The sequence below is a fragment of the Ursus americanus genome, chromosome 18 (genome assembly GCF_024610735.1).
Source record: "Ursus americanus isolate L20-20 chromosome 18, mUrsAme1.1.p, whole genome shotgun sequence".
Taxonomy (NCBI): domain Eukaryota; kingdom Metazoa; phylum Chordata; class Mammalia; order Carnivora; family Ursidae; genus Ursus; species Ursus americanus.
The window spans coordinates 18342753-18414841 of NC_142144.1; positions in this window are offsets into that span (position 1 = coordinate 18342753).

Genomic DNA, 72089 nt, shown 5'->3' on the forward strand with positions numbered 1-72089 from the left:
TAAGAGACAGTAAATATCATAGAAAGACTGAAAAAATACCAAAAGCTATTTAAATTATTTGATCAAACTAAGTTTTAAATTAATGTGGATTAGATTCAATTAATCTTTTTTATTTGGAAAACAACAGGAAGGAGGATCAGTATGATGAATTTAGCTATATCTTCTTTGCCACACAGAGACACGATATGCATATATATATATATATATATTCCTTATATATAAATATAATACATTCCTTATAACTATACAATCATCCTGGAAGGCAGTATAATGATTCACATTTGACAAATGAGGAAATTAAAGCTCAGAGAAGTTAGCTGACTTATGTAAATTTACTCAGTGTTTCGTAAACTGTTTCAATATCCTTATGAAAACCCCTGTGGCTCCATTCCTAAGATCATGAAATTTCTTATCTCCTTCTCCCATTCCCTTTTCTATGTACTCTTGCTCTGGGCCAGAGTTCTGTCCCATTGATTCATAATTAAATTCAAATCTCTTCCAATACCCTTCAGACTGATGCTTTGGCTTTAATGTCTTTTTTGTCTTTTGAGTTTATCTCTGAAGGCTGTATTTGGGATTACACTCAGAACCATGACCTACATCCCATTGCTGAACACTGTTCTTCTAACTCTAGTATCCACAATAGTCAGCCCCTCAGCCCTCAGCTCTCAGCCCTGGCCCCAGTCCACCTCCAGAACCCACCGCTCAGAGTATCACAACTTTGAGGACACAGAATTCAAGCCAGGAGACACCTACTAAAGCCCATGATTCCCCCTCTCTTCACCTTGTTTCAGAAAGCTCTTTTTTGTCCCCAGTATATTGTATTCATTTGAGCATACCAAGTTCACCTCCTAGGGCCTCATATGTTTTGATATACATGTCATTTCAACCCAAAAGCACAAGGCGAGAGGAATAATAAAGTTCTTTGTCTTAAACCTCAGACTCCAGTTTAGGAGATTTGTACATTCAGTTTCTACCAGATAAAACCTCAAGGTATGCCAATGCCAGGGGAAGGATGTCCACCAGCCTGTCAAAAGAGTGCAAAGAAGACAAAAGTTCACAGATTTCCTAAGCAGACCACAAGATCTATCCCTTTCCAGGTTTCCCTGTAGCTGCTTTAAGCAACTCCTAAATAACAGACAGCTGCTTAATGCAGTCATATTTAGAACTGTTCTCACCTATGCAGTGTCCCTATGTGATATTGTGATTTATAAGAAATACATCTATTTGGTCATTCAGGTATTTCTCATATATATTTGGTCTTAGTCCACAATTCTTGCCTCACAGGTCCCAAAAGTCTCAGAATTTCCTGAGGAATAAGAGCAATGGGAGCATCCTTTATTTTATTTGGTCTCTTGTCCTCAGTTCCTAAAATGCTTCCCAGCCATAAAGGTGAAATGGATGTCTTGTTATTCACAAAGAGTCTCATTCCACCACAGCTGAATTTATGTTAATGAGGGGACTTTTGGAAAGCCCTTATGAATGGGGGCTGTAAACACCAAGGGAACCAACCACAAATAGAAGGGTGGAACTTCCAGTTCCATCCCCTGATTTCCAGGAAGGGGAGAGGGGCTAGACGTTGAATCTATAAAATCACCAATGGCCAGTGAGTTAATCAATCAAATAACATAATGAAGCCTCCGTAAAAACCCAAAAGGAGGAACTTCAGAGAGCTTTCAGGTTGGGGAAACAGCACTTCCATGTGGCACGTACCAGGCTCCAAGCTCTACAAGGAGAGGCTCCTTTGTTTGGGACTTTGCCCTATATATCTCTTCAAGTGGCTGTGGATTCATATGCTTTAATACCCTTTGTAATAAATCAGTAATCTCGTGAGTAAATGGGTTTCCTGAGTTCTGTGAGCCATTCTAGCAAAGTAATTGAACCCAATGAGGGGGTCATGGGAATCTCTGATTTGTAGCCAGTTGGTCAGAAGTACAGGTACCAACCTGGACTTGGCAATTGGCATCTTGAGTTGAAGGAGTTTGTTGGAACCTCCAATTTGTAGCTGATCGGTCACAAGCACAACCCGGACTCACGGTGGCATCTGAAGTGGAGGGTAGTCTTGTGGGACTGAGCCCTTACCTGTGATATCTGATGCTGCCTGTGGGTAGAAAGTGTCAGAGCTGAGTTGGGTTGAGTTAATTCTCTGGCACTCTGAGGCTGATGTACAAGAATTGTTTGTTGGTGTGGGGACACCTCCACATGCACACACTGGAATCAAGTTCAGGAACCCCAAAAGACCACCAGTTAAGGGTAAGACCAGAACCAATCAGAAATAGTTTGGGGGGGGTTGTTCGTTTTTGGGGCCAACAACCAGATTTCTCTTCAGCCCAGTTAATTTCTTTTAGGGCTGTTTCTTTTTCTTTTTTTTAATAATAATTTTTTATGTTATGTTAGGGCAGTTTCTATACACAAAGGAGTATGCCAAAGATGAAGTGGGACTGTGTATGTAAAAAAAGCCTAGATCACAGTTTTGTCACAATTAAATGCTCTGAACATGGAAGTTCTTTTTCCTCTGAGTCTGTATCTGTTTAAGTTGTGGCCTGCTTTCATTCTACACTAAGATGGAGAGGACAGGCAATACTAGATCAACCTCTCCCAGCAGCCATTGAGGGGGAATCAGCTGACCTCCTAGCTCAACAAGCCACAGTCATCTGCAACTTGGAGGCACATGCATGACTTGTGTTGGAAATACTGGTGTGACCTGTGCTCTCAAGAGGCAACTTTGAAAAGACTCTCACTTCACAGGAAATTAGCATCTGCTCTGCCCAAATCTTCCACAAACATCCTCAGTTTCTGCCTCTCCACACTTCAGCAGACCCCCAATACATCCTACTCATGTAGGATGTTGCCTTTCACAGCTTTGTAGTATTGATTCTCTGAGTATAAATATTACCTTAAAACTCTCATCTAGTCACCACTTTCAAGGAGACTTCACTGATTCTGAACCTGGATCATGTGTCCCACCTTTGTAATCCCATAGTTCACATCTTCATCACAACACCTACAACATTGTACTATAATTATATAGTTTGTTATTTCTTTTTCTCACGAATGAAACCAGGAAGGCAGGGACTGAATTTTGCTTGCTCTGGATTCCTGGTTCCCAGGAGAATGGCATAGTTTCAGTGGTCAAAACATGAGTTAGGAAAACCAAGGTGAAAAAAATAATATAGCAGATAGGAGAAGAAATGAAGATGAAAGAAGGTCAGGAAGGGGAGAGAAAATATAAAAGTAGGAAGGAAGCAAGGAAAGAAGGAAAGAAGGGCGAAAAGAAAAGGAAGGAAGGAAGGAAGAGAGAATAAGGAAGGAAGAAAGGAAGGTCAATCTTCATCTTCCTATTCAGAAGAAGCCAACTTTAGGAGTCTATAGTTGTGGAAATTTAGTCCTTCTTTACAAGTTGAAAATAATATTAGATGAGTTTCTTGGCATTGGGTAATTCTTTTGAAAGCTGAAAATGCAGAGTTGGAATAAAAAATAATAATGGTAGGTATAGAGGAATGAAATAATAAATTTAGAATGTTCCAAAGGCACCATTCCAGAGAGAGAAGTTTTATGCTGTTTCACTCATCTCATCTATGGATGTGGGACATGGGAAGGTAGATTTGCCTAGGGTTCAAAGGCTAGATTTTCTACTCAAACATTTGTCAAAGACTGATTTCCTCAACTACTTTTCATCAGTTTCACATTGACACCACTCAGGACAGTATGTGTTTGGCCTCTGGATGCTATCTGTCAATACCAACTGACATGGAAGGAATTCAAACCACAGAGATAAAGAATACCAGAGAATATTGTGTGATAGAAGCTGTTTGCCTATATTTGTGAACCATGTGGGTTTTCAGAGATAAAGGGCAATTCTTTTCAAATCAAATTTTCCCAAAAACTCTGCATAATCCCAGCAGAGTTTGCATTTCCCACTCATACCAAGGAGTTTTATTTATATTTTGTTGCACTTGCAGTTTTCTTTTAAATCACAGATTTGAATCTTTTTTTCCCCTTGCTTAGAAACCTATCCTTGAATCTCTAGCCTAGAAGATAAAATGTAAATTCAAAATCTTTTATAATTTGACACTAATCTATATTTTGGGCTTTATCACCTGTTTTCCTTCTTGTGCAATACATTTTCACAAAGCGATCTGTCTAATATATAATTTAAAATATCATGGGGCGCCTGGGTGGCGCAGTCGTTAAGCATCTGCCTTCGGCTCAGGGCATGATCCCAGCGTTATGGGATCGAGCCCCACATCAGACTCCTCCGCTAGGAGCCTGCTTCTTCCTCTCCCACTCCCCCTGCTTGTGTTCCCTCTCTCGCCGGCTGTCTCTGTCAAATAGATAAGTAAAATCTTTAAAAAAAATTTTAAACATCTGTATGCTTTTTTTCCCCATACAATTTCCTCTTCCTGAAATACTTTCCTTTTCCTTTTCTATCTACCTAGTACCCTGTTATGTTTACTCTTCTCAGAAAATAGTCTGGCTTAGTCTGTTTGGGACTATGAACTGTGGAGTCAGTTAGCCTAGGTTTTGAACCTTCTACCTAATCACTGTATGTTTGTGGGGGAATTTTTGGAGACTGCCTTAGCATCAGATTGTTCCTCTCCAAAATGGTGATATAGTACTGATGCCAGAGTTGCAGGCAAGATCCAATAAAATAATATCTTAAAGACTCAACATAATGTCTTGAAATTATTACTTACTGTTACATTTTTTATCATATAAATTTCCTTATCATTATCATCATAATTACCAGTATCTCAAGGTTGCTGGGTTGAACAGAATAATTCAGGTATAGATGTTAGTACTGAGATTACCTCAGAGAGATCAGTGAATGGTGATAGCTATAATTACCATTATAATGCTCATTATACTTAAACTCCACTTGTTATTAATCAATGCTCTTCCTCTGTTAGTCTTACAAATGTGGTTTAGACCTAAATTTACCATGGTACTCATTGTAACATTTCATAATTATTTATGTATTCCCCCTTAGTCTATGATTTACTGAGTGGAAATCCATGCTCAAGTTTTATCTGTAGAGCTTAGTACCAAATGAGCTCTTAGCAAATTCATGTTGAATGAGTAAACAGAGTTAACAGTACACACTATGCCATCTCCATTGTTTTGTTTTGTTTTGTTTTGTTTTGTTTTGTTTTGTTTTGTTTTGTTTTGCCTATTTACAACATACATCATTTATTTGCTAAATGGTTGTCCAGAGTGAGGAATATAGTTAGGAGCACTAGAATGGAACAGAGGGCTCAGACCATTGACCTTAATAGCACCCTATTCTCAAACTGAACTAAATAGGCTCCCTTAAAGGTCATCTAGAACTTCCAGATACCCCCAGAAAGTACTTAATTGCAACTAGCAGGATCATTTTGGAGAGACTTGGAGCCTACCCATCTGTCCTCTCCAATCTCTCATTACCAATTCTGGGATGAGTTCATAGAAACTCACCACTGGTCATTAAATGGTTCCTTCAGTATTTCAGGATTTGGAACCACCATGCTGCTCCATGGAAAGTTTTAGAGGAAATTAGATTATAGTTGGGAACGTTGGCCAACTAGATGAAAGGGAAATAAGTGTATTTAATAAATACTCTACTTTGTGGCTTCTAGCTTCAGTCCATGTTTCATCTTCTATCAAAAAAGGGAACGTATTAACTCCTTCAGAACTCCACTAAAACTTGCCTCAGCTGAGGTTTAGGCCCATGTTCCATATCCAAATAAAAAGTGAGGCCCCAAGATAATTCATGGTAAGATATTTTTAAGTACCCCCAAATTAAGGTAAATGGCCACACAAATCTTAAATTTTACTTCCTGCCTCACTTAGTGTGTTGTTCTCAAGAAGGAATTACTTTACTGCAATTAGGAAAGGATTTGGCATCAGGAAGACCTGATTTCAAATCTTGGCTTTGATACTTACATAGATTACTTAGCCTATTTGAGCCTTTTTTTTTTCTGACCAATGAAATGGGAACAATGCTTTTTATAACATATCAATGAATAATTGTGATATGTTGGTGAAAAGGCTTACCATAATGCTTACATACAGATACTCCATAAATACTGCTTTGTTTCTCATTTTCCCTTCACTCTATAAGTATTCCTAAAAGTAAGTCTTAGGAGTTTCTGCTGTGGAGAATTCACATGGGTACTAACCCATTTCTACATTAATTCATAACAATGTAGAGACAAATTCTACAAAATGGAAGAATATCATCCATATACTCCCATACCTGGCTTTCGTGGCAGTTTTTTTTTTTTTTTAGAAGGATAAGATTGTATTGAATACTTGATACACATGATACCTGCATATAAGCATGATAAACTAAAAGGGATTATTCACTTTCCAAAAGCCTCCTTTACTTTATGCAAAAGGATTAACCACGTGATTCACTTTAATAGTTAGTTGCCCCTAGGTACCTATAAAATAAGATTTATATTTTTTAAAAATATCATTAGGTGGCTTTCAAAAATGAAGTCCCTGTGTGAAAGGAAATAATATTTTATGAGGTTAAGTCAAATAAAGTCTACTAGGTTTAAGTGCCAAAAATTAAAAAAAAAAATGATTGATGATGAGACAGATTACCCTGACGAAAATCTCTTAGGTCACATGTTTAGTGTAGATTCATCCTTTCTAAAAGTGCTGTTCTTTGCATGTACTAGTGATGATAGAGATAAAGAATAGGGAAATCATAGTTATTGACTGTCCCTCCTGTGCACCAAGTCTACTATATGTGTGACATCATTGAATTCTCTCAACAGCTAGTTAAGGCAAATAATCATGATTATTTTGAATATTATCATTTTGCAAAAAATGAAATACTTAGATCTCAAGATCACTCAGCTGGTTAACACTTGCCCCAGGATACAAATACATCCCTGTCCTGCTCCACTAGTTATATCCTCTCATCTAAGGCATTGGGTCTCATTGCATAGGATCAAATGAAATGGTTCAAATACAAGTTTTCTTGGGGCGCCTGGGTGGCTCAGTCCTTAAGCATCTGCCTTCAGCTCAGGGCGTGATCCTGGGGTCCTGGGATTGAGCCCCACATCAGGCTCCTCTGCTGCAGCCTGCTTCTTTCTCTCCCACTCCCCCTGCCTGTGTTCCCTCTCTTGCTGGCTGTCTCTGTCAAATAAATAAATAAAATCTTAAAAAAAAAAAAAAAACAAATACAAGTTTTCTGGATGTGCATAATAGTGCAATTTGGGAATTAAGGAAAAATTCACAGGGATGTGGCATCCGAACTGGGTTAAAAGAAAGGGGAAATGTAAAAGCTCAAATTTTTAGATTTCCAAGCATACTCCTAGGAACTAATTCAGGTGAGATCATATATCCTGAACTTCAACCAATGAAAATCTAGATTTCTTGGCTGGACTTGAGTCCCAGGGATATTCCAAAACTATCAAATAAAAATCATCATTGTTGAGGGAAACTTCAGTTTAATAGCAAATTAATCTGTTAAAACATAAGGGGGAAATGCATCATGTAAACAGTTCATTTCTATGGACTTTAATAGTTCCTGAAGCTTTCCATTTCTCCAGAAATTGCTCTCTTCTTACTCAGATTGCTGGCAGTAACATCAAGTCTTCAGCCAAAGGAAAGAGGCTGACTAAAGCTCATTATGCTGTGATTTCAATTAAATATCATAAAGGAAAAGAGAGAGTTGACAGTGAGTAGGTTACAGAAACAGGAAAACATTTACCGCTGGGCAAGCAGCTCAGCCTTCATGTTCTGTCTTATGCCTGGCTAGTCAAAAAAACCCTTACCCATTGACAAAGTTGAAGCACGTTGCCTGTCAGAGAGGCCCAGGGTATGGAAGCGACCAAGTTAGTTCATGAGAGTGCTGGACTTCTCACAGCTTAAGTCACCAGTCATACTCCAGGGCATCAGAGAATCCAGTATCAGCTTCCTGCCTTAGAGGCACAATAATCTAATGCAGAACAATTTCCTCTTTTTCTTTTTTAAATTTTTTTTCCTGAATTCTGTTTTTTCTATTATAAAATATTGAAAAATCAGTGACTAATGACTAGACAGTGAGAAAACTGGAGGCATGGAAGAAGAAATAGAAGAAAGAAGATGTCAGAGCATGAGTAGATATTTCTTCGATATAGTGTAAGGAGACAGGAAAATGAGACATAAATAAGAATGAAACAAAACAAACAAACAAAATGCATATGTCTTAAAACTGAATTCCTCTCTGTTAATCAGAGAACTAAGGTACAAGGTATATGTTAATCAGGAAACAGGGTTGAGTTAAATTCTTGTTATGTGCCAGCATGGAGTTATCATGGATGGCATTAGAGTCATCAAACCTTGGTGTAGACACAGTGTAGCAACATGGGTAAGAGTATGATTTGGTGTCAGGACTGGATGAAAATCACCATTTACCACCTGTGCACACTTAAGTTATTTAAACCCCATAATCAAGTTTTCTTATCTCTAAACTGAGAATAGGACTACCTATCCCATATGATTTCTGTAAATATTATACAATATCATGTACACAAGGTGTTTAGCATAGTGTCTAGCAGACAGGAAGCTGTCAATTTGATTACTTACCATTAATGAGTTATTACTGTGAAAAGAAATATTTCCTTGATTTATCTGGGAATTTCATTATTAGCTGTTGCTAAGATGAGTAGACTAAATGATTACCTTGGTTTTTTTTCTGCTTAAGAATTTCAGTTACTGGGGCGCCTGGGTGGCGCAGTCGTTAAGCGTCTGCCTTTGGCTCAGGGTGTGATCCCAGTGTTCTGGGATCGAGCCCCACATCAGGCTACTCCGCTGGGAGCCTGCTTCTTCCTCTCCCACTCCCCCTGCCTGTGTTCCCTCTCTTGCTGGCTGTCTCTCTGTCAAATAAATAAATAAAATCTTAAAAAAAAAAAAAAAAGAATTTCAGTTATTTCTCTGAAAGCACAATTGGCACAGCAAGTAGACGTCAAAAAATATAATCTGTTTTACATTGAGAAAATTGCACATACAGGTAATACAATTAGAGTGCAGTCCAAGATAGAATGTGATTTTTTCAATATCTAGTGTGTATGGGGAAAATAATAGGGGGGATAGTCTAGTAGAGAAGAACTATATAGATCAAAATAAGAATATCAAAAAAGACAGTGACATTAGACACTGATCTCCCACCCCCCCCAAAATTTAAAAGTTCAAGAAAAGAAATTTATTGGCTGCAAAAATCTTAATTTAAAAAAATATTAAATAAAACACTAATCTTAAATAAAATACTTAAAAAAAATCTTAAATAGGGGCATCTGACTGGCTCATGACTCAGTTTTGGAAGAGCATACAACTCTTGATCTTGGGGTCATGAGTTAAGCCCCATGTGGGGTATAGAGATTACTTAAATAAATAAGACTTTAAAAATATTAAACAAAATAAAATCTTAAATACAATACATTTTAATATCTTAGTTAAAGTACTAGCACTACTTAAGACCTAACAAACATCATCATGGCTTAGTAGAATTTATCATGTAAGGACAGGTATGATTGATTAAGAAAAAAAATCTATCAAGGAATGATGTATACAACAAGCAAATTAACAAAGAAAACAAATAAATGTCTCAATTGATACATAAAAGTTTACAATTTATTTGTGATAAAACTCTTAGCAAATTGTCAACAACAGGATACTTTCTTCATCTGATAATAAGCAGCTATCATAAATCTAGCAAGTAGAACACTCATTTATGAAGCTTTAGAAGCATTTCTATTAAAGTCAAGAAAACATAGTAGTGAAGAGTAGCACAGTCACCATTACTAGTCATCTTGATGTCCTAACTATGCAATAAAACAAGAAAAAGAAATGACACATAGAATTGGAAATTTCATTAAATATTTAGAGATTATAAGATTATCAACATAATAAATCAAGAAAAACTATAAATGAACTAAGTGAACAACTTTGAAACCTTGGAAGGGTTGAATAATATATAAAAATGTATACATATCAGTAATAATGTAACGTAAGTATAGTCATCATAGCCAAAAAATTCTAAGATTTTTATAAATAAATTTTAAAATATGTATGTGTAAAACCTTACGGAGAAAATTACAGAAGATCCTTAACAAACATAAGAGAAAACAAAATACATGGAGAGTTGTGCCATTTCCATAAATGGAAATGTTCAAAATCACAGTGATGAGTTTTATCAATATAGTCAATGTTGTTTCAGATGAAATCCCAGCAAGATTTTTCCCCTATAACTCTACATACTTTTTCTAAAATTCATCTGTACCTGCAAACACCAAAGATTAGCCAAGATAATTATGGGGGGGGAAGAAAAAACAATAAAAGGTAATACTTAACTACCTATTCACTAAGGCATTTTAAAGCTATAGAAATTAAAACAATGATATTGGAGGAATGAGAGAAAGCCAGGTATATGGCAGAATTTGGAGCCCTTAAATACTGGCATAGAGTGGAAGTGCCATTATAAATCAATGGGAGAAAAAAAGAAAACTCAGTCAATGGCATGATTTTTCATTTGGAACTCACTTCATGCACAAAAATAACAAATCAAAATTGTGAATGGAAAAAAATTTAAATTAGAAGAAAATGTAGTATAATGATTTTGGCAAGAAGAGAAGAACCAGATAGATTCCTTGGAACTCTCAGATCAGTAGTTTATAGTAAGGCATTGATAAAACTAATTACATAAATATTAAATTGTTCTCTACAAAACACACCAGGAAACATACTAAAGAAAAAAAATGGCAGGCTTAGAAAAGATATCTATAATACATAAAAGCAACATGGATTAGAATCCTGATCAAGTAAGGAAGTTATATATAAGCTTAAACAAACCAACAATATAACTTAAAAATGGGGATATGATGGGAGCAGACAATTCAGAAGAATCAATGAACATATGAAAAGATAATTACCCTCACTAGTGATAAAAGAAATGCAAATCGAAACAACAGTGAAACACCATTTCACACCCAATAGTTTGACAGGCATTAAAGAGTCTGTCAACACCAACTGTTGGTAAAGACATGAGAAAACTGAACTCTTATGCCCTGCTGGTGGGAGTGTAAATTAGCACAATCACTCTGGAGAGCAATTTGGCTGTAGACCATGAAATTTAAAATGTGCATTCCCAGTGACTTAGCAATTCTACATTAGAGAAATGCTTGCTCATATGTACCAGAGGATCTGGGATGTTCATTGAAGTATTATTTGTTTATGATGGAGAAAATTAGAAACAAGCTTTATGTCCTTCAATAGGGAATAGGCAAATAAACTGTGATACTTTCACACATTTACTCTAATAATAAAAATAAAAATGAGTTCATTGGACCTATGTGTAAAAACAGGAATGTATCTTTAAAAAATGCAGTCTTGACTAGAAAGGGGGGACAGCTTATTAAGGTTATTAAAAAGTATTTAGTATGAAATCATAATGTAATTTTTTTTAAACAGCAACTATGTATACTATGTACGGATATACTTCATAATAAACATGGAAATTAGGGACTGCAAAATTCATGTTGGGGATTGCCTCTAAGGATGATAATAGAGGGAAAAGGAACTTCAGGCTTATCTGTAATGTTCTATACTTTTAAAAAAATCAATCAAATGGTGAGTACATATTAAACATTATAGCCAGCGAGGGGGTGGCAGGGCGGCGGGGGGGGGAAGACTTCAGAGAGAAAATCTGACTGTGCCACTTGAAGGTAAACAGCAGGAGGAAGAGAGTGGTTGTTTTTATTTCCTGTTCTCAGATTATAGAAGGCGCTTAATCACTGCTGCTTCTGTCTCACATGTATTGAAACCCAGAGTCTTTCCAGGACAGAGGGAATTACTTCAGAGTAGTAGACGTGAGGCATCACATGTGTACACACACACACACACACACACACACAGACTGCTTGTACACAGCTGCAGTGCTAAGTTGCCACAAGCCATAGAGCTAGGTTCTTCCAAGACTAGAGGGATGTTACCTTATTCCTTCCATCTGGGATCCCTTTGTATGTCTGCTTGGCCTGCTTACACCAGCGCTGCCCAAGGCAAATCACCACTTCAAATCACCCTGCTTACCTGTCTTCTTTAGTTGACCTGAATGCTCTCCAGACCTTCAACAGACATTTCATGAATTTACCAGACTCCTTAGTCTCTCTTAATCCTCAAGACAGCCCTATATGCTCAGTATGTTAACCTCATTTTATAGGTAAGAAAATTCCAACACACAAAATTAATTAGTTTAGCCAAAATTACAGTTTATAACTGCCGTAGCTGGAGTCCAAACCTAGGTTTCAGTGACCCCAAAGTTAAGTTCTGTAAAAAGACCAGGGAATACAGTTGCTGAATCTGCTCTCAGCCACCACTTCATTCAGAGCTTCATACCAGACATCACGGAAAGAATAAAAAAATAAATAAGGTGTGGTCTCTGCTGTAGAACAGTTTGGGATTTAGTAGTGGGCTTACCTCATCCAAGATATAAGAACCCTCTATATACTGGGAGGACTATAATTAAGCCATCTTACAGTCCCCTCCAGGCTTAAAAAGACTGCCTTTTATCTTTGCATATACATCTTATATTCCAGGCCTTTGCCGCTCCCACCAGATTCCCACATCCCTTTTGGATGTGGGGGCCAAGAATTGATCACAGCCCTGCAGTAAGGGAAAGACCAGTCTGCCTCACTCCAGCCAAAAGTTCTCATGTGTGTGATGTAAGGGAATCCCCTTCTTGGTCCAGCCTGGAGGTCTCAGTGCAATTAATGTTTGCAGGTTGCAAGAAGTAACACCTAAAGCCTCCCTGTTGACGGCCAAGCCCTGATGAATTTTTCGGATGTGTTGGATTATTTTTCCTCATGTGTCCACATGCAGTGTCTGCTGAGCTCATCTGTAGCAGGAAGTGGGATCAGTGAAAAACACCAGAGGACAGGGTAGAGAATGTGTCCTCTGAGCATAGCTGGAAGAATAAAACTCAATTTTTGGATGTGTTCTGTCTACTAAAACTTTGAGTTTAAGGAAGGTTTTTTTTTTTTTCTTTCTTTCTTGAATTGACCACCACCATACTTGGAAAAAAATAACTAACCTTTCATCCCAGTGAACCACAGAAGCAATTCATTATAGAGTACCCTGGAGGAAGATTAACCATATGGCCTTAAAAAAACATGGCAGGGAGTTGCCTCCGTGCCAATTGTGTGAGGGCGAATCATCTTTGCTACTTCTGCCTGCCCAACCTGTGTGGTGGGTGGTGGGAGGGGTGTGGGGCGGTAGGGAGGCTCCTGTGGTTGCTGGAATGCAGTGGTAGTGACTGGAGGTCACTCTGGATATCACTGCCAACCTAGATCTGCAGAGTCAGCGGGAAGGAGAAGGAACCAGGGGAGAAGTCCATTCTGAGAAGTTTAAGCTGTAAGAATCTCCTGATCCACAGGTCCCCAAACTGTAAAACAGCAAAGTCAGCTGCAAAACTTCTCTGGAAATACTGATTCCTGGAGTACACACCAGACCTACTGAATCAGAGTCTATAATTGTGAGGCAACGTATGCATGCTGGGGAACCACTCTAGAATCTGATACCTTCATGATACAATTGGAGAAGCTAAAAAGGGAGCATGATTTGCCCATCCTCAATGGTCGTGTAGGTCAGAAGCCAGAGGTTTCTGGCTGCAGTCTCTCCTTTCTCTAAACCCATCATTTCCACCTTCTCCACTCTTCCAGTCTCAAGGACAGTCCCACCAACCATCCAGAACCCAAATCAGACACTTGGGAATTAGAATCACTCTCTTTCACCCTCCACACGAAACTCATGCCCAATATTTCCAATTTTACTAATTAATATTAGCTGTATAGGTCCCTTACCCCTTTCCCACGTACTTCCCCAGCTCAACCACCATCATCTCTCACACAAACGACTGCAGTAGCCTCTTAGCAGGTATGTCAGCCTCAGGTTTTCCCAGCCTATCCATTCTACACTAAAGCCAAGAGGGTCTCTGTAAGGCATTAAAGCATGAATCTGATCTTGTCATTCCCCTGCACAATCTTTCAATAGCTTCCAGAGGATGACAGTTTTAAGACTTTGACCAGCTTTTCATAACTGACCTCATTTTTTGCTCAACTACCACCTCACATCTCCTGCAACATAAAACTTCTATTTCATTCCTTCTATGCACCATGAATTCCCTCTCTTGAATGTCTCTCTCTCTCTCTTTCTCTCTCTCTCTCACACACACACACACACAAACACACTCACATATACACCACATCTTTATTCTATAAGACTTAAATTCTGTGTGCTCTATGGAAGTCTTCCTCAATCCAAGTCATCTGACTTTCTCTCTTTGCTTCTGTAGCATTTCATGATTTCTCCCATTAAACCTTTTACCAAGATGTTATCAGATTATATTAAAAATGTTTCATGTTAATTGTTTATATTTCTCTCTATGATGTGAGGCTCCCTAGCACCAGAGTTAATTCCTGGTTCATTTCCATATTCCAAGAATGAAACATATGACCTAACATGGTAGGGACTTTTTGAAGAACCTCCATACTGTTTTCCATAGTAGCTACACCAGTTTGCATTGAATAAAGGTTATTTTCAACTACAATTCACGTGATCCTCTACAGCCTCTCCTTTTTTCTACTGCTGGTACCCTCCCCACACATAGCTCATTATCATGTTGCAGAGATTCTCCACACTCAATATATTAATATAATTTAAAGTTAAAGTTACAACTTCTGGACTCTAATCATAAATTTGTCAATACCTTGTTTCATGATCTTTGGTGAGAAAAGAAGATTTACTTTTTCCTTCTTGGTTCTTTCAAAAAATAAAAATACTGAGAGTTGAGGATCACAGAGGGAAACAATTACTTTCATTCATGAGCAGTAAGGATTTGGTACAGCCCTTCTGGAGGGTGACTTGATAACACCTAGAAAAACATAGAAAAGTATGTATACTTTGACTTAGCAGTTCTACTTCTGGGACTTTCATAAGCCAAGGATCATCAAACTATGGCTCATAGGCAAATCTGACCTATTTTTATAAAGTTTTTTGGAATACAGCCATCCACCTGTTCTGTTACATATCACCTATGGCTGCCTGTATGTTACAAGGGCAGAGTTGAAGAATTACAGCACAGACCATGTGGCTCCCAAAGCCCCCAAATTTCTCTGGACCTTTACAAAAGACATTTGCTGACGCCCGCTACAAAGTTATGAAAACGTCACTGGGTGGGTCACTCACGTGCTTCCTTAAAGGATAGAGCTTCCACTCCCTCAGCCCCAAGCCTGTGACTGTAATGTCTTTAGGTTTTCAGGCGCAGAGATCTCTAAATTCTGCTTGTTCAGCTCCATCTGGAGCCGGGAGCCAAACCCTTCCAGGGGTGCTGTGTCCAAAGTAGCAGCTCAGTCATCTGCTTACTGGTGATGCAATCTTCTCTTCTCTGCAATTCCTCACAGGAGTCCTGTTTGTTTCTCCTACGTAAATACTCAGAAATAAAAGTGCTCCTTTTTCTTCTTTCCCTGAACTCTTTGAGACAATCCAGATCCCCATAACAGAGAAGAACAGAATTTGCCAAGCTCATTTCCCCTATCAAGCAATACCGATTGTCTCTGATGGCAGACCTCTCCTTCCATTTTGGGAAAAGGAGTCACATTCTTGTCTCAAAAGTGAATCATCCTTCCAAGAATGACCATGGTAGTTTCTGTATTTTCTTCACAGGAAGAAAAAAAAGTTAAATATTTAATATGGCACCCTGCTATACACATTCATTTTACAATGGAAAAAGCAATAAGACTATTAAAAATAATAATAAAAAGAAAAGGCCTGGGGCGCCTGGCTGGCTCAGTTGGTTACGCATCTGACTCTTGGTTTCGGCTCAAGTCATGATCTCAGGGTCCTAGGATCAAGCCCCGTGTCAGGCTCCATGCTCAGCATGGAGTCTGCTTGAGATTGTTTCTCCTTCCCTCTTCCTCTGCTCCTCCCTCTGCTCACATCTCTCTCTCTCTCTCTAATATAAATAAATAAAATCTTTCAAAAAAGGCCTCGTTCACCGGTGGTTTTGAGGACCCATTAAGATTATGCAAACAACTAGCTTTTATAAACTCTAACATACTTCATAGATATAAAATGAAATTAGTATTAACAAAATTTGATATTCCAAAACAGCAAGTGGGGATTATTACTCATATTGCAAAAGTTATCTATACAAACTGCCATAAATCTATTTTAAAGAATTAGGCTCACCCAAAGCAAATCCCACAAAAGGAATAAACCATACACATAAATAAATGTATATGTATCATTTCTCCCCAAAGGATAGCTTTTGAAACTTTAATAAACCCCTAAAACAGATAGAAACAGAGCTGTTCTTTTGAACACAGCCCTGCCTTCTAGGTATCTCCAACTTTACTGAACTGGCCCACAGGACATCTCAGAAAGACCCTCGAGTTCTGCAGAATGAGCAAAAAGGGAACTGTCAGTTCTCTAAATTACGGACAGTTGACCCTGGAAGAGCACCTAGGCAACATTTTGAGCCCATTCCTCATTTTCCAGATTAGGAAGTGACTACAAAAGACAAGAAATACTTTGCTCGCAGCCACAGAGAGCTCATTGATGAATGGACACACGTTCAAATGTAGATCGTTTGCTTCTAAAATTAGACTGTCTTCTCTACCCCCTCTCAACAACAACAACAACAACCAAAATCAGAAACATGCCTGAGATGTAAAGTGAGATCCACCTGGAGAAGGCATAGATTTTAGGTTCACCTGACTGTCCTGAAAGATTTTATTTAGTTAGTTAGTTATTTGGTTATTTATTTTTAAAGATTTTACTCATTTATTTAAGAGATAAAGAGAGAAAGGGCAAGCAGGGAGAAGAGCAGGGGGAGAGGGAGATAATCTCCATCAGACTGCACTGAGCTCAGAACCTGCCATGGGGCCAGGTCTTGGGACCCTGAGATCATGACTTGAGCCAAAACCAAGAGTTGGACACTCAACCGAATGAGCCACCCAAGCACCTCTCCTGAGAGCTTCTAAGAGACCAGGTCACTCTACACTGAGCAGGAGGCATCCAGCACTCACAGAGCTGCCAGGCTCTCGCGCCATTCATCACTCCCTTCTGAACCACTTTCCAGACCTACACTGGACTCTACTTCCTGACAGGTTGTATATCGTTTCCGTCTCTGAGCTCAGGGTTCATTTTTCTCCCATTTATGGCCCTGCTTTACCCTTTGGCAAAGCACTAACTGTGCTTCTCCCAGTTTGCCTGCTCCGATCCAGGCTATGCGAATTGGCATGCTCATTCCCTATGGGTGGCCTCACCGAGACCTTTACCTTCCGAGCGGGACTCCAGCAAGACTGAGAGTGACTCTCTCCTGCAAGACCAGATCCTTACACTGTGCCAAGGAGACGTTCAGACTCTATTGCCTCACTCCCTAAGGGCACCCATTTACTGAATTTTGTCCTCACAACCGGAGGGTCGGCACGCACAGCATCACCCGCAGATGACTCATGTGCACACACGTAAATTTGGGCGCCTCTTACTTGCTGGCAGTACCTACCCTCATACTAATAATTAATATCACTTGGCACTTACAAAAGATCTTTCAGCTTTGAAAATGCCTCACAAGCACATATTAATTGACCAGACTTGCCGGCTCCAAATATTTTCACTCTACCTCCCAAGCCTCTGGGTATTTATCCACGCTACACCCATGCGCCATGCAGAACTTTCAGCATCAACTCTGTCTTGGGAAGCTGACAAGAGCTCAGGGAATCCCAGCTTATCCAGCTTTGTCTGGATCCCCATAGATCTAGGCCATGTGACTCCTTCTAGCATATTCTCAAAGGAGCACTGTCTCTAGGAGTTTCAGAGACACAGAGACGATGTACCTAGAATTTTAAATTCAGAAAGATTGGGACTCAAAATCCAGAACACCCATTAAGAAAAACACCTGCCTCTGAGCCCCAGGTAATTCCTAGGTGGAACAGAGATGATAGTACTCGAATGGGGTGTTATTAGGATGAAAGAAAGAATCTGATGGTTTCAGGGTGAGACCTAGCGCATAAGAGGTCACACTGATCATTTCATATTTTATATGCTAGTGAGGTCTAATTGTTACTATCAGTTTAAAGATGAGGAAACTGAGGCACAGAGAGATTTGAGTAACATGTACCAGCTCGCATGGAGAGTAGCTGGGGGGGAGCTGGGATTTGAGCCTGGACAGCTTGGCCGCAGAGCCTGACCTCTGATGACCACACTGCCCCACCTCTTGATAATGGTACCAAGGGATGGCAGTATTAGTACCACCATCTCACCAGGGAGGGCAGGCAAACTCTTCTGAATTAGGTATCCCGGTGAGGACAGATCCTATTCTCTGCTGCCCTATGCACCGTCCCTCAGTGATTTTCTGGAATTTGGGTGAACAAAATCTTAGATGGGTTTTATATTTTCTGGAAATAATAATAATAAACTATCAGAAGCTTTTGCACCCTTTCGCCCCTGTTTTCAGGAGTTTTTAGCCATTTGTGGGAAAAGAAAATTCTTGGAAATGGCCAATCTGAGTTGAGGCCCGGCTCCTCTCTGCTCTTCTCCTGCCTCTTTGGGTGGAAACTGTTTTCTCACCTGTAAAAATAGGTTCATAGCATCTTAAGGGAGTGCTGGAAAGGAAAAAGATGATGTTAAGGTTCTCTGTCAACTCAGAAGTTTTCAGAGTCCTTTACTGTGTTATTTGTGACAACGAACAGAGTGATTTACTGAAGCGAATGCTGCCTTGGAAGAAGTAGACGTGAACATTTCATAAATTCTCAACCCCACACGGTCCTGGATTTTTACCCAGGCTTCCTGAAAACTGGCAGTGCAATCTCTTTCTTCTCTTCGGCAGAAATATTACAGTTTTTAACTTCTTCAATTAACCTGTTTGGCAGCATGAACTCTTGCCAGATCCCATGTGAGGCTACAAAAAAAAAATCAAGATGAATAAAACACAGACCCTGAGAGGGAATACTCCACCATGTGATAGACAGGATGATGGCAGAATTGTGGCTTAGGAAATACAGTGATATTCTGTGAGGGGAGTCAGGAGAGATTTCAAGAAGGCAGACTCTGGGCTGGATTTTAATAATGGAATAGGTGGGACAGGGGTCAGGGGTGATAGTGAGGGTACAGAGCTGGGAAGGAGCTTCTGAGCAGAAGGAGCAGAGTATGGGAAGGCATGTAGGCATGAAGCATCGTGATGTGATGGGGCAATTGCTCCTACATCCATTTGTTGGACCTCATTGTGCCAGGAAGGGGTGATGCTGGGTGGCCAGAGCTAGACCTGGAAGAACCTTGCATGCCAGGAGCAACTCGGGGGCTTGGGATTACATTTCCTCCTGTGTTCAGAATGTGCAGAAATGTTACGTTGCCTGGACCCTGCCCTCTGGATCCTAGAAGCCATTGGTCCTCATACACCTGGTTTCCTGACAAGACACTTTTCCCTTTGTGGAGTTTCCCCCACTCAGGCCCTAAGTCAGTTCTGCCCCTCCCCTCCAGCCACCCCCACCCTCAAGGTACTCAAAGTGCTTACGGCAGCAGAAGGTGGGAGCTGCTCCCCAGAGCAGTGGAAAAATAAGCTGCTGAAAGGTTTATTTCCCCGCTCAGAATATTTTTACAAAGCAAATGCACAAGACTTGTCACCACACACTCAGCTATTTTTAACCTTCCTGACCAGATCTTCTGGATAGGCCTTTGGGGACAGTAAGTGGCGGCAGGGAAGTGGGAGTTGCTCTTGGCTTTGGGGAGATTGGGTCTTCTGGGAGCCCTTGAATTTGGTTTGGCCAGAGAACATTTCTGGGGGAGGCAGCGGGGGTGAAGTGGAAGCAATTAGCCCCCTTGTCTGTTTACCCTATTCATCTTCTGTGACCAGCAGGAGCTCCAACCCTTTGCCTTCCGAGGGCAGAGGGGCTGCCAGGAGAAAGGAAGCTGGGGTTTCACCTCCTGCCATGCCACTGTGTCATGGATTCAGGCCACAGACAAGGGGGCCTTAATTGGTTTTGTACCATATGCTAGGCCTGGGTCATGACTCAGCCGAACAGATTCCTTTCTTTTCTCCCACAAGGACCAAAGCATCAGCCAGATGGGGCTGGTGGGTGGAAGGCTGGAAAAGCCAGAAAGGGCAAAGCTGTGTGGGTGACAGGGCATTCTCAGAGTTTCCAACAATGAGGTTTCTCAGCTCCTGAGGTCCCCAAAGCCAGTCCCCATACAAGGTCAAATGAAAACGATCCAGGTTTTGCTGGGAACTATAGTTGACTTTGTCACATTTTATCTAAATAACAGTGAAGTGTGGCTGTTTGTAAAAGAAAAAAAGTAACAGTACATTCCTCATGCAAAGCAGGAGTCCTCAGATTGAACTGGCACACAGATCTCAGTAATAGTTTATATGTTTCAATAGGGCTTCCAAGGTGTGCGTCACCTTTGTTGCTCCAGGCAACCTGGTAGGGTATGACAACGCCGTCCTCCTCATTTTACACATGAGATAACTTAATGCAAATATCTAAATACAGAGCAAATGTCAAGATGCGGATCTTCTGAATTCTAGACAAGACTTTACAAATACAGATGGCTAAATGTATGCTGAAAAGTTTTAAAAAGTATGCTTAGTAATAGCAGTACAATAGAAGTTTCTCTGAAACTCAAAAAGTGAAATAAATTGCCGAATGAAACAAAACCTGTAAATGTCACAACCAAGATTTCAAACTAAGTCTGTCTGGCAAAAAATGGGTGCGTTTTTTCCCCTCCTATCTGTAGTGTTCTCCATACTCCTTTATTGTTGTTAACATTCAAATTTTATCTGTAGTGTTCTCCATACTCCTTTATTGTTGTTAACATTCAAATTTAATACTGTCTTCCCCCTGGCCTCCTTCTGAAGACTGCAGGGATGTGGGGGCTTACTTGCTCTGCGTATAGTTCTTTTCAGCTCTTGCTTTGTGTTCCTGTTCCCAGCTTCTGCTCCATGGCTCAGGCCACCTCGGCAGTCCCTCTCCTGCTGCTCTTGCTTGCTCGGGTCTTCTCTTCCATTGCCTGAGCTCCACCCCTAAGCGTGTTGAGTGCGCAAGAATCTGCAATAACAGAAGGACATCATCACCCCTGCGGCCACTTAAAGTCAGGGGCAGATATCACCACTCTGAAAGGTCATAGGCCATTTTCCATAGAGCTGTATTTCTGTGTGTCCCTGACCCTGCCCACCACAGTGCTTCTGGGATTTCCTCTTTCAACCCCTTCCTCCCTTTCTCAATTCTAGGCCCCCCATCAGTTCTATTTAGTATTTAGACATTACAGCTAGATGATGAAAGTGACCTGACTTAGGAAGCAAATCACATTAGGTTGCTTTGTTGTGTTATCCCTCCTCCCAGCTCTTCATCTCTAATCAGAAAGGAAAAATCTCAATCTGTTGCTCCTTCCTAGGAACACGAAAACCTTGTTCAGAGGCCCCCCAAAAGCTTCACAGTCTAGTCCCATGTCCACCCCAAACTAATCACCAGCAAAGGGAATGGACCAAAAAAGAAAAGAAGAAAGAAGAAAAAAAGACCAATAAGGATTTTCTTCTAGAACAAGAGAAACAATCACTCTCCCTAAGCCTTATGCGGGAGGGGTGACATCTGAAAAAGATCAGAGCTGTAGATGCAAGAAAAGGGGGAGGATGCATTTAATCGACCTATATTCATCATTAGCTGCTGTAACAATCCACAAATCTTAGTGACCTTTTTTTTTAATTTTATTTTTAGAAAAGTTTATTTCTCACTTACTCAGGGTCTGATGTAGGCCTGGTAGCTCTCCTAGATGGATCTCCCCCAAGGAGTGATTCAGGAATCCAGACCCTTTCCATTCTATGTTTCTGCCAACACAAAGCCTCCCCTTCCAACTCTAGGAATAATGGGCGGAGGGGAAGCACACTTGAGACTTAACCACCACCCCTGAAAGCAAGCACATTGCTTCCACTCATATTTTGTTGATCAGAATGAGTCACATGGTCCAGCCAAGTGCAAAGGCGGCTGGGACGTCAAGGAGAGCATAAGTATCAGTAACACCAGCAAATTATGGTACAGTGGGCAACTCACAGAGCCATGAGCACTTTTCCCTCAACAAGAGGGTCATCTAATGCAAGTCTCCACTCCTAACAAAACAAAAAACAATCAGAAGATCTGACATTATAATCTCTTCTTAAATCTGTAACAGTTCCATAAAGTTTTTAACTCAGGTTCATTGTATAGTATCTGTGCTTCCCTCCTGGCGCAACCCCATTCCCCCAGCATTTACTTAAAACATAAATTATAGTGTTGCAGACAGACTTTTTTCCCATTACCTAAAGAAAACACCAATAATTAAATCTTCTTTCATTGTTACCTTCCCGTCTCCCTTTATTTGCTTTGATTTAACATTCTTATATAAACTATACACTAACAGATCTTAGTCTAAGAATCCCATTTCCCTAAGTTAAAAAAAAAAAAATCCTCCTAGCTGTCTTTTTTCAATTAAAACTCTTCTTCTTCATCATTATCTCTATTTTCGCAGACAAAGAAAAATTACACCATAGCTTTGCAGTCTGGCTGTTCTTGACTAAGGCTTGCCTGAGATGAAGCTAAAAATGAGGAAATTTGGATGGTTTCCAGTTGAATTCTATGGTTTTCTTCCTGTGTTGGCCTTTTGCCTCCAGAAAGTTCTGGGGAAATTTAGTGTGGACCATGGCTGACAGGAAATTAAAGGTTCCAATCTGTCCCCACTAGACAGCACACCTTGTTGTTTAGCCATAGTTAGTGGAGAGGAACAGGTCCCTTGAATTGGTTTGAAGACCCAAAGACATTATCAAGCTCTGAGTGCTTGTGGGAGGCCTGAGGTCAAGAACTGGAAATGGGAAATTGAAAGAAACAGTCTATGTATCAAATGAGTGTTTTTTTAGTGGATTTTTGAATTTTCCAAAATGGCATTTTTAATACTTTCCTGTCATAATGGAAGTTACCATTCACTTCCATGAAAAGAGCATAGGCCTCAATGGCAGGCTGAAGTTAATCAGAAGAATTGCATTTGTACCCAGCTTTGCTGTGACTAGCTCTGGGACCTTGAGATTAAAAGTCCCCTCTGTGAGTCTGTTCCCTCACCAAACATAAGATGAATTTAGGGTCCCTTCCAATGTAAGGGACCATGTCTCACTTACCTCTGTGTCCCAGCACTTGGCACAGGGTCTAATTCCCAATAGTATAATTCATCATTATAAAATGATTCATGAATGAGATTGTATTAGTCTGCCCAGGCTACTATCATAAAATACCACAAAATGGGTGGCTTACACAACAGAAATTTATTTGCTCACAATTCTGGAGGCCAGGAATCCAGATTAAGGTGTCATTCGGGTTTCTGGGGGGGCCTCTCTTCATGGCTTGCATATGGCTACCTTCTCACTGTGTCCTTACATGGCCTCTTCTCTTTGCATGTACAGAGTGAGAAAGGGAGAGATCCCTGGCGTCTCTTCTCTTCTTATAAGGACACCAGTTATCAGATTAGAGTCCCACCTTATGACTTCATTTAACCTTCACTGCCTCCCTACAAATACAGTCACGTTGAGGGTAGGTCTTCAACATAGGAATTTGGGAGTGAGAGGAGGACACAGTTCAGTCCATAACAGAAATCTGTGGATTTCTGTCTTTACACCTTGTCATGCAGGAAAATGATCTTAATGAATTACATTTTTAGAATAGGCTTTACATGCTATTCTCATGTGCTATCTTATCATCAGCATTGTCAAAAGTAAAGAATTGTCACTGCAAGTAAATCAGAAATATTTGGAAATTTGAGCTTTAAAGATGAATTTAATGCAGTGTTCACTGTGGAGGGGTCTCTAGTTCTGCTAGCCTAGGAGTATGATAAACCTATCTCACGTGCATTTTGTCACAGAACTTAAAATTAGATCCCTTTGTGTAGCTACTGACAAAACAGTTTTTAGATCCTTGAGATAATGTCTCTTAAAATATTTAGAGGTTTGTTTGATGCCTGCAATTGAAGTATGAAAGTTTATAAGGACTTTGTGACTTTACTAAAATTGAAATTGGCGACAACGTGATGCAGGAGGTTCTTATGTTTATCCAGGTCCTTTCACCTCTATTTAGGTGTAGGTTTCAAGTACAACTGATGTTGAATAAAAAGGAAGGGAAAGAGAGTTTGTGTGTGAGAGAGGCAGAGACAGAGAGAGTGAGAGACGAAAACAGGGTAAGTCCGTTGTTCATCCTATTGTGAAAGCTGCCTGGGAAATTGAAATGCAGATCTCATGTCCTTAGAAAGCTGTTCTGATACTGATCAAGGTTGCTGGTAGCACGTGTGTAGAGGAATTATGTAAGCACAAACGAGAGCCTCAGGTGCAACATGGGATAGAAGACCTTCCTTCACTATCAAATGAAGGTAATGAAGGTAATCACATGAATATAAAATATATAATTATTGTATTGGGATTGTAATGTAATATATTCTAATCTTTAATATTTATATAAAAGTAATGCAGTTTAGTGTTACCATGACAAATCCTATTTGAGAGTTGGCTGCATTTACTGAAAATCTACCACATCTCACATGCATTTCATATGTCATTAGGGACCCTAGCTGAAACTGCTCTCCAATAATTTTGGCAGTATATATTTCCTACTTTAATGATACACAAATTACTTTTCAAGTTTATCTAAAAGTGGATGTTCAAATTCACCTTTGAATGGTGATTGTGCCTTTGTCAGGGGGAGGGGGGATCCAATGCTTTAATGAACATTTTGTTTCTCAAAGGTCAAAATCGCATTTTATTTCAAGACGACAAAAAAATAAACTGTTCTTTGCATAATAGCATAAAGTTGTCCATCATTGTGGATAGACGTGCAGCTCTGCAGACCTTTCATGAAAGCCATTGTATGACTTTCCTTTCTTGGGAGCTTCAGATGAGTTCTGGACCAAAGGCAGGGAGAATTATGCTAGCAGTAATATACCTTCATGTGGTGATTCCGTGGGCCAGACAGTTTACTGATTCCTTTGCATATTTTAACCCAATTAATCCTTGCAGCAACCTTATGAGACAAGTACTATTAATTATTCTCACTTTACAAAGGAGTAAAGAGAGACACAGAGAAGCTACCTACCCAGAGTCACAAAGCTAGTCAGTAACAGAATGTGGATTCAAACTCGGGGATCTTCATGAGCGTTCTCACTGGGAAGAGATTAGCTGGCTTTTGCATTATAGTGACCCACTGAGAGTGGGTAAGCAGGTGGAGGACGGTGAACAGGGGCAAAAAAAAAGTAGTTAGCCAACTGGGAACCCAGCTGAAGGGATTTCCAGTCATAAAAGATCTTGGATAGGGTTTTCAATGGGCCTGTATTTCACCAAACTCCATCCTAAGGCTGGTGGCACATATTAATAGGATAGCAAATTTTATTCTTTTATGTATTGATTGCTTAGGCTGTGCTAAGTTCCTTATGTAGGTTATCTGACTTATTCCTTGAAACAATGTAGAGTGCCATTAAAGAAGGAAATCAGAGATCCACACTTGATAAAGTATACAGAATTTAGGCCTTAGGGCTTGGTACAAGGGGAAAGAATCTAGTGATTTCAGACTTGTGTTGGAAAGCTGTGAGGTGCATAGAAGTGAAAGATTCATGACTCAGGTTAGAAAGAAGTGAATGGGTTTTTGTCAGACTCTGGCAATGTGGATCATGGCAGCCTTGGTGCATCTTAAGGACAGGACTGAGCCTCCAAAATTGATCATATGATCAGACCAAATGCTTCATATCGTGGTGGAGTAGGCTTGGCCCACTCCATGGAAGAGGAAAATACTTTCAGGGACAATTGTCACAAAAAAGCTTTGTTGTTAGCATTACCAGGGGTGACACTAGGCAATTTCATTATATCACCACCTCATATGGAGGCTTATTTTAAGCATCTTGAAAGAAAGGTGCAATGAAGGGAACATAAGACAACATCTATTTAAAATTAAATTAAGAACTTGAAACAAGGGTGGGAAGATCACAAGATTATAAGAACTCTATTTCTCACCTCTCCATTAAGATAATAGCTCAATGAAATTTCACGCCAAAATAAATCTGACTTTATGGAAATTTTAAATTCTGATATCCAGGATATAATCTATGTTAGGTATTCATATGAATTACAGTTAAAAGGATGGAGTAATAAAGAGTGTCTGGATAGCTCAGTCAGTTAAGTGTCTGCCTTCTGCTCAGGTCATGATCCCGGCGTCCTTGAATTGAGCCCAGCATCAGGCTCCCTGCTCAGTGGGGAGCCTGCTTCTCCCTCTGTCTGCCCCTCCCCCATACTTGTGATCTCTTTCTCTCTCTCTCTCTCTCCCTCTGTCTCTCTCTCCCTCTCTCTTTCTCTCTCAAATAAATAAAATCTTTTTTTAAAAAAAAGGATGAGATAATAAAATAAGAAGTTAACAAAATAAGCTAACATCATGACATTCAAGTGATTTTTTTTTTTGGCTGGACTATACTTCTTATACATATTTGAAATGACAAATGTAATTGTTTTTCTCTCCGTGTGTATCATGCAAAGCTATCTATCTATCTGTATGTACACACACACACACACACATTCATACACATATGTACACTAAAGTGCATACTACCAAAAGAATCAGATCCACTAAGCCCCTGCCCTTGAGGGCAGCAGGTAATGCTCTGGCATCCAGGGAGTTGCTAGACAAGGAGAAAGGGAGTGGGTAGGAGCAACAACAATAGCCAAATCCCCAGCTCCTAATGGCAAAGCTGCCACTGCAGCAACAACGTGCCAAGCTGGAATGTTTGGAGAACACTAAGCTTTAGATAATGAACCCATTATATTTGCATCTCAGAACACCAGCCTTTCACAGAGTAACTTGAGCTCCCTAATTCTCCTTTTGCAGAAGAACATGAACAACTCGGCATCATTTTAGGCAAACTTGGGTTTCAGCCTGTCTTCCTGAGCCTCACACTTTCCTGGGACACACAGCTCCGAGTTCTATGAACTGCCTCTTGTGTTGGTGAGTGATCTGTTTCCATCCGTGTTCGTTTTACCCTGCTGCATTCCTCTACATGACAACCTCAGCAAACTGTTGCCAGGAAGTTTTAAGTTTGCTACTCCTCTGTAACTCCTAGAGCCATGATCCACCTTCCACGAGCTACACTTCTCATGTGAGTAATAATAACCAAAGGTTGTAGCTACAGACCAGATATAGAAAGATGCACCCAAAAGCTCAGAGACTGTATCACCTCTTCAGAACTACACTAAAACAAAAGTCTACACTGATTAATAAGGCACACAAGGCTTTCTTGATCTGGCCCCTATTTCTCTTTCTAGCCACATCTCTTGCAACTCCCACATGCATACATGCTAGCTTCCAGCCTATCTGGGCAACTTACACTTTCCTGAAGACATCAAGCCTTCATGTTTCCTGTTTCTTCACAAATGCCTTTGGTGATTCTTCCAGCCCGTCACTCACCTGGTAAACACCTACACTTCTCCAGTCCTTGGCTCAGGCATATCGCCTACTCTTGGAAGTGTTTGTTCACCACCCTCGCCTACCTCCAAATTGGTTTTATTTTATCTTCCATGTTTTAGTTTTTTCTTCCATGTTCTAAATTCTATTATAGAATTTAGAAGAATAGATGCTCTATTATATAATTCAAAGCTGGCACCATCAACTTCCTTCTCTGTCTCTCCCTTAGCCTTGATGGATAGAACATGTCTCATTCATATATGAGTCCCTAGGCCCTTGTATATGACTTGGCTCAGCGCTGGGACTCAATGTATGCTTGACAAATTAATGGGAGAACAAGGTGGTATGTGAAAATAGGGTTGTGGAGACTCAAGGAGCTCTTCATTCTAATCAAGATGAACGTGATAGATCCTCTGAGATGAAACATAACCATATGTACTTCAGATCATCTACACTGTGTAAACAGACTCCCTTCCTCAAAAGCATAGATGTTCCCATTGTACTCCTCTTAGGCTTTTATGATCTAGCTGCCCTTTTCCTTCTAATCTCATCTCACACTCCTCCCACCTCTCAGAAATTTTTTTTCTGTTCAACTGAATTTCCTTTAGTATCTGGAATGCACCATCTTTGTACTTCCTTCCGGCATATGCAGGTGTTTCCCATTCCACTCAGTGCTTCCCCTCATCCCAAATCTTTGGCCTTAACAAATTCTATTAATTTTTCATGTCTCAGCATGGACAAGAGACTTCTAGAGAATACAGAATAGTAGCCTTATCTAATATACAGACCAGAGTTAGGTTCATATTCTTTTTTTTTCCCATAGAATCGCATTTTCTTCCATAATGATAGGTCCAAGAAAGGGAGCGAACCAGCCAGGCAAGAACCGTCTGAACAGGCTTTAAGAGAGATACCAGTGGCAATGGTGGAAACCCAGCAGAGATTGTGCAGGAGGTGGTGACCTCCTAAATGGCCAACTAGAGGACATGCATTTGTCCCTATCATTCATGCTGGAGAGACAGCCCCAGGAAAGAGAAGGGGGCAAAGGGAGGTCTTCATTAATTCACAGAACACTTTATAAGAGAATTATCTTTAAGCAACTGCCAAGACCAGAGAACTTTGATGCCAGCGCACAGTAGTACTAATCTCAAAACCTTTCCTTGCCCAGCTCACCTCTTCATCTCTGACTCAGTTTTGCTCCTGAAGGAATCAGAAACAGAATTTTCTGTAAGTGGGAAGGATAATTAAGAGTATAAAGTGAAGAAGAAGAATAAAAACAACTCATCAAAGAACACCCCTCATTTACACCCCTTACCTACTATGGGCTTTCTAAGCTGAGAAGGGGAAAAGCTTAAATTTTAATGAAGTATAGCATTTTGACTACTAAAGGGGGCAGGACTTTTTGATTACTCAGAATTATATTGTGGTTTAAAATGGATAGAAGGCACGTTTTCTTTTTATTTATTTGAGAGAGAGAGTGAGATAGAGAGAATATGAGCACTGAGCAGGAGGGAGGAGCAGAGGAAGAGGAAGAAACAGACTCCCCGCTGAGCAAGGAGCCTGATGTGGGGCTTGATTCCAGGACCCCAAGATCATTTTCTCTAAGGGTGAGCAGATCAGCTGTTGAGCTACCAGGGATTTTCATCCAAGGGGGCAGGGATGGAAGAGGAAAAATATGGTTTCTTTCTTTCTTTCTTTCTTTCTTTCTTTCTTTCTTTCTTCCTCATTCTTTCTTTCTTCCTCATTCTTTCAAAGTTTTTATTTATCTATTTGACGGTGGGAGTGGGGGGAAGAAAGCACAAGCAGGGGGAGAGGCAGGCAGAGGAAGAAGCAGACTCCCCCTGAGTAGGGAGCCTGACTCGGGGCTTGATCCCAGGATCATGACCTAAGCCAAAGGCAGATGCCTAACCAACTGAGCGACCCAGATGCTGCAAATATAGTCACTTTCTGATTGTACCCCACCTAATCTTCTCATCCAACATGGTAGGAACAAAAGAAAGTGAGGGAGGGAGAAGAAGTGTTTCAGCGTGGACATTGTCCCATCAGCACGAACATTTGTTTGGTATTTTTGTTTCTACCTTGGAGGTCAGCCAAGAAGTCATGCCTCTTTCACATTAGCCAGTAAGAGCCTTGAGTTGACCGATTTTCCACTGTATATCTTCAAGTCATATTCTCCCTAGTAGATATTTGGTCCCCCCTTGGAAACCTAGAAAGGTATACAGTGGAAAGAATCAGCTGACCTGCTGATAATAAGCACTCACGCCCATGGGGTAATCATAGTTCTTTCTGGGTATGAGTGAGTAAAGTGCTGTTCTGCTTTAGACTTCAGTCACCTGCAGACATGTGGGGGATGAGTGTGCTCAGTTGATCACTTCTAGGTATGCTGACAAAATGGAACAGGCATAGAAAAGCTGGGCTAAACTCCAGAACTCACTTGTTTCATTCTAATGGACATCTTAGATGGTCTTTCCCTTTAAAGGCTTCCCCCTTCCACTCCCCTAAAATTCTTTCGCAATCTGGTGTTTGTATGTTTGCTTGTTTAAATCGCTGCCACTTTAAGGGTCTCTTATTTGGCAAGTGCTTTGTGTGTCGTCCCTTAGTTGAATATTACCACAGTCCTTTAAATTATATATCAGTGTCTCTATATCATAGATGAGGCAAAGGGTCAAGTAAACTTCTCCAAGAACTCAGTAAAGGATACAACCAACAGTCAGCCTCAAAGTTCACGACACCCAGTTCTCTTTCCTCCCTGGATTGTCTCTTTTGGCAAGAAGCAGAGGGAAATTTTCTGAATTGTGAAAGCCCTCTTTGTTTACCTCTGGGTTATAGAAAACCTGTACCTACCTAGTCATAGGGAATGGTCTCCCACCCTGCCCATCTAACTCTGCAACCTGTCAAAAGCTATTTCAGCATTTGAATGGAAAGCTGTGAAAGCTCCAACCTAGATCAGTTCCAACCCTCCATTTTCACTCTTCGGTGGAAAGCAGCTTCTAGAATCAGCTGAGGCTGGCAGGTTGCCCTTATAGACAAAGCCCATAAGGCTTAGAGATGCCCAGGATACCTTGGCCCAGTCCTCCTGGATACAGAGCTTTCCAAAAGAGAGCAAATTTTCCCCATTTGACAAGCAGGGATAAGATTCCAAGAGCCCTCACCATATCCAAAATAATTTGAACTCCAGTTTCTAAGAAAACTACCATCATACGAATCCTATGGCATATAATTACACTGGAAGGAATCCCCTGCCCTGAGAGAGTCCTAGGGTCAGTAGGAAACGTTATTCAAGAAGCTACATGTTTCTGCATCTAAGTTAATTCTACTGTTTATGGATTCTCCTTATGGCCCAAATATCTATGAATCATATTAATTGTTGACTTTCACATCTTTCCAGTAGATTTAGGCTGAGCAACTAATGTTCTTTTTGCCAAATGATGCTTTCTCAAAGCACAAAAAGACTTCTAAGGAAAAGTCTGTGGGAGGTCCCATCAGAAAAAAAAAAAGGGGGATGCATTTATTTTCCAGTTCACAGATTTTAGAGATAGAAAAGATGCTTTTTTAAAAATGGCTCTTTAATAAGATATTCATGTTGGAGCTGGAGTAAATTTAATCTTTCAGTGCCCCTCAGAAAAAAAAAAAAAATCAGAGATCTAGTATGATCTTCCTGTGGGGTAATGTTTTTATAATCCGGAGTACCATGGAAACATAAATCTATGCATATAATGCCCATTTATTTGTAATTTTTTACCCACTAAGCCTAATATCTACACTAAGCAGTGCTGTTTCCAGGAGAAAAGACCCTTGAGATTAAGAGTCTGTAAAACAAAACAAAACAAAATACAAAACTAATTTTAGCCTCTTAGAGTTTCAAAATGGCAGTGTTTTTCATTTATTTCTCCATGTCCAGAATGTTCTCTCCCATGTCATCAGACATCAAGACCTTGATTAGATCTCCCTCCTATAGAAGTCTTCCTTAAATACCTCCCTAACAGCAGAGCTCTTTCCAGGTGGGTGGGCTTGCTTGCTTGCTTTCTTTCCAAAATATTTAATACATACTGACGTATTGTCTTTGCAAATCATTTCATGTGTCAGTAAATCTATAAGCATCTCAAGAGCAGAGAAAAGGGAAAAAGCATTGAACTATGAGAGGAGTCCAGCTTTCTCAGTGGCTTTACTGATTTTAAGTAGATCACTTCTTGGCTATACCATTTGTTCTCATTTATAAAAAGATTATTTGGTCTCCAAGGCCCCATACAATTTTAATATGCAATGGTTTTATGATGAACTATATCATACTAGCCATTTATCCCAAACTCTCCTCATGGGATGTATAAAGCCTACGTTCACCAGCTGTAACCACCATGAAAGCAGTGACACCGTGTCAGGCTTCCTTAATTCCAATGTCTATTACTGTGTGACATGCATAAAAGAGCTCAGAAGATATTCCATCAAAGGCATGAATACTTACTTTGTAAATGGACTGGCATTTATTAAGCACATAGACTGTTCCAGACATAAAATGTGCCTTGCCTATGTAGTCTTCAGAACTCAAGCAAAGTAGACACAGTAATTCTAATTTAACTAAGAAAGATGATGGAGGTTCAGAGAGAATTGGTGATTTGTTCAAGGTCCCACAGCTGGTGGCCAGCTTGGCACCCAAGGCTGTCTGGCTTCTTTGCATGTACTTTCTCTTCACCACTCTACCACAAGTCTCTAAGCCTGTCTGAGAGACAATGTGCACACCCACGCTGCTATATTTCATGCTACTATAAGGAAAGGGCTTATTTATGCTGATCTGATCAGGATGGCAACAGTACTCAGCCCTAATTTGATGAACAAAGAATTAGGGGAGAGGTTGGGTTTCCCACCAAACCCTCCCAGGCACATGGGCAAGCCAGAGTGAAGTTGCAAAAGGGGCTGGGAAAGCGTGCAAGATGAGATGACGGTGCTTTAGGTTTGTGATCAGGAAAGCCTGCGGCTCCTGCTATCGCTGCCAGGCCTGCAGATTAAGCTTCTTTCTTTCCTTCTTCAAAAGCAAGAATGCTGAGACCCTAAACTTGTTTTCTTTCAAATGCTATAAGCCTTTCAGGAAACGCTTTCTCTGGGAACCTGCTCATTACAGAAAGCCCCTTGAAGAAGTGCCAAATGTAGTTAGTAGAGAGGGGGGAGGGGAGGGGAAAATGTTGGGTTGATTCAGCAGAGCCATTTGATGGTGAAAGTGCTTTTATCGAGAGAGCAGATAATAGCCTGGTGCCTTCTCAACCATGCAGAGCACACAGACTCCTGGGAAAGGAGCTCACATTTGAGAGAACTGTAGCTGGAAACAGAGATTTCTGAAACTTACGGGGATGTTAAACTTAATAATTACAATAATAGCTCCTATAAACAGAGGACTCCAGGCACTGGGATCAGGGCTTTCTACTGTGTTTAATCTCATAGCCACTCTTTTGGATTGATGTAATTACCTTTATAAAGGAAAAAATTGGATCTCAGAGAATAGAAAGAACTTGGAAATCTCACATAGGTAGGACATGGCCGAGGTATTCTTTGAACCCCAGTCTGCTAACAAAGTTCACATTACACTGTCTCATCTTTCAGTATCTGAGGAAAGAGGCCAATTTAAAACGAAGTAGTATTCAGGATGGAGAAAGTGGAGGAGTATTTTCATGAGTTAGGATTTCATATGTGACCACCATGAGGTCACTCCATTTTTAACAGTGAAAAAGAAAGACCTGGAGCTCTTGGGTCCATAACTATCGCCATCTCCACGTGTCAGAGTTCATAGGACATCAGCGAGGAAGGTGCCACTTATGTCTGAGCATCATCCACGTAATTAAGCATCAGGACTTGAAAACTATCCTTAGAATCATTGCTTGAAAAGTTCCTTGGAGAAAAAAATCTGGGAGGGCATGGAGCCATTAGTGGAAAAGCAAATATCTTGGGCTTTTGAGTTAGACAATTCTAGCTGTGCACATTGGCTCTGACATGTATTAGTTCTCTGGTTATGGGCAAGTGGCTTAAGCTTTTAGAATCTTGATTTCCTCACCCATGAAATAGATCTAAGAAGTATTTACCTTGGAGGGCTGTTGTGAGGTCAGAGAACACTTTAGTCTAAAACAGTGCCTAAACAGAGTAATCATTGCAAAGCAGTCCTGTGATTATTGGTGGGTTTCATGGTTGTTATTGATGACGTTGATATTATTCTTGGTATGGTTGTGGTTATTGTCATTAGTAGTAGTAGTAGCAACAGTATTTCCGTTCAGGGAAAGAAAGCGTATAGGCATGCTGGCATGGGTTGATTCCTCAGACTAAGTAATTACTAATGACTTAATTTAGAGGAATAACTAATCAGAACAATGACATATGATATTTACTGGGTGCCTTCTATGTGGCAGGCTTGGTTCTTAGAGCTTTCACATCTTACATCATGTAATCCACACAGGTCACCCTACTTGATAGTGAACAAAATGTTATTTACTTAGAAGGTGAGGAAACTGAGGCACAGAGAAGTTAAGTAATGTCTTCCAAAGTCACAGAGAGAGAGAGAGAGTTTGGGCAAGGATTCATACCCAGGAAATCTGACTCAGGTAAGTTTCTCATGGGCACTTACAAGTGGGAATTGTCTATATCATGTATTTGCATGCTAAGTTCTGCAGATTGCTAGGAGCTGCCAAATGTTCGGAATAATCCGTGTGAGATGGGCTCCATGGTCTTCACATTCATATCTGCAGAATTGCTCTTATTACTTTTATGTGTAGAATTTTCATAAGAGATCTCATTTAAATAAAGGATTTTGTGGCTGACAAGCATTAAGTAACTTGGTCTAGATGGAGCATGCTTTATGAGATAGAAGTTCATGGGGTTCTGGGGGTGCCCGGGTGGCTCAGTCATTAAGCATCTGCCTTCAGCTCAGGGCGTGATCCCAGGGTCCTGGGATCGAGCCCCGCATCTGGCTCCTCTGCTGGGAGCCTGCTTCTTCCTCTCCCACTGGTGTTCCCTCTCTCACTGACTGTCTCTCTCTGTCAAGTAAATAAGTAAAATCTTTAAAAAAAAAAAAAGTTCATGGGGTTCTGGCACAGCTGAGTCAGTGAGGACCCCAGAGTGGTAGAGAAGGACCATATTTAACACCATGTTGGCTTTCACTTAATTTGCACCCTATTTATGGTGGAACTAACAGATGATTCTTCTCAATTGGGAAGGGATTTGGGTAAGGCAGACTTCACCACCCCCAGCCAGGCACTAAATAACCTGATAGTTTCAGCACTCTCTTTATGAACAGCAGCCCTGCAGCTAATTTCCTGGTGGCCTTTGTCTAATGGAGGGAAAGGTATCTGGGGTTCCAAAGATGCTTGGTCGGTATACGTTGCTGGTGTAGCTAGTTGGTATAAGTTAGAATGAATCATCTTTATAATAGTATTTATTTTTCCCTTTTAACACACATAATTTTAAAATACTTTTCGATACCTCTGTACTTCTTGAAATTTCCCCCTAAAATGTCCATTGTTAAAAAAAAAAAAAAAAAGAGGATAAGGGTGAATTTTGTGACAGAGAATGGCCTTAAAGGAATAGAGGAGTGTCCCTAAAGCGGTATTCTCAAGAGTTCTCCGCTGTCTCATATTATATCTTAAAAAGTCAAAGTGACCACCATAGACATCTGACTGAGGTTCAGACTTGGAGAAATCCAGTCTTCCTTCCTTTCATGTCTAAGTGCTCATTCAATGGATGGAAAGGTGAGGACCCCAGGCATCAACTACAGCACACCTTGATTAGTTTATTCAGAGAAGGAAGAATTGATCACTTTTCTCCAAGGTCCCTGAGGACAAAGGACACTCTTCCTGGATGATCCTCCCTCTGGGTCCCCACGAGGAGGCAATAGCCTGGGGTCATCTCAAAATTATCATTGCACTCCCCAACTACAGATTTGCCCTATTATAGGACAGGTGCTGGTCATTTACTCACTAAGTGGATGAATCATCATTTCTCCAAGTCAGCTCCTTCCACTGTGTATCTGTGTATCTTTTGTCATTAAATGGCCCCGTTCTGAACCTAAGCTAACCAAATCAGAAATCCATTGTGGATGGAGCCTCCTCAGTCTTTTCTCCATTACCATCCAAATCCAACTGGTCCTCTGGTCCATTTTTCTTCCCTGGCCCATCGTGTATCACCCATTGACTCTGTAATTGCTGCCTATAGCCTTGCTCTTCCTACCCATTCTCCAGGCTGCAGTCATAATGAGATTTCCAGAGCATTCATGTGACAACTCATTCTCCTACATAAACACATCAGTAGCTCGCCATTACCCAGTGCAGTGCTGTACAAACTTTTTAAACTGTGGAACCTTTCCTTCAAGTGAAAGTTACAATGATACATAATACAAACAGAAAGAGGTAAAATTAGAACAGATCTGGTTTAAGTTAAAGAAGAGAAGCAAAGCACTAAGGCATCCCTGCAGCTGAAACACACACACACACACGCGCGCGTGCGCGCACACACACACACATACTCACCAGGAGGCCTGTTTCAGAAACAGCTCCTAGGGAGCTAAGGGAATCAAAGGAGTTCAGGTGAAAAGTCACTATCCTGTGGCTAATACCTGAGCTTTCAGAGCACTTAAGTAAAGCAACACACATGATGTAGTAGGCTTCTCTGGTGCCCACCTTATCCTCTCAGTTCATCTCTAATTGTTGCTGTCACCACAGTAGAGCATTCCCTCTCCCCTGGTGCTACCCTCTGGGACCAACCCTCAGCTGATGAGGAAAGGGGCTATTGGATACATCCTGCAGGCATCCATCTGTGAAGGGAATTCTGCAAACTTGTCAAAGGCCCTGAGGAAGCGGTGCCCCATAGGCTCATGATGCACCCTTGCATTGGCTTTTCTTCCTTGCTTGTCTCCCTTTGCCTGCTTCCTGACCATCCCATCCCTAGGACCGTTCTCCAGGGACTATCCCAGTTGTGAAACTAAAAGTTCTGCATCCCAAAAGCCCTCTCTGTTGTGGCCAGACCGGGATTGTTGGTCACCCTTATGATTCTCTTCCAAATATTCTCACCCAAGTCATTGTCTCGGGCTCTGCTTTTGGGAGGAGCCCACACTAAGATCTATTAAGTCATGTTGGGAAGCAAGTCCTATTGTTAGGACCACCAGAACTGGAATGAGTTGTAATCTTAGGCATTTAACAGCTGTGTTGCCAGAAGCAAGTTACCTTGCTTCTATAAACCTTAATTTCCTTATCTGGAAAATATGCCGTTAGTAGGTATAGCTATGCATTCATCTCTTTTCCACATTATTAACTGAGCACACGGTTGCAGAATAACTACTACATTCTCTGCAACTAGATACAGCCATGTAACTAACTTCTGGACAACAGGATGCAAGCAGAAATATTGTGGACCAGCTCCCAGAAAGCTTTCTTAGGAAACTTCTAATACACTCCCATGACCCTCTTTCTTTTATCCCTTCTTCCTTGCTGCTGACAAGAATGCAGACAAGATACCTAGAGCTAGAGTAGCTAAATCTGGGCTATGACAGGGCCTGGGGCATGGAAGTGAAGGAGCAAAGAAAAAGCAGCCCAGGTACCAGACACCGTCTTATACCAGAGCCACCATCATACCCCTGAACTCCAGACTTGCACATGAGAGAAAAACACATTTGTATCTTGTTTATGTCATTGCTGTTGAGGGATGGGAGAAATGCAAATATTATTCTCAGCCAAATTTAACCCTAGTTGAAACACTAATTCTTTCTGTTTTTGTGAGGATTAAGAGGATTAAGAGATATTTAGTGGGTAAAACACTAGCATAGCACATAGATGACATTTATTATTGACTGTTTGCATTTATGGTGGTTAGAGTGACGTGGAGGGTGTGGAAGCACATTAAGGATACTCAGGTGAGAGCAGCTTTCCATTGTCTTCCCTTCCCCAAATCTGCCCCCAACCAATCTTTCCAGTCTAGTCTGACACTCCTTCCAGATACAACAGACCACTCACATCTCTTCATTCCCCAGATGTACTACAAACACTTATTCTTCCAGGTATTTACCATTCTCTTCATGCTGCCTAGGCTGTACTTTCTCATCTGTTCCACCTGGTGACTCTGATTCAGCCTTCAGGGCTCTGCCAGCCTCACTCCCCCAGCTCCCTGGGAAGGACTAAGCACTCACATCTGTGCTCCCACAATGCACTGCATGTCACCTCCCCGCCGAACATCCATCACATTAGGTCCCCATTAGCTATAAGCTTTCCCTGCCTGGAAGCATTTCCTCTCCACACAGCCTTCCTCACTTCCTGGCCATCACCCCAGTGGACAGGCCATCACCCTGTCCATTTTTTCCTGCTTCATCAGAATTCAAGTTGTGAGGATGATATATACCTCTCATACCAGAGAATGCAATATGCCATGATCATATTGTGGTGTTTCTCCAAGAAAATGTGACTTTCAAAACCTAACAGGCAGTGCCTCTGAGCGCATAATGAGATGTTCTAAAGGACCACAGTTCTGAAGATGCCACCTTACTCAGAAGAGTTGCTTTGAGGATGAAACCTAGTGGATGAAGATAAGCAGCTCTAACCTGTTTTTTACTCACAACACTTCTGACACCAAACACTGTCTTTTCTACCACCACTTCTCCAACTCTCTAACACCAGCAGGGTATCCTGCAATTCAATTCACTTTTGACCCTATAGCATCAGATCCCATAACATAAGGACTGAGTCCTGTAAGACTGACCCCAATTCAAATGCCAGTCCCAGGTTGTCATCAGTACTTTTGAATGGCCAACTATAAATTTAGGAGGTTCCCACAACCAACCCCCTCCTCAGGTTCAATAACTTGCTAGAATGCTTCACAGAACTCAGGAAAGTATTTTGCTTACTATTACTGGTTTATTACAAAGGATACAACTCAGGAACACCCAAATGGAAGAGTTGCAGAGGGCAAAGTCTGAGGGGTGGGTGCAAAGAGCTTCTGTACCCTCTCCAGGTGCACTACCCTCCCAGCAGCTTGATGTGCTCACCAACCCAGAAGCTCTTCAAGCCCCATCATTTAGAGGTCTTACGGAGGTTCCATTACATGGGCATGATTGATTAAATCTTTGGGCATCAGTAATTATCTCCAGCCCTCTCTCCTCTGCAGAGTTTGGGAATGGGACTGAAAGTCCCAACCTACAAATTATGTTTTGGTCTTTCTCGTCGCCAGTCCCCATACTGAAGCTATCTTGAGGGCCCCAGCCACTAGTCAACTCATTAGCATACAAAAGATACTCTTACCACTCTAGAGGTTCCAAGAATTTTAGGAGCTGTGTGCCGGGAATCAGGAACGAAGACCAAATACGTGTATCTTACTTATTACAATGGCTAACTTCTCCATCTTGGTCAGCTAATATAAATTACTTCAGGACAGTGAAGACTGTGCTCAAGGACAAATAGGTAGTAAAACTCAGAGCTAAATTTATAGCCAGTGCTTTCTGATGCCAATGATAATACCACATCACAAGCCTGCCTGCAAAGCAACTCACATCATCATCACATCATAATAGTAATGATAAGAATGACAACAAAAGCTAATATTTATTGAATGCATAGTAGATGCCAGAAAAGAAGCTAAGCATTTCATAATGATTTTTTCATTTTGTTCTCACTCTATATACATACCTATGGCATGGACTGTTTTTCTCCCTATTTTATAGATAAAGAAACAGATCTGGAATGTTAAGTGACTTGCCGAAAGTCACAAAATAAGTAGTAAAGTAGAAACTTGAGCTCAGATTCATCAGGCAGAAAAACAGAAGCTCTCACCATTTTGCCAGAATGCGTTTTTCTGGATGTAAGTTCCAGCTCAAATTTAGCTTTCATTTTTAACCTCCTCCGGGGATAATTAAGTGCCCCCTCCTCTCTGCTCATGCAGTACTGGGTACACCCCTTTATTAGTCCACTCACCATGTTGTATTATAGTTATTAGTGTAAATATCTGTGTCCTCTGCTTGTCTGAATGCCTACTGAACCACATTGTGCATTGTTTATATGTCCAGGGCCTGGTTACACAAAATATTCATTCATTCAATTTATCAAGTGATAATGGGCACATAATAAATTCTTCTTGAATTGAAATGGGCCTTGGCCTCTCCACCTGTAAAATGGGGACTATTCTCTCCTGTGGATAGAGAGAATTCCCATTCTTTGATGTTGGGAAATGCTTAAGATTTCATGAGCCAGTACATATGTGCAACTGGCAAGGAACATCTTGGGAAAATGCTACCCTGTTATTACAAGGCACTATTGAAAAGGGACCAAAAAAGCAAATTCCTACTGTCCTAACATGATCCAGCTGCAAGAGACAAGTTGTCATTACACCAGCAGAAAGTTATTGCCTCTAGACTGGAAACTAGCAAATTGGCCTGAAGGCACAGGGTATAATCTTTATTGCATATCACTATAAACTCCAGCCACACTGTGCAAGTACACGCTATCCCTGTGGGGGAGAAGCTGCCATTGTGTCTCACCACCAGGTATGCAATCAGCGTCTGGTGGGCAGATTGCCAAGCTGGCCATCTGTGTTGTGCTTGGTTGCTAGGGCACAGGCAGAGCGCTATGTAGTGTCTTGCTTTCACCCCAGCCACAAAAGCCTGGAGCAATGACAAAGCCTGCTCAAAGTGCTGGAGCTCCAAGGAAATGTACATATTTGGCTTAATTCATGGAACTTCTATTGAAGGCCAGCTCAGAAGGCTGGGATTTTTTGATCAGGCTCTGCTGCTGTGGCACCCCGAATTAGACATATACTTATCTGAGCATGCTAAGTCCTCATTTGTAAATGAGAAGGGCTCAAAGCTCAATTTGTCCCAGAGAGGGTCTGCGTACCTCTGGCAGTATGTGAAATGGTCACAGGCACTACATGGACAAACTTGTAAACATTTCAGCTGCTTTGAATCATTGCACTGTGCACTAAAAAATAATTATCCTATCAAATACTTGGTATCACATAATTAATTGATTGGAATGAGCATAAAGTAAATAATTTAGTTTTCAAAGAATCGGCATTAGAAAATTTGAACATTAGCAGAGGAGTTATGTGGATATGACAAACACCAAAAGTGGACCACAAACAACTGGGATTAGAGGAGTTGGATCCGACAGTCCAACATCTGACCCTGCAAGTCTATCCCCAGTGGCCGATGGGGATGATTATCTGAACATGCAAACAAAAGTAAATTTTTTCTGAAAACATGTATACATGCCAAGTCTATCCAAGCATTCTCTAATACAGGACATCAGACACTAGGCTAGGCATTATGGTTATGAAGATGAAGAAGACAGGGTCTTGGCACCGTCTGATCAGGGACACACCTGGGAAAATAAATATCTTTAATTTAGTGTGATGTTTATAATAGTGTGAAGTAACCTGGAAGCCAGAGAGGGGAAAAAAAAAAACAAAACCCAACTCTGAGGAATAGCCAAGGGAGAGGTCTTTACAGGGGAGATGAACATTGAGTTAAGCCTTCAAGTCTAAATAAACATTATCTAAGCATCTAAGGAGAAGACATTCTGGGAAGACTAAAAGTATGTGAACAAGTGCTGGATGGCAAATTATGTTTTCTTACTTTATATTTTACATGTAAACAGAAGCAGCCATGTAACGATTTTGTACACTTCATATGTGAGAGAACCAGGGGTTGAATGGAGTTATATACAATTCCAGACCCATGGTGTTTCTACTATATCATATCTTATTTGTCATTCATATCTGAAACTTCACCAATGTATAGCTATTAACAGTATTTCCAACTCTTTATTTTTTTATTTAAATTCGATTAGCGAACATATAGTACATTATTAGTTTCAAATGTGGAGTTCAATAATTCATCAGTTTCATATAACACCCAGTGCTCATCACATCACGTACCCTCCCCATCAACTCATTTATTCTTAATCCACCAATTGTGAAATACTCATCAACAGAAGAAGAGATAATGAGATCTGCTTCTTGAAGGTCAGTATCTTCAATTGCAGGCAATTTCTGGACTTCAGGTTACTTTTCCTTTTTAAAAATATTCTCTGTAGAATAATTCCCGAAGACACTGCATTCTTATTTTAGGCAAAAGCCAAGTCTTTTCAGAAAGACTCTCCCATGTTCTCCTTCCAGTTTAGACACAGACATATTTCTCTAAAGGAAGGATAATGGAAAGATCCTGTTCCTGGGGAAAATTTTGTTACAGTCAAGACAGGAAGGATACTGCACAATGGCATTGATTAGGAAGGTCCTGACATTTAGGGATTCATTTGAGGTGCTCCCTGAGAACTTCACTCTACTGAGGACACTTAATCCAATCAAGTTAGAGAAACACAAGACCTCCACAGTTCCTTCACCTACTTTCAAGTTTTAATGTGAACAATCAAGACAAAAATGCCATGAATTCTCTAATTTGGACTTTTAAACAAAAGGGCTGATTTAAAAAGAAAATTACTACACTTTTGCTTTCCCTTTTTACAACCACCAGCTATTCTAAGTTAAACCAGACATTGGCTACTGACTTCAGGTAGGTGCATTTCAGCTGTGAGAATGAGAAGGAAATTGCATGGAAGCCAAATATAAAAACATGTTTTGGCCTACAAGTACGAAAAACCCAAGGGGGAAGATAGGAGTTGGGGGTCTTCCCATAAAAAATGAACAACTTCAACTTAGACTTCCACAAAGAGAGAACTCAACCTAATGGTATGTAAGGAAGAAAACAGTAAGAAAAAGAACAAAAACAAAACTATGAATTTGGGAGTCAAGCAGAGATGAATTTTAATTCCACTGTGCCATTTACCAACTCTGTGATCTTGGAGCTCTCTCCTGTCTCAATTTTCTCATATGCAAAATGGGGTTCATAGTATGTACCATAAGAATTGCTGTGAGGATCATGGTACAAGTTGTGAGAGTACTTGGCAGCAAGAAGAGACATGGTATATGCTAAGTAAATGTGGTGGTGGGAAGTGGGGGTGTCTGCTCACTCCCATTCAGTTGACAGTGATATTTCGTTATCTGATAGATGGTAGGGCTGCTGGATATCCTGGATCTCTTCAACAGTTTTGCTTTGGTGGTTTTGTATAATGTATATCATTAAATTTTCTATCTCTGTAATGCTGGTATCTAAAAAAATTTAGTGGTTTTTAGTATATTTAGCCTGTATCTGGCCAATTTCTAAATTGTCTTACCTGTTCTAAAACAATTTTTACTAATTATCTTTGATTCCCCAAATGTAAAATCCCATTCTCTAAAATAATAATCATTTTATGTCTTTTTTCCAGTATTTGTTTCCTTTCTTTTTTTCTTCATTGCATCATTGTCCTCTTGTTGGGTTCTAATTAATTCAGATAAAACAAGCTAAATTTTCTTTGGAATGAGACAAACAACATAGTGATTTGACTGGTGCTCTGAGTTTCCATGGTGATAGCTAAGGAGGGGAGATTTCTATTGTCCTTTCTCAAATGGTGCATCTGTCAACAGCATCAAATCAAGACTGCATCAGATCTGTGCCATTGAGTACAGGCCAATTCTGAAGCAGTAGACAGAAGCCAGAGTACAGAAATGCTACTAGTTCAGAGCAGGGTTGGGCTTTGTCCAGGAGATTTTGTTTCTTAATCTCATTGAAGAAAACTTCTATGTAGGTATAGCTGCCATTTTGGTTTAGAGGTATGAACAGCCTCAGGTCTTGAGGTAGACAGCTTCCTGGCGTCTACTCTCAGGTCCATGGAACACAGGTTCATTTTCTCAGTAAAATGAAGAAAATTCAGGTTCATAGATCAAATTCAGTATAGCCTTCAGAGAAGGGTCCACCCCACAGACCATTCTCATAAGAAGAAGCATTTCAGAGGCATGGATTCATAATTTATGGTTCCCTCTGCCCTGGGTGCCAGTAGGCTTACATCTTTAGTTCCACATAATTTCTACACATATTTATCCACATTTACTTGGCAGAGATATCTTTGCAGTACCTATATGTGACCAACATATGTTTCTTCATGAAATCAATAATGGCTCATACTTTTCATTTTAATATTAAAACCCCTATCACTATCCTCCCTCACCATTTAGTTTTGTCTACAGCGGTCTTTATTCCCTTTGTAACTTCTGAGCACAATAAACTCCTGGTTAGGTAAGGCAAACACCTCATCGAGACTTCCTCTGAGCTCTTATTGTGTCCTATGTCTTCTTCATAATATTTAGCTTGAGCTCATGAAAGTAGATTTATTGCATATTTCTCTCTGTATTCTCACTGCTAAGGCCTGAGCCCAGTACATATTTTTGTTATCTACATCTATGAATTTGGTTGTTCTTAGCAGCAAGTAACCGAAAATTCAAATCAAATTGGCTTAGTTAATAAGAAAACATAATGATTCAAATAATTGAGAGTTGAAGGTGGGGCAGTTTTGATTTAATGCTGAGGTTATGGCTCTGATTCCTCTCATGTGCTCTTTTGTCTTTAGGAAGGTAGGTAGATGGCCACAGCAATCATAAGCCTTATACCCACACACAGTAACTTATAGAAGAGACACTGTTTTCCCGTGGCCAGATTTGCCTTCCACGTCTTTTCCAGAATTGGGCCATGTGCCCATCCCTAAGTCAATTACGGTAAAATGGAATGAATCCTAAGATCAATCAGATCTATCCCTAGAGCTATAGGTGGGGCCAACTTCCTCTGCAGCACCAGACACTGCTCAAGTTGGAATTCAGTCGAGAATGTACTCAGCTAAGAGTAACTACTAGACTTGCAGTAGTTAAATTAATAGGGATTTACTTTTTCCACATAACAGGAACTATGTGCCCGCTAGTATTAATAACTCAGCCTCCTGAAGTTATCAGGACTGGCACCTGTGAGATTCTCTAGGTCTTTCTCTCATGCATGTTTCAGTATGGGTTATAAACAGTAGGAATTGAAAAAGTAAGAAAGTACATTGAAAATGGGAGTTTGGATTTCTCTGATACAGGAGGGATTTACAAATATGGAAAAGGATAAGACTCAAATAAAAGTAGCAACATGGTGAAGATTGAAATAGAAAATGATAGGAAAACACACCATTTTTAACTCAGATAATTAAATAAATATAGAGTGTGTGTTGGGGGGGGTGTTCTATCTCTGCCCATTAAAAGGAACTAGAAACACTGGCACCCTTTTCACAATAAGCATGTCCAGTCCTTGGTTTCTATGTGCTATTCTCCACTAAAGAAACTAGAGTAATGGGTTACCCAGAGCTGGAGAAAAGAAAATGCAGATAGGTCTAGAATGTCTTGTTGTAACCTAAAGCAAGGGATTGCCTCATGAGTGATGGCCGCAGGCCAAAATGCCAACAGAGCCAGTTTGAAGGGTCTCCACTGGCCAAGTCTAAGACAATTTGTGCATCAAAACAATGACATTTACAGGCTGTAATGTTTTGAGTAAAATAGAAATCCATCCAATTTATCTATACTGATATAAATAAATGGGAACAAAGCAAAAAACTCTTAACTTACAGTAGAAGACCTGAAGTATCAATCCTCAAAATACATTTTTATTAATCATTAGGTGGTGAGTACAGAATACTTATTAATTACCCTCACAGTAGAAAAACCTTAGACCCAAGTAATAAAAGTTAATATCACCGGCAATGGGACAAATTAGCATTTGGTACCTAATGGTATTATGCCATGAAAGGAATATTTGGCAGATATTACTGTTAAACTATTGTAAATTGTTAGGAAACATCAATCAAACTCGAACTCAGGACAATCTACAAAGCAACTGGCCTGTCTTTTTCAAAAATGTTAGTCATGAAAAATAAAGATTGGGGAATTGTTTTATATTGAAGGGAAATAACAATACATAGCAACTAAGTGCATACGTGTTCCTGCATTGGAGCCAGAACATAAAAAGGACATTATTCAGGCATCAATAAAGTTCCAGTTGGGTATAGGTATTAGAAAGCAATATGGGGTCACTGCTAACTTCTTGGTTTTGGTGGTTGTATTATCATTATGTAGAATGTCTTTGTTTTTAAGAAATACAAACTGATGCAACTTCTTTGCAAACGGTTCAGAAACAATAGTATTATGAGTATGTATGTCGTGTGTGAATGTATATGTAAGAGAGAAAGAATGCTAAGACTGATGTGGAAAAATGCAAATAGAGGAATCTGGGTGGCAGAAATATGGGAGCTCTGTACTATTTTGCAGCTTTTCTGAGGATTTCAGATTATTTCAAAATAGAAAAATTTTAAAAAGAAGAAGAATAGGCATACGGATGTTGCTTGGCAACCAAGTGTGTTTATGATAACATACATCTCACAAGCCAAACCCTACCAAAAACATTGCACTTCTTTGTATTTTTAAATTATAGGGGCATTATCCCCCAAGCAACTCAAATATAGAAAATTCATTTTTTTTTTTAATTTTTTGCCGTACTCCACAGTATCTCTGGGAATCTCCAGGATACTTTGCAATGTTCTGCAAATCTATCCTGGTTGTCACTTTTTGTATACCCCAGCCATTTGTCTTCAGAGCACCATCTGTTCTCCTGCAGGTCACTCCTTTCTCTACTGAGGTGATTTTCATCCAAGTTGCAGCTGCTAACCTTCATCTTCCTAGTATGGCCTCCTCACCTGCCCATGAGATCACTAAAATCATAGGTTGGCTGGGCCCAGCTGTCCTCCACAGAGCTACAATGGCCCAAGGAGTCTAGAAGGCTCTTCTTTTGGCTGCTGCCTTTAAACATAGCAAGTGTTTATTTTGAAAGTCCAATCTCAGAGACTGTTCTCCCCACCAAGAATCTTTGGACATACCCTGCAACTCTGAATGCAGCCCCAACAGACTTCCAAGGGGGTGAGAGAGAGAATTTCTTTTTTCCAAGAATAGTGGGTAGGTGTTTGCTTTGTATCTGTAGCAGGGGTTGACAAACTATGCCCCATTGGTCAAATCTAGCCTGCTGCCCATTTTCACACAGTCCACAAGCCAGGAATGGTTCCTGCATTTTTAAATGGTTGAAAAAAAAAAAAAGAAGAATATTTCATGACCCATAAGAATAATATAAAATTTAAATTACAGGGTTTATAATTAAAGTTTTACTGGAATTACAGCCATACTCGTTCATTTATATATTGTCCAGGGCTGCTTTCATGCTATAATGCCAGCATTGAGCAAATGGAACAGAGACCACCTGGCCCACAAATCCTAATATGTTTACTCTATGGCACTTGCCAGCGCAAGTTTGCCAACACCTGAATTTATATGACTGAGAGGGCCTACCAACGTCGTCCCTTTTCAAACAAGAGTAAAAGACACAATCTCTGCCTCCTAAAGCAAGTTACATCCCTACCCCAGGAAATTATAAGTCATTTACAACTCCTTAAATGACGTCTTTTTCATCTGAAAAATTATCTTCAGTTTTAGTTACTGGGACTGTGATACATTCAACTCCCAAGAAATCATGTATTGAGCTGAACTGAGCCTTTAGGAGTTGGGGTGCTGGGATCTGGCTTCCAGCCAAGTCTTTAATGCTTCTGAAATAATGAATCCAGGTCAGACCAGGAACATAGTAAAGGACACTAAGCAGTAGAAGCCACCTAAGTGGTGGAAAGAGAAGGGCTATAGTGGTGGTAGGAGAAGTGAAGAGGGTGTCGTGGGGGCAGTAAAGGAAGTGGTAAAGTAGTTCTAACTGAAGACCTGGGCATTTCCATTTGAGCTCAGGCCACTCTCTCTATCATTATGACCAACATGTAGACCCACATGTGAAAGAAAAAAATGTCAAGTCACCTTAATTCAATCTTGATCATATTTCCACATGATAAATTTCTGGCTTTCTTAGTATTTGGTTTGAGTGTAATAGTCAAGTTCCACTTCAAAATTGATGCCCATGTGATTTTTGAGCAAATTTTAGTGCTTACACTAAGGAATATTATTTATATTTATATTGTTTTAATTAATTAATGGAAATGAATCCAGAGAGAAGACATTTATTTATTTATTTGCCTTTTTGAGAAAGAGAGCACGAGTGGGGGGGGCAGAGGGAGAGGGTGAGAGCATGGAGCCCCCCACAGGGCTCGATCTCACAACCCTGAAATCATGAACTGAGCCCAGATCAAGAGTTGGACGCTTAACTGACTGAGCCACCCAGGCGTCCCCACAGAGAAGACATTTAAATCCTGCTGGCAGTCACCCAAACATTGGGGTGCCTCAGCGATCTCGCCAAGAGGAAATAAATTGTGCCAACAACCCTAATTAGCATGGAAATGGACTCTTCCCCAGTCAAGCCCCCAGATGTGAACACAGCCCAACCAGCACTTTGATTACAGCTTTCTGGGACCCAGTTAAGCCATTTCTGGACTCCTGGTCTACAAAAATTGTGTGATAATATCTGTGTGCTATTTTTTAGCTGATACATCTGTGGCAATTTGTCACAAAATGCTAGAGAACTAATACACCGGGCAGCATTCCTATATCTGGTTTTCCCTTGTCTAAAATGGTAATCTTCTGTTGCTATGACGAGTGTTGTGCCCTCAGGAGATAGCTGTGTAAAAAAGAGCCCTGGAATTCTTATGACTGATTTACAGAGGCTTTCTTCAGCAGCCAGCTATAGAGACTGAGGGAACATCTGATACCTGAGTAGGGGCCAAGAATGTAGCTTGTATGTGTGTGCCTTCCCCAGTCCTTGCCCACCCATCCCTGCACAAACATAAGAGCCATAGAGACCAATCTATAGGTATGGGTGACAGTAATAAGGATTCAAGTGATTTCACATGTGTGTAAAATCTGACAAAAAAATAGTTTGCCATAAACATGCCATCAACACGATAGAGAAGATAAACTGTAATGGTTGATGTCTGAATATTTGGGCATTTCAAGATGTGGCTCTGCTATTTACTGTATAATTAAGACCTCATGAGGTTTTCAAGTTTCTTCCTTCCACTTATAAAATGTGCATAATAATAATGATGATGATAATAATACCTGAAACCATTTTGCCATAAAATATTTACTGCACATTGTTGATATATACTTGATAAGATACTAGAAACCACAAATATCAAAACAAGTGAAACCTGGCACCTGCCCTCAAGATTTGGAAGGGATTGTTATGTAAAAAATTGAACTGCAAGCTGGAAATTGGAACGTTTCCTTTCTCACCATTGTCGGCAGAGCTTGGGACATCACACAGTGATACCCAGGGTGTGTCTACTGAGTGTGTGTGTAGTGCAGACACTTGTTACCTTAAGAACTGGTGATGAAATTGTACTTAGGGGAGAGGATGTCTTTTAAGTAGTGAAATCTCTTGAGGGTTATTTTGTTATTAAAGTAGCATTGGCCAAGGTAGGATAAACCAGCTTAACTGTGCTACCCAACATATAAACCAGAATATTGGAGATGGAGGTTTAAGGTGCCATGAAGGAGGAGGGAGGAAGAGAAATGATAAGACTGAAGGCCACATCTTTAGCTGTAAAGTTACAAACACACACACACACACACACACACACACACACACACACGTAAGTGAAAAGTAAAAATCTATCCACAATCCCCATATGTGAGTTTGGGGGAGATATTGAAAAGGATAAATTAAAAGTCTTTTCTAAGCAATGATGAATGGCAGTGGTGGGAGCAACTGATTGGGGGAAGCAAGAAGAAGACAATGTAAAACAAAAGCTCACCTTCTGAGACCCACAGGTCATCACAGGACACTTGAGATCTCACTGTCTGTGAAATGGGGCCTTGAGCCATGTGTACCTTCATCATAACAAACAAGGTGATCTTTGCAAATAGAAGAGCTAGGATCTGTGGGACCTGACCCTAGAGAAATGAGCAAATGAATAGACAAAATGTCAGCAGCATAAAAGGAAACTAGACATGATCTGTCTGGGAGAAAGGGAAGAAGGTGCAGTTATACTCTTGTCTGCAGTGAGTTAGTTTAGAAAGTAGAAAGAAAAGCTGACAAAGAGCATTAGGTGTCCTTTCTTCCTCAGGGAACTGGGAGAAGGAAAGCCATTAGGGAAAATGATGGGGTCAGAATTTCAGGGATCAGGCCAACACCACAATAGACAGAAGAGCTCAATGGGCTCTGCATCCATAGCTCCCAGGACCAGAAACATCCTGGGGGAATGAGGGTCAGTTGAGGGCAGAGAGCCAAACTCTCCTTTCAGACAGAACTGTGTCTCTCCAGAGAGGTATTTGCTTCACTCCCCTTTCTTTCTATTTCAGTCTTTACCTGATGCCTGAGACCTGACTCTTCTACTAATTCTTTTCATTGAGGGGCCAGTGAAATTTTTAAAAGAAGAAAGGGGGAAAAGGTAGAAAAAAAGAAAGAAAATAAAGAGAAAAAAGAAAAGAAGAAGAGGCAAACACGACATTCATGTGAACGTGATCACGTTTGCTGGGGTGCAGACCCATCTTGGAAAATGGTTCTTTGGAAGAAGCCTATGGTGCCAAATAGTTGAGCTGCTGCCAGTCTTTTATGACTCCTTCTTTATCATTTCCCCTCTGATGAGGCAGATCAAGACAAATCCGCATTCCTTCCCCTGTGTCTGGGGCCTGCTCCTAGCCTTTGTCAGCTGCTGGTTTACTGAGGCTCTTGGGTTTGAGAAAACCCTCCTGGCAGCTCCATGTATATTTGCAGTGGTGCTTGTGCAGATGGGGTGTCATCTGGGAACCATGGTAGCAGAAACACAACAAACAAAAGCAATCTACTGGCTTCCAGGGATGAACAGTGAAGTCCTCCTTTGCTCCCCAGCACTGTTTATGGAGGCCATATATCCCTGGTCCCCCAAAGCCAAGATAGTGGGCAGCTGTTGCAAATTCTTCCTGAGGGCTTATACATAAAATAATTCAGGCTGAGCTTGACCATGAGACCATGAGACCATGAATATCTTCGGCTGCCAGTTGGTGGCACTATCCTTGCCAATATATTCCTTTCTTCTTTCTCTCTCTCTCTTTCTCTCTCTCTCTCTTTCTTTCTCCCTTTCTTTCTTTCTTTCTTTCTTTCTTTCTTTCTTTCTTTCTTTCTTTTTTCTTTTTCTTTTCTTTTCTTCCTTCCTCCCTCCCTCCCTCCTTTCCTTCCTTCCTTCCCTCCTTCCTTCCTTTCTTTTCTTTTCTTTTTTCGTTCTTTCATTTCTGTCTTTCAAGCAACTAATCAATGCTTGATCCTGGGACTAGAACTGAGAACATAACAGAGAAGAAGGACATGGTTTCCATCCCCATGGAGCTCAGAGCTAAGCTGGAGAAATAGACAGACACATGATCAGTTGCCATAGGGTGGTAATACAACAGGGTGGGAAAGCGAAGAGTGATTTCCCCAGTTAGTCAAGGGCCTTCAAAGAGAGCCTCTAAGAGGCAGTACAGTCTGAGCTAGGCTTTGAAATACCAGTAAACTGAACGGAGGAGTAGTGGACAGACATCTTCCTGGAAAGTGGTACAGCATGTGCTGATAGGGAGGACCGAGAAAGCACAAGACTCTTTGGGAGCAGCTCAAGCATAGGGCATACATGGTTGAGTGTGAGAGATGGGGCTGTAGACCTAGACAGGATTTCAGACAGGTGATCCAGTCTGCATTTCAGAAAGATCTCACAGCCAGAAGCATGGAAAGATGGAATGAAGAGAGGAGGGTTGAAAAAGAGGGAGGCCGTGCATGCAGACCTCTCTTAAGTCAACAGCAGAAATACTCCAACAGGATAGTATGAGTATTCAGCACTGAAGGCAGGAATGGCTCTTGAGCTCTAATGAGCATACAAAAAACGAATTAAAAAATGAGGTTGAATTCTGATCCATTTTCTCATATATGAAGAGAATCCATAATGCCAGCTTCATTCAGTCCTTCCATACTGCTGAACTTAATTTAATTCACATTTACTAAGTACCAAATTTATAGCAAGCACTGTTAGAGATATAAAGTTATCAAGATAAAACAGCTCATGCTTTGTACTTTCATGACCTAATAATTAACAGCTATTTGTGGTATTAAAGTACAGTAATCAATAATTTATTTCATTCACTAATTTCCCCCCTTTGTATAATTTGTTTTTATTTGCAACATCAGATTATAGGAAAATAAAAGAAAATTGAGAAGTTTGCTGAATGCTTTGCAGATTAAGTTAGCAGTGGAAATACACATGGCTTTTGTGGAGTCCAAAGTAGCTGAGAGAGAGGCTAATGAGAACCAGGCTGAGCACTCAGTGAGAAGGGCCATGTGTTCAGTCTGCTTGCTAGTATCCTAGAGTCTAATTTGAATGGAGTTCTGGACTGTGGGCAGATGGTGATGTTGGCCCAGCTTTCTGCTATGTAGAACAAGGTACAAGCTCTACAGCGGGTACTGGAACACCCAGATAGGCCCCCAAAATTATCTTCCTTGAAAGAAGTGGCCACAGAAAATTTTGTTGAATTATCATCTATGTGTCCAAGCTTGCCATTCAAGCCCACAGGCTCTGAGCTTTAGAAAATGCTCCGTTCTTCATCTCTTTCCTTCTGTCTGATGAATACACTTCCATTTTCTAACCCTTCTTCTTCATGGCCTCCCCTGAAGCCATGAAAAAAACTACTAAAGCATTTACTACATTCCCATGTAGTATGCAAAGTGGTGCATATATAGCTTAAAATGATATGCAAAAATATATGACAAAATGATATGTACTCTATATTATGTAGTATATATTATATATTATGTGGTATGATATAATAATGTGATGTTGTAACTTTTTGTTTCCTTGACTACACTGACCACAAGACTAAACTGTTTGACTACAGGGTAGTGACTTATTCATCACTATATCCTTGGAACTAGCAGCATCTGGCAATTAGTAGGGGCTCAGGCTGTGTTTTTGATAAAAGAAGGAAAAGAATGGAAAGGAAAGGGTGAAGCAAGGAAGGAAAAGGAGAAAAGAAACAAAGGAAATAACTCTCTTGCAAAGAACCAAATTCTAGTCTTTTTTAAAAACATGTTCCCTATCTGACTAACACAGGCTGTCTCCCTCTAAGGGCTGTGGCACTTTTCAATCAAATGTCGAGAAAAAATAAGAATGCAGGCTCTCTGCCTTTACACCTTCTCAAAAAAAGGTCTAGATTCCCTCATTTGTTTATTCACACTCTAGAAGACTAAGATAAGGAAAATAATAATCATACATAAAGGTAAGTCTCATTATTCAAGTGTGTGCAAGCCAAGATACAGGAAGAGAGAGGGGGAATACTTAATTTTGCCTAACAAGATCAGGACAGGAGGAATATTCAAGATGGGCTTTCAAGGCTGCGAAGGAGATATGGCCTGGAAGGGAGGAGTATTTCAGGGTCCCTCACCAGAGTGAATCCTAAAGCTTCCCAGCATTTGGGTCCTGTTGTACCAGTTAAGCAGGGACAGGAAGAATTTGGATATTTTCAGCATAGATTATACTTGTAAAGATGGTATCATTTCTTCAAAAACTAGGTCCTGAGGATTGATGTTGATGGAAGTTTTGATTCATAAACTGAGAGCTCAAAGTCCAACTTGCTCATTTCATAGTTGGAAAATTTGAGGGATAAGAGGTAAACAGACTTGTTAAAATTCATTCACAGCTACACAGAGACAGGGCCAGAACCCAAGAACTGAATTAAGATTCCTTTAAATCTGCAAGAGGGTAACAATCCTCCAGAAGGAATCCCCCTATCCGACCTAGTGTTTTGATACTTATGTCATCTATAGATGCTGCTTCCTCTTCTGCATACCGTCACCCCAAAGTGTATTTATTAACAAACAAAGCCAATATAAGTGTGCTCTTAGAAGGAAGATCCAAAGCTCTGGGGAAGAACATAGACTCATTAGAAAATACCCAAGTGTGCACCCTGCCTCTGGCACTTTCTAACTCTGTGTCCCTTTACAAATTCTCCTCATCTGTAAGATGGGAATGTTCACCCATAACTTATAGACCTGTGAGAAGTCCATGAGATACTGTAGGTAGAAAAATCAGCACAGTTCCTAGAAGTAGTGGACTAAATAATGATGCCCCAGGACATACATCCATGACCTAATATCCAGAACCTATGAAAGGGAACTTATTTGGAAAGCGAGTCTTTGCAGAAGTAATGAAGTTTAGAATGTTGAGATAAGGATGTAATCTTGAGTTATCCAGATAACCCTAAATCCAGTGACAAGTGTCCTTATAAGAGACACACAAAGAAGAGGAGAAAAGGTGACCATTGAGGTAGAGACTGGAATGATGTGGCCACAAGCCAGAGGACTACTGGAGCCACTAAAAAGTGGAGGACATAAGGAACAGACTCTCCCCAGAGCCCCTACAGGGAGCGTGGCCCCTCTGACACCATGATTTCACATTTCTGTCCTCCAGAACTGTAAGAAAATACATTTCTGTTGTTTTAAGCCACCAAACAGATCGCCATATGGCAATCTGTTATGACAGCCACAGGAAACTAGTATAGTAACTGGAAACTAGAATGTAGTAAGTGTTCAAAAGCTCTGCATAGGTTCTCATCTCCATCTGCCAGCAAGGTCATTACAGAAGCATAGCTAATGCCTTTCATCCTTTCTGTTTGCTGCTTCTTTAGGAAGGCAGGAAGGAGGATGGGACTATGAGCCATATTCTCCATGAGCTTGGTTCTTGGTCCCAGTATGAGCTCTGATATGCTTGTAGTTAGGAACCAGTGGCAAAAATAAGACTGAAAATTTTGTGAAAAACCCACCTAACAATGGACAGGCAGAGGAAAGGAAAAGGGGAAACCCATCACGTACATGACCTGCTTTGTTGAGCTCTAATATTGGGTTGGGGGCAGGGGATGGTGTTTTTTTCTACACTTTTTTCCCCACAGAGTTTTTCCCGGGGGATGATATGGTGGAAACATTGCTAGACTGGATGTCCTGAGCCCCAGCTGTCCATCTAGACTCTGCCATCAACTCACACTGCGCATAACTCCTCCTTTTTGAGCTTCAGTTTTTTTCATCAGTAAAGCAAATATTTTGTACTATAATAATTACGATAAGAAAACTAATTACGATAAGAGGCAAAACTGTTGTCTACTGCAAATTGCATCTGGCTAATTTCACTCTATCATCTCTCTAAACTTCAAACACAAAGATGAAAAACAATTCAACCAGCTGTATGGGTATTTGTTCTATTGTGCATCATACTGCTCCTCACTTTGGGGAGTAGGGTCGTGCCCATTACTCTGGCATCCTAGACTCTGCACAGTCCCCCAGTTTATTTCTCACAAACATTATGCTTCAGCCTCATTGAGTGATTCTCCAGTTGACACTGTTTTCCTATGCAGAGATGGAATCATTATAGATACCCCAAAACAAAACATCAAGTAACAGCAGAGATCCTGGGTTAAATAGGTCAGTTCTTTCTTTTGCCCCAACTCCCTGTACACCCCAAGGAACCCAATGTAATCTAAACTTCTGAGAAACAAAAGAGATGCTGTGGGAAATTTAGGATCTTAGCCACAAATTATTCAACTATTGAATACTGTCTGGTGATTTCCCATTTCATAGTTCTAGTTGATCAATTTGTATCATAAAATGTTAGAGTAACGTGAAAGATTATAGGACCTCTCGTTTTGCCAATATGGAAAACTAAGGTCTGGAGAGGAAGGAGATGCCTAGCCATATATGATAAGTCAGTGACAGAGGAGGGACTAGACCCTGAAGTATCTTGAGTCATACATGCTGCAGTCTTTTTCAACAGTTCAGTGCCCCAGTGGTGGGGAATTTCAATGTAATGAAATGTGTATAGAGGAGGAAGGGGGAGGTTATCAAGTTGTAATGCCAACCAAAACTCCCTCCATCCTTTGGGAATAATGGTGAAGATTAGAGAGGTATAAATTATTACTTAGCTGGGATTCAGTAGTATAGTTCTTCTCAACCAGAAATGGGGAGAGATTTTGTTCCCTAGGGAACATTTGACAGTATCTAGAGACATTTTTGATTATCACAAGGTGGAATGCAGGGGGACTAAGCACTATTGAAATCCAGTGGGTAGAGGCCAGGAATGTTATAAACATTCTACAAGGCACAGGACAGTCCCCACAACAAAGAATTTTCCAGTCCAAATGTCAATATTTCCAAGGTTGAGGACCTTGTACTAGTAGGATTTCTCTCCTACCAAAACAGCTTCTAATGGGATCAACATCCTGCTAACTATCTCTGCCAGAAATTGAGTAACACTCAAGGGTTTGGGTGTAATTAATCTTGGCTTTCAGATACACAGAGGCTCATTGTAGTCATCTCTACAGAAGTTAAATAAACTACTATTAATAATGATAATCTATGATAATATTTTTTTAATCTGCTCAGTATCTTTGTTTTTTACTTTTCCCCTTCTGGTAATATATCTCTTGGTATTAATATTATGAGTCAACTTCTCTTGGCCACAGGGTGCCCAGATATTTGGTCACACATTATTCTGGGTGTTTCTGTAAGGATATTTTGGATGATATTAACATTTAAATCAACAGACTAAGTAAAGCAGATTGCAGCCTATAATGTGGGTGGGCCTCATCCAATCAGTTGATGGCCTGAATAGAACAAAAAGCTGACCCTCCCTTGAATAAGAGAGAATTCTTCCTCCCTGACCTTCTTTGAACTGGAACATTGGCTTCTGCTTGTTCTTGAGCCTGCTGACCTTTTGTCTAGAACTACATCATTGGCTCTCCTGGTTTTTAGGACTTCAGACTTGGACTGGAATTACCTCATTGGCTCTCCTAGTTCTCCAGATTGTTGACTTGCCCTGAAGATATTGGGACTTGGCAGCTTCCATAATTGGCCATGTCCTTAATAAAGAAAAAAAGAAAGAAAGAAAGAGGAAAGAAAGAAGGAAAGAAAGAAAGAAAGAAAGAAAGAAAGAAAGAAAGAAAGAAAGAAAGAAAAACTCTCCTTATAAATATAGGTACAGATGTAGTTATACATATACGTGTCCTATGGTTCTGTTTCTCTGGAGAAACCTACTACAATATGCCTCTGTCCCACACTAAATGGAAAGGGTTATGACCAAGCCTGAACAATCTTAGTAATCTATCCCCTCATACCCAGTGATTGGCCCAAGTTTAGGCAAGAGATTAAATCAGGGTCAATCAGAATCCTTCCTTGAAGTGGATATATAAGAGAGGGAGGGATATACAAGGGAGATTTTCTCTTTTTGCTGGCTTGGAATACTGAAACAATATGAAGCTGGGATCCTGATGCCATCTTCCTCGTTACATGGAAAGAACTATATGGAGAGGGAAAGAGTTTCAGCCATCAGAGATGACACACAGGTGTAAACTGTGTGTTTGAGTTATAATGAGCATCAGTTTGGGTTCCTAAAGTCTGGTTTTTACAGTTCTTCCTTTGGGACTATGAGCTACCCTAGAATCCAGTTGCAAGAGCCAATAAATCTTCTTTTTTGGCATACTGATTTGAGTTGAGTTTTTGTCACTCGTAGTGGAAAGAGTTCCAACTAATAAACTCACTTTTATGGAGCACTTGAGAGTTAGCTAAGTGTTTTCACATTTGTGATCTTATTTGAGCCTCACAAAAACCTATGCTATAGGTGTGTGTGTGTATATAGAGAGAGAGAGAGAGGGAGAGGGAGAGGGAGAGAGAAGGGGTAGGGAGGGAGCATTACCTCAGTGACATGTGTGAAAACTGAAACCTAAAGTGTTCAAGGTTAAATGACTATCCTAACACCACCCACAAGATGTTGAATGTTATGGAACCTCTTCCTAGAGAAAAAAAAAGCAAAAAACCTGTACATTCTTAGAGTCAGAATAGCACAGTAAGTGGTAGTATAATAAAAATAATAGAATAATAGTTAACACCTACAGAGTGCTTACCATATGCCAAGCTCTACTCTAAGTGGTTTGCATGTATTAACTCATAAGTGCTCACAACAACCTCGTGAAAATAAGCACAGTTATTTTCTCTAATTTACAGGTAAGGAAATCAGGCCGTTTGAGGAATTGCCAAGACGCTCTTGATAATAAATGACAAAAGCAGGATGCAACCCCAGGGTCCTCAAGCGCAACTATTGCATCCTATTGAGTTACAGAGAGTTGTGAAGTTTGACCCAAATCCAACCCACTCATGGCTGGGAAGGCATGGAACCAGGGTCCGAATCCTGATCTAACTCACTTAAAGGTCATTATTCTAAACTGGCACCCAGTACTCCCTCCCACTCTAGATAGTTGGAAAGCCAGAATTTAAACCCAGGTCTTCATCTTCTAGGGCTAATGCTAATGTCCTCTCACACATTCATTTAATACATATTTAGTGCACACTTACTTACTATTTGTCAAGCCCTTCAGAAATATTTTTGGACTGAGGAACAGAGTTGATGCACAATGTGACTTACTGAATTGCAAATCTGTTCTTATCCTTGAAGAAGATGAGATTCATATTCAAGCACAGCTTTGGGGATTTAGGAGCTTGGAAAGGAGAGTCATCTGCATTTTATTAGGGAAAGACAAGAAAGCTCCCTCATCAACCTCAAAAGCCAAGTTAAAAATATGCTAGTTCGCTGTTCATAGCAAAAATTGGATCCGTCACACCAAAATCCCTTTTGTTCCAGGAGCACATGTGGTGAGGATAGTGAGACTTGTTTATTTCATGGCTTACTAGTAGTAGATGTGGGCTGAGGGTTTTTGTTCTGTCCCCCTTTCTGTCTTGCCACTGGAAAAAAATCTTTGGGTTCAAAACAGATGGCTTTTATAGAGATGAAAAAATCATGCATCCCTACTCTGACAGAAACAGGCAATATTTAAGAGTGAATTGAATTTCAAAATCTTTGGAAATATGAGGGAAATGAATATGAAACAAAGATTATTTCAAAAGCCTTCATAAATTTCAGAATTCTTTCTGAATCATCTTTATTTCTCAAGACTTTTGAATTTTTTGATAAGTATTCTCAGCAGGATCCTTTCCGCCTCTGGGATCCTCATGCTGTGATCTGTCACTATGCTACCAAGACAAGGCAGAAAGAACATCACACAGGGACACATGTGAAACCCAAGGGCCGGTTCTACAGGGAGGGGGATTTTTCAAGGCTTAGGATGACCAACAGAAGCAGAGCCTTTGATTCAGAAAGGAGCTTGTGTCCACTTTGAAGACAGAGTTTGTTTCTTTCCTTAAAGTTAATGTAAAGAGGGTTCTAATGAAATGAGTCTGGTAAAAGCAACAGCTCGAGTTCCTTGGGCAAATTAATCTTTCCCTGAAAACCAGGTGTGAGTTTCCCATTCTTAAATGAGATGCGGAAATTGGTGCTCAGTGGTCCAGCTGAGAGGATGAGTTTTCTGCTTCCTCAAGGCCACTCAAATTCATGGCTTCTAAAGCTGAGCATATTGTGTTTCCCCACAGTGGCACCTCCTCGTGTGTTCCCTGTCTTGTGGTGGGCAGCAGTGTCCACCAGTCCACGGCTAGACATCTGGGACATCTCATCTCCCTGTTTCAATCAACTGCCAACTTCCACAGACTCTATTTCCATACTCTCCTAGGCACCCCTGTGGTCCCATCCCTTGTGCCTTCCTAGAATACTGCCAACACCTCCCATCTGGTGTCTCTCCTCTCATCTTGCTCTCTCCTTCATGCAGCCACTCAAACAGAATCGAATGTGAATTCCACAGTATCACTCTTCTGCTCAGAGCCCCTTAACATACCCACAGCAGCTACAAGATGAAGTGCAAGCTTCTGGGCCAAGCATATTAGACTTAATCTTCTGGTCTTGCCTCACCTGTTCAGCACCCAGGACCCCAGATTACTTGTGGTCAGCCCTGATGCACTGGGATGCTTCTCATCTCTCCATGTTCCCTCGATTGTTCCTCTGCCTGACTCTCTCTGGCTCCTGCCCTTCCTCCTGATGGTTGACCCTCCTTATTCTTTAAGGGATAACTTAGCTTAGTCATCCCTTTCTACTATGTGTGGTTTCCAGAAAACTTTCCCTGATGCCCTACAAACCCCACCTGGAGGATCCAGTACTTGCCCATGCTTCTCATTATGTTTACCATATTGATTACCCTGGTCACTTTATGCATCTGTTCCAGAACATTAGGTCCTTAAAAGCAGCAATGATCTTGTTCTAGACCAAATGCTCCTACCAGAACAGATCCATGATGAGACCCATCACCTCCCTTGCATAGAATCACAGTTGGTCCATTGGTGGAATCTCTTTTGTGTTTGAAGCACAAAGTGGCAAGTCGTGTCCTATGCAAATGGAAAAAAGGGAAGTAAAATGACAGGAACAGCTCACAGCTCAGCCTCTGGCACTTACCTTGAGTATGTATTTCCTAAAATGTTTTGTGGGGGGAAAAGAATTGCAGAAGATAAATCACCCTGGATCTTGCATTTTTCTGAATCCCTTTTCCTGCCATTCCTTAAGTAAAAGCTTTTATATATAAAATGTCAAATCCATTTTCCAAGATTCTTTATTTTTTTACTCTTTCTGGTTTTGACTTTCTATTACCTAAGTAATAAAATGAAAACTCCTTTGCCAAGCATTCAAGGATCTAGATAGTGTGATTCAGAGTCACCTTTCTAGCCCTTAATCTGCCATTCTTTCCCTAGGAATATCCCATATTGTCCCAGCCCCATGCTTTTGCTCCCAGCTCTCTCCTCTTTATTCCCCTTCTTACACAAATAACAGATGTGCACAGGGGTAACATTGAGAGGGGGAAGTCAGTCTACAGTAGGAACTCATCTGGTCATAATATCACTCCTGTCTTCTTATAAGAACAGAAAAATAATTCTCCACATAGCATTGCTCAGATTTTTCTCTTAAATCCTTTCTTATTATGAAATCCACTATATGGCCCAGGCTAGACTTATATAATGCTTTGTCCTCCTTTCCCCATATGTGTGTGAGAACAATACCACTCTCACTTGCGGAAAGAGAATGAAGATTGCCCTTGTCCTACTCTGTGCCAGATGCAGCAACAGCCTGTGTCATCTCATATTCTATAAGTAGGTATTAGTCCTCTTTTAAAGTAGACAAAACTCATGTTCAGAAGAATTTAGGTAGTTTTTCAAGTAGGAGTCAGGATTTTTTTTTTAAGATTAATTTATTTCTTTGAAAGAGAGGGAGAGAGCAGGAGCAGGGGGCAGATGGAGAGGGAGAGTCTCAAGCAGATTCCTTGCTGAACTTGGAGCCCACTGTGGAACTCAGTCTCACAACCCTTGAGATCACAGCCTGAGCCAAGACCAAGAGCCGTATGCTTAACCAACTGTGCCACCCGGGCACCCCTGGAGTCAGGATTTAAATATGATTATTTGGATCCCAAAACCTAACAGTGGGTCAGTGAGGTTTAGATGAAAAAAAAATTGTGGTTGTAAAAAGCTTCATATAGCCTCAGAATTTCACTGTCACTATAGGAAAAGGGCACTCTTTACATGGTAATCCTAGGAGAAGAGCATAATAATTAGAAAGACATCCAAGGACTTCTATCCAACCTCAGAATGAAGGAATGAGCAAAAGTGGTAGACAATGAAGAAGAAAAGGAACTGAGTCTGGAAATGGGATGTGTCAAGTTATGGCGTTCTCTTCTGAAGGAAGAGGGTGGTGACATGTGAGGTGAGGACATGTGGAGCAATGCAAGCCTGGAGGAGAGGGTGTGGCTGCACACAGCAAGGGGTTTGGCAGGGTGGTCTGAAAAGCAGCAGGCTTTGTAGGAAATGGCCCCATTTCCAAGCATCTGAGCCATGGGGGCATCTGGCCCAGAAGAGGTTCTTGGAACCAGGGACTGCAGAAGGAGGCAAAATAATAATAATAATAATAAGGAAAAGCTAAAATAAATCATGGGCTCCATGTGTCATGGCTCGCAGGAATGCTTTGACTTTGGAGCCACTTTTCATATTGGCACCAGAATTTTCCACGGAGGTCCTATCCCAAGCTGTAATTTCTTACTCGAGGGTTAGTGGGAACTGTGCTGGAAATGGGTTACAAAATAGGGAGACTGTATTTGTCATATTAGCTTGGAGGCCAACTCTACATAGTCGCTTTTTATGGGAATTATGTATGTCAGTTATTTACCCAGAGTCTCTCAGGCCCAAGACTCCCCACTGCCTTCTGTACTCTATAGAGTCATGCTGGAGCTGGGAACCTGCAAACTATATTTCCCACAGTTCTTGCTGGCTCACGTCCCATTCGGCTCCCTTGACAGGGGACTAGAAAGTGGCAAGATGAAGCTTTTCTTCCTCTTCCCAGATCCTGTCAGACATCTTCCAGAAGCAAGACAGCTGTGGCTCCAGCCTCCAGCTTCCTTCAGCACTCCTGGTATCCACTGTGGGATGCCTCCCTAGAAGCTCACATTCTGAGAGTTCTGGCACTGGCCAAAATGTACCCCCACTGAGGTCTGAGCACCGGCTTTCGGGCACCTCACTGGCCACAGGGTGCCCTGCTCAGAGGTTGAAGCACCTGTGACAACACCCACCCCCTCTCAGAGTTGGGAGAATCAGCAATGCAGGGATCCTTCTCTTAGTTCCTAATTTCTTCTTTCTTTTTTTGTTCTGGCTGCCCAAGGGATAGCAGTTACTAGCTCTAATTACTAATGTCTGGATTACCTGGCATCCCCTCTTTGCTCGGTCAGCTTTCTAACACACGTATAGTCTCTTTCTTATATTAAGGCTTCTCTATTTAAAATTCCTGGTGTGCTTTGGGAATTGTATTCTACTTAACATAATACCCTCTAGATCCACCCATATTGTTGCAAATGGCAAGATTTCATTCTTTTTTTTATGGCTGAGCAACAGTCTGTTGCATGTATGTGCTACATTATCCATTCACCTCTCGATGGACACTTGAGTTGAAATTTAACTTCTTTAAAAAGGAAAATACCCAGTCAAGTCATTATCTCGGTCTAGAAGAGAGAATATACCAGCCCTGTAGGTACAGGAGTTCGGATTCTTCATTCACTCTTGAACAGACTTCATCTGGACCCCAATGGTATGCTAGATAAAGTGAGTCCTAGGCTCTAGGGGCACAACACTGAATGAGCTGTAATCTCTACCCCCAGGGAGCCTATGCAGGGAGGAGAAGTCAGTTATAATGCTATAGGAGAGGGGTCTACTAGAGCAACAAGGGGCTAAGGAAAGACATAGTAAACTTTGCAGGGACGTTCACCACCTATCTGAGTCTTAAAGGATGTATTTCTTCTTATTGTTGCCATTTTTCTGTTGCAAGGAGAAGAAACCAATTTTGAATGACCTAATCTGAAAAGGCATATGTTGGGAATGAATAAGGTCTAAAGTCAGGAGAAGAGGCCAAAGGAAGAGACTGAAATGCATGGGAGCCAGGCTGCTCTAGAGGGCTTTGGTGGCTGATATTTCCTGGTATCTGGACCCAGAAACATTGATGGAATAAAATAATTCATTCGTTACATGCATTCTTCTAGAGAAAAAATGTGGTTGGCTGAGATTAGGTTAATGCCCATTCCATGTCTGTACCAAGTAGGTGAGATGAAGAATCCAGAAGGCATCTCTGCCAACAGTAGGAAAGACATAATTCCCCAAAGGGAAATCAAGGTACTCTAGGAAGAGGGAACAGAAGATAACTTAAAAAAAAAAAAAAGAGTGAGGGGAATAAGACAGAAAAGTGTTCACTGCAGAGATGAGTAGGAATGTTCTAGTTAGGCGCAAAGAGGATGGTCATTCCAAGCAGGGAGAGCAGCATGAATGAAGGTATAGTGTTGGGAAGGACACACTAAGGGAAGATAGAATCCTGAATCAGCAAAGTAGGGGAGAGGCTGCCAACATAAAAAGGGACCAAGGATGAAAGGTCGTGTGCAAGTCACTAAAGAACCCAAGTATAGTCCACCAGCTCTAGGAGGCAGTGTCAGGAGAATGTCAACAGTCCGTCTGCCAATAGACATTATTGCAAATGTGCATGTTTGTCTTTCTGGGTGTGTGTGGGGGGGGAGAGAGATTGAGTGCGTGCTCAGGCATGTGAGCAATGAAACATCTATAGCATTGTAACCTTGACAAGAAAACTCTCAGTGGAATGGAGGGGACAGAGTCTCATTGGAGTGAAGTAAGGAGGGAATGGGGGGTGAGGAGGTGGAAATAGGGAAAGAAGATGTGTATGACTAAGTACTAGATTATTGGCACAAACTCAAGGTTGGGTAGGAGTTTAGGAAGGGCAAGTTCAGGGGAAACACTAAGGAGAGGCTGTGACACTGAAGAGAATGTGAACAATACACTCTTTGTCATAAGAAAAGGGGCTGTCAGTGTCCTTTCTATTTATCAGACATGGAGGCAGGCCAGCCTCAACTGCAGGGCAATTACTCTTTTAAAAATAAATCATGAGTCTTCCCAAACTCCCAAGACTTTAGACTCCTCCAGGACAGCAACTCTATTTTACTCACTTCTGTGTCCCAAAGCCTGGTATCAAGTAGGCATCAAAGCAGCCTTTGGAATGAATTGATTAACTGTTGAAATGAGAAATTTAACAAAAGGTGGCTTTTAGTATGTTGGTAATTATTTTAAATTACCAAAAACAACACTTGTTAGAAAGACATGTGATGTAGGAAAGACATTAGGGTTCGGAGCCGGCAGCCAAGAATGGATTCTTGAGACATCTTTGGTGCAAAAAGGTGGTTTTATTAAAGCAGGGGGACAAGTCCTCTGGGCAGAAAAAGCTGCGATGGGTCGATGGGGTCATGAAGGGTGATGATTATATATCTTCAAGCTGGGACGGGGTTAGGGATAGTGTAAGCCTCCCCGATATTTTGGAAGCAAGGTTTCCAAGATCTTGAGGGGGCTAGCTATTGTTAGGAAGGGTCATTTATTACTGTTTATTAGAAACTCAGTCATGAGACCCTTCGGATGTATTATCAGTGGGTCATATAATGTAGTTTTGGAATATAGGTGAGATTCTCATCAGTGGGATGAGGTCTGGAGCTAATGACTAAGAATTCTTGAGACGTCTTTGGTACAAAATGGTGGTTTATTAAAGCATAAGAGCTGCTCCCCTGGGGTTGTGAGGGGTGGCTGATTATATACTATGGGGTTGGAGGAGGTAAGGAAAAGAGAGGTTTCCAAAGGATTTTCATATGTTAAAGAAGACTCACAGGATACAAGGCCTTGCCATTGTCAAGTTAAGGTTGTTTTTCCCTGTAGCAAGGCGTTAACAGGAAGATAGTTGGGAGCTTCTGGAGGAACGTTATATTCTGCCCGCCTCAAGTATCTGTCAATGGGCTGCAGGTTATAAGGACATTTAATTGTACTTACAATCTCTTCTGGAAACTAGGTTATTGATAGAAATGCTTTGTTCTTGTAGATTGCTAAGACATTTGTAAACTGAGGTAGACTCGTATCTCTAGAACTTTTGCCTTTCCAATTAGCTTTAGGGCGGCCAGGAGTGCATGAGGAATGTCACATATATCCCATGGTGGGGGTAGTTTGTGGGGTGTCAGCTTCTGCTTTGTCCTCGGCTTACCTTCTGTTCCCTCATCAGTATGCTTGGGGGGTGATTGCCAACCCGTATCTTGGGGGTTTTAGAGATAAAGGAAGTTTCCAAAGACATTTTTGTATTTTAAAGTAGACTTAGAGGATCCTGGGGCAGGGGGGTGAGGTTCGGGCTAGGATTGCCTTTGGCCCTTAGCAAAGTATCAACATTGAGGCAGTTGAGTCCCTAGAGGAATGTCACTCTGCCTGTTTCAAGGACTTGTCAATGGACTGTAGGTAGTAACGAAATTTAATAATTTTTCTTCTGCCTTTGTTTTCCCCATCAGTTATGTATTTCAACAAACAGTGGACTGCTCTGTTGGTGATGTGTTTTGGAGTATGTTGGTGTTTGGGGTCCAGAGCCAAGAAGGAATTATTGAGATGTCTTTGGTGCAAAATGGTGGTTTTATAAAAGCACAGAGATAGGACCTTGTGGGCAGAAAGAGCTGCCCCAGGCTTGTGAGGAGCAACTGATTATATACTTTAGGGGGTGGGATGAAGGGAGTAAAGACAAAGGGAAGTTCCAAAAGGATTTTCTTATGCTAAAGATGATTCACAGGATACTGGAGGCCAGGCTATTGTCAAACTAGGGTAGTTTTTCCCTCTAGCAAGGTGGGAGTTTCCTGGGGGAACATTATACTCTGCCAGCCTCTCAAGTATTTGTCAATGGGCTGCAAGTTCTAGGGACAGTTAATTTTATCTACATTTCCTTCTGCCTTTGTTTCCCACATTTGTAGCAGTCTGGAACTTGCTTCTTCTACTTAATCAATGGTGGGCAGCGTTCTCTGTTGGTTTAGCATATCTTTAAAATCACAAAATTAAAAAGCCAGAGGAGGCTCTTGAGCTAAGATGACACTGCGTATCACTACATGTATGGACCACTCAATGTGTGGCTCAGGAAGCCAACCCTCAAAAAGGAAGAATGACTTTCCCAAGGTCATGACACAGTGAGTTTACAGCAAGACTGGGTCCTCCAGTTTTGGGTGTCCTGACTTCTCCCAGAGCCTCTGACATCTGTCCCCATCAAGGCTGAGAAAGGAAGTGACTGCCTGTCGCCACCAGACTCTGGCAGGTGAGGAGGACCCCTCTAAATGGTATGTGGAAGAGTGAGCCCCAAAGCAGAGGTTTTCACACTGAGCTTTTCGGGGGAGACTGAGGGGTGACAAGCCCGCTGGTTCCGGGGTCCTGCAGAGCACTTGAGCTGTTACCTGCCCACATTGTGAAGTTTTCATTTGCCCAATTAGATTTGGCTACTGTTTCCCTATGAATCCCCTGCAGTGAGCTCTGAAGACGCTAAGCCAGGATTGTAGGGGACTCAGCAAAAACTGGGCATGGGGTCAAAGAGCAAAAGGAGCTAAATGAGCAGGTACCAGTGAGGCTGGAGGTGACTGCCTACACTGATCAGTTGTCAGCCCTGCCAGCAACCTCGATGCCTGGGAGGAAAGAAGCCGGCACCTGTACACTCAGGATTTTTGCAGTACGCTTTCTTTCAAAAAACAAGTCATCACCAACCATCCATGAATGCCCCTCCATTTTCTCTTTTTATCTATTTGCAGAAGAGGGTTGCCAGGAGACACTCAGGGAAGGGGGCAGGTCAACACTGGGACTTAGCCAGGTGATAATACAGGCCTCAATCAGCCACTTCCCCAGGGGGTGCCTGGAGCCAGGGCCTCAGGTTTAGACCTCTGATTATGGTCTCCTTTCAGAGCAGCCAGGAAGACAGCTGTTGATTGGAGGGTGGCTAATAAAATCGCCAAGCGTGCCTGGGGCAGGGTCCCCCTATGTGGAGCACAGGTGTTGGAAAGAGAACATGCAGAGTTAGGACAGACACTATGTTTTATTTTAGTTTGACCAAGCAATTGCTTTGCCTGTGCCTTAATGCCCACATAAATTTAATAAATTTAATTCTCCATAATGGGAGTCAGCTTTTACTCCTACTGAGGGCTTTTGTGAGAATCAGAGGAGAAATTTTAAGTAAAACACCAGCACTTGGCGGGTACTTGCTAATAGTCCCTGTGATACTGTGATTTGTTATAAGAAATATAGATTTGGTCTTCCAGTTTCCGGCAGGGAGCTCCTAAAGCCCTGGGAATTTCCTTCGAGATGAAAACAGTCTTTTGTTATGTTAATGAGATGACTTTTGAAAGCCCTTAGGTAAGGAAGGGTGGAGGCTGGTTGCCAGAAGAACCAACCCTGTGATTTAGGGGCCTGGAATGTTCAGTCCAACCTCCGGCCTCTAGGGAGAGAGAGGGGCCTGGAGATTAAGTTCAATCACCAATGGCTCCGTAAAAACCCAAAGGAAAGGGCTCAGAGTGCTTCCAGTATTGGTGAACAAACACTTGGAGGTGGTGGAAAAGATGCCCTGGAGAGAGCATGGCAGCTCCACAGCCTTTCCCTGTGCCTTGTGCTATGCATGTCTTCTGTCTGGCTGTTCCTGAGTTATATTCTTTTATAAGAAACTGGTGACCTAATGAGCAGAATGTTTCTCTAAGTTCTATGAACTGCTATAGCACATTAATCAAACCCGTGGAGCGGGAGAGGGTAGGAGCCTCTGTTTTATAGCCTGCTGGGCTTGTGACTGGCTTCTGGGGTGGGGTGGGTAGAGACAGTCGTGTAGGACTGAACTCTTCACCTGTGGAACCTGATCAATTTCTGGGTAGAGTGTGTCAAAATTGAGTTGAATTCTCTGAAAGGGTGTCCAAGAATTGCTTGGTGTTGTGTGGGAAGCCCCCCTCCATGTTGGAATTGGGTCCAGGAACCCAAAATAGTAATCTCTTCTCATTCTTGAGTGAATTAACCCAGAGAATAGCAGTGACTACCTAGGAAGCACTTCATATTTTTAGCAAAAAAGTAAACAGTTTACTCTGAGTTTTAAAATTATTCAGATGCTCACGACTAGGATAAGCACTGGGAATGTGGCAGTGTCCAGGTCAAAGGTCTTGCCTATAAAAACATAGTCAAGGGGAGAATGACAAGAAGCAAAGAGACTTTTGCATCATAATACTTTGTAAAAGTAGCAACTGCTAAGGGAACACAGATGAGAGTCACCTAACTCATCTTCCAAGGTTGGGGAAGGTTTCCTGTAGAAAGTGAAGTCTAAGTGAGGAATTAGAAGTTAGACATGTGAAAGGAAGGACAGGATAATGACAGATCTCCCTCCCTCTCTTCCTTTCTCCTTCCTTCCTTCCACAAAGTCCTGAGTATTGAACATTTCTAGAAGCTATTCTAAAAACTGAGAATCCAGTATTGAACATGACAGCCAAGGTCTTTGATCAGTAATAGCCAAGCTCTTTGGTCAATAATAAGTGATTTAAAAAATATCAGAAAGCAATCCAGGCCATGTAGAAAATGAAACAGACTTCAGTGGAAAGGAGCTATTTTTAGACTTGGTCATCTTAGAAGACCACTCCAAGAAGTTTCATTTCAGTTGAAAGAAACCCCAGGAAGGCGGAGAAGCCAGCCATACGATGATGTGGACAACTTCTGTGCAAGCAGTAAGGTGCTAGTGCAGGGGTCTTAGATTCAGTCCTTGGCATGTTCTGGGCACAAAAAGAAGTCAATCGTGACTGTCATCGAGAGTGCAAAGAAGATATGAGATAGAAGGGGCACAGGGCCAGCGTTTGTAAAACCATGTAAAGAATGGTAAGATGTGGGGTACCTGGGTAGGGCAGTCGTGAAGCGTCTGCCTTCGGCTCAGGGCGTGATCCCGGCGTTCCGGGATTGAGTCCCACATCGGGCTCCTCCGCTGGGAGCCTGCTTCTTCCTCTCCCACTCCCCTGCGTGTTCCCTCTCTCGCTGGCTGTCTCTCTGTCACATAAATAAATAAAATCTTTAAAAAAAAAAAAAGGAATGGTAAGATGTTTGAGTTATATTCTGTGTAAACGGGAAGACATTGGAAGTTGTAAGCAGAGGTGAGCTGCAGTCTGTTCACATATTTCAAGATCATGAGTTTTTGTAAGAGTATAAAAAGCAATATACGCAAAAGCTCCAGGTGAGAGAAGACATGGTATTTGTGAAGAAAAACAAGAAAGGGAAAGCAAACCTAGTGCAGCTGAGGGAGGCGGTAGCCAGGGATGATCCCGGAGAGGTTAACTGAGACCCTACCTACCACACTCTAGGGTCTCGGGTCTTGTTACAAGAATTTGGACTTCAATCAATGCAATGGATGCTATGGTACAATTTTCAAAGGGAAGTCAGGCTTCTGTTTTAGAAACACGCCAGTGAATGTGATGGCTCCAGAAACCAGAGTGTGGCTGAAAGCCTTCCTCCCTCAGGGTGAGCATCTGTTGTGTAGGTAACATGTGTGTACCGTGGGAGAACACACGTGAGCAGAAAGAGGGGAAGCTGGGTGCACGCAGCTGCAGAAGAAAGTCAGAAAACCCCCAGCAGGACCCCCAGGGCAGCCATGTGGGCCTCTCGTGGCTCTCCTAGCCATGGGTGCTGGGGGGGATACCACATCCCCCTCGGAAGGGTTTCTCCAAAAACCACACATCAGAGCTGGGAGAGATGAGTGATCATTATCTCGTTCAGGCCTATCATTTTACAGATGAAATTAGTCTCCTTACCCTTATTCCCATCAGCCATATGGCTCTGAGGTTAGTTTCTCCAGGGCTCAGCCACAAACACTGGCTAGAATATTTTTTTTGTTTTTTTAAGTCTGGAGATACAAGCTAAAATGACTGTCTCTGTCCCCACCACAAATAATCTGCTTTGTCCCTCAGTCTGTGAAAGGCCCTAGGTTCTATATTTCATTTCCCATGACATGACTTTCTCCTTCGGCAAGCCCAGTCCCCAGTCGGCCTGCGCGAGGTCATACCCTTTTCCAACGAGTTAGGCTGGGAAACAGGTCATGTCTGGAAGGCATGATTTCTTTGGATGGATCTACTCCAATTCACTGTTTCTGGTACTTGTCTGGGGGTGAAATCTGGGGAGCACTGAGTTCATATGTTCACACTGAGGCCAGAGACCAGTTTTGACACCTTTTTATATGAAGTATCTATGTAGTCATCTGCAAAACATCAATGGGGCACCTATTAAGTGCCAACGCTTCTGCTTGTCACTGAAGACATGATGATAAAGACATGGTCCTGCCTTAGGAAGCTTCAGATTTAGTGATTTTTTTAAAATTGAAATTGAGAAAAACATGAAACAAACATTAAAATCCTAAAATACATGAGCCACAACCTCAACCTTTCTTCAGAGATTCATAAACATTTTAGAACTAATTTAATACTATCCAGGAGAACAAGTGTAGTTTTAGCTCTGAAAGAATGGGAATTTTGTTTGATACAAAGAAATTCTTTTTTTTTTTTCCATTTTGAGTCTGAAAAGTTTCTTCCTTTCTCTTCCTTCTTTCCTTCCTTCCTCCCTCCCTCCCACTCTCTCTCTCCCTCTCTCTCTCTCCCTCTTTCCCCTTCCTCCCTTCCTTCCTCCCTCCCTCCCTTCCTTCCTTCCTTCCTTCCTTCCTTCCTTCCTTCCTTCCTTCCTCTTATTGAAGTATAACTAACCTACAGTGTTACATTGGTTTCAGGTATACAGTATAACGATTCAACAGTTCTCTACATTACTCAATGCTCATCACAGTAAGTGCACTCTTAATCTCTTTCACCTATTTCACCCATCCCTACCACCACATCCCTTCTGGTACCATCCATTCGTTCTGTTTTTAAGAGTCTAGTTTTTTGTTTGTTTGTCTCTCTTTTTTTTTTAGTTTGTTCATTTGTTTTGCTTCTTAAATTCCACGTATGAATGAAATCATATGGTATTTGTCTTCTCTGCCTTATTTTACTTAGCGTTATACCCTCTATATCCATCCATGTTGTTGCAAATGACAAGATATCATTCTTTTTTGTGACTGAATAATATCCCAGTGTGTGTGTATCACATCTTTATCCATTCAACTACAAATGGACACTTGGGTTGCTTCCATATCTTGGCTATTGTAAATAATGCTACAGTAGGGGCACTTGGGTGGTGCAGTCGTTAAGCGTCTGCCTTCAGCTCAGAGCATGATCCTGGCGTTCTGGGATCGAGCCCCACATCAGGCTCCTCCGCTGGGAGCCTGCTTCTTCCTCTCACACTCCCCCTGCTTGTGTTCCCTCTCTCGCTGGCTGTCTCTCTGTGTCAAATAAATAAATAAAATCTTTAAAAAATAATAATAATAATGCTACAGTAAACATAGGGATGCATATATCTTTTTGATTCAGTGTTTTCATTTTCTTTGGGTAAATACCCAGTAGTGAAATTACTGAATCATATGGTAATTCTATTTTTAATTTTTTGAGAAACCTCAATGCTGTTCTCCACAGTGGCTGCACCAAGTTGCATTACCACCAACAGTGCATAAGGGTTCCTTTTTCTCCACATCCTCACTAACACTTGTTATTTCTTGTGGTTTGATTTTAGCCATTCTGACAGGTGTAAAGTGATATCTCATTGTGCTTTTAATTTGCGTTTCTCTGATGATTAATGGTGTTGAGCATCTTTTCATTTGTTTTGTTTCTTAAATTCCACATATGAGTGAAATCATACAATCCAAAGAAATTCTTAAGCAGTGGGTCCTTTCCTCTTGGTTACTAGTACATATCTTAAATGTTCAGCAATTGCCTGTTGTTGTGATATATATGGCAGGCCTGGCAAAGGGGAGAAGGGTACAGTGGGGTATTAAGTTTACAAATAAGAATAATAACCACATCCCTGATTTTATTTTAACCATCACTATCAGCCCCATTTTATTACAAGGGGACCAAAATCTAGAGAGACTCAGAAATCTAACCAAGCTCATTACTTAATTAGTAATAATTTCCCTCATTTTCAATATCGTCATCCCATCATAATTAATGTAATAGTCAGTTATTACAAATTATAGTGGTAGTAGTCATTCATTCGTTCACTTATTGACCATTCACCTAATACCTGTTATGTATAAAACTTTGAATAAGACATAGTTCCTGCCACCAGGGAGCTCCCAGCTCCATAAATCAAAAAATCCATTCATCAATTACAAAATGTTGGGTTGTGTCACCTCTTTACTACTATGAGTAATTCTATCTATGAACTTTTGTGTACAAATTTTTGTGTGGACTTTATGTTTTCCTATGATGGAATATTATTCAGCTATGAAAAAGGACAGGAGTACTGATACATTCTACAACATGACTGAACCTTGAAAATATCATGGTGAGATAAAGGAACCAGACACAAAGGGGCACATATTGTATGATTCCATTTATATAAAATATACAGAATAGACA